Source organism: Sus scrofa, chromosome X (genome assembly GCF_000003025.6).
Source record: "Sus scrofa isolate TJ Tabasco breed Duroc chromosome X, Sscrofa11.1, whole genome shotgun sequence".
Classification (NCBI taxonomy): Eukaryota; Metazoa; Chordata; class Mammalia; order Artiodactyla; family Suidae; genus Sus; species Sus scrofa.
The window spans coordinates 42,651,566-42,715,914 of record NC_010461.5 but is presented as its reverse complement, the minus strand read 5'-3'; the positions used below and the strand labels follow the sequence as shown (position 1 = coordinate 42,715,914).

The window sequence follows — 64,349 nt, the reverse complement described above, 5'->3', positions numbered from 1 at the left end:
CTTCGCGTGAGGTCCTCCTGTGTGGATTCATAACAATCTCTCTCTCATCCCACCCCCTTTGTTTGATCTGTCAGCAAATCCCGTCAGTTCCCCCTTCAGAACTTACCCAGAATCCAACCTCTCCTCTCCATGTCCCCTGCTGCCACCACCCTTGCTGGCCTCCTCACTGCTTCTGCCCTTGTCCCCTCCCTGTCTGTCCTCACAGCAGCCAGAGGGTCCTGTTGCAACCCAAGTCAGCCCCCGGCCCTTCTCTACTTAGACCCCTGCTCCATCTCAAGAAAAAGCCAAAGTCCTCCCTATAGCTGGCAAGGCCCTACAGGACCAGGCCCTGTTACCTCTCTGACCTCATCTCCTGCCACCAGCCCCCTCGCTCACTCTGCTCCCACTGCACCGACCTTCTTATTGTTCTTCACACACACAACCACAGGGCCTTTGCACTTGCTTGCTTTTCCTTCTGCCTGTAATTCTCCTCTTCCAGATGTCAAGGCAAGGCAAGGTTGAGAGATTTGGCTGGTAAAGAAATGTGTCCTCATTTGATTCAGATATTTGCTACTTACAGAGACAGCAAGAAGAGCCACAGATGCCAGCTCGTGTTCCTCATGCCGGGTAATGGAGAAACTAAAAGGGGCCAGATGACTGCAGCACGGATGGTAGGATAGTGTATTGCCAAGAAGCTAGAAATAAGCTAGGCAGTTCTACAACCTTAAATCAGTGGAGAGAAGGAACAGAAAGCCACATACCTTACTACCAGAACCTTGGGAGATGAGAAACCGTCTCATGACAGCCTCCTTGGTAGAGAGGGAGGTGAGTGAGAAATGGCCTTGTAGCCTCTTGTGCTCCGTGTTCCGAGGATGACAGGGCGTTCTGCCAATACTCAGATCAGCTTGCCTACGTGGCCCACGCAGAGACGTGCTGGGCAACCAGAGCGCCATGGTGGAACCATGACCTTACCATTCACCCTCTAAATTCTTTTTTTCTTTTTAAGGCCCCACCTACAGCATATGAAAGTTCCCAGGCTAGGGGTCAAATGGTAGCTGCAGCCATCAGCCTGCAACACAGCCACAGACACAACAACGCCAGATCCAAGCTGGGTCTGTAACCTACACCACAGATCACAGTAACGCCAGATCCCTAACCCACGTAGCAAGGCCCGGGATCATACCCGCATCCTCTTGGATACTAGTCGGGTTCTCAACTCTCTGAGCCATGACGAGAATGCCTCTCCCTCTAATTTCAAGTCTCTGCTATAAGATCACCCCTTCTCTAACCATCTTGTGTTAAGATCCCATCACTCTCCATTCTTTTTTTTTTTTTTCTTTTTAGAGCCGCACTTTGGGAATATAGTAAGTTCCCAGGCTAGGGGTCAAATCGAAGCTGCAGCTGCAGGCCACAGCCACAGCCACAGCCATGCGGGATCCAAGCCACATCTGCAACTTACACCACAGCTCACGGCAACGCCGGATCCTTAACCCATTGAGACCAGGGGTGGAACCCGAATCCTCATGGATACTAGTCGGGCTCATTACCACTGAGCCACATGGAAACTTCCACTTGCCACTTTCTTACATTATGCAACATACTCATTTATTACTTTATCATCTGTAGACTCCCAATATGTGATTCCTGAGCAAGTAACTTATCATATCCATTGCTGTGTTCCTACTATTACTATCTGGCGTACATAAGAAACGCTTGCTAATATTTATTGACTACACACAACTAACTACCAGATGCTGTTCTCGGTGTTTCCCAGGTCTTAACTCATTTAATGGGTATTATCTCCATTTTACCCCCAAGGAGACAGGTTTCTAAAAGGAACTGGGTTTCAAGGGAAGGAAAGCAGGACCTCTGGTGCTGAGCAAAGGAACAGCGGGCCTGGAAAAGCCAGAGGGGTCCTCACGGCTGTGACTGGGGAAGGGAAGAAAGGGATTCTAAGACCAGTATCTGGAAAATAGTAACAAATGTAAGATGGCAAGAAAGAGAAGCTAGCATTTCAGTTTCTTGAGGCCCCTGGAAGAGAAATGCCTGCAACTATACAAAAGGCTTTGGGGGAGTTCCCGTCATGGCTTGGCGGAAATAAATCTGACTAGCATCCATGAGGACGCAGGTTCCATTCCTGGCCTTGCTCAGTGGGTTTAGGATCCGGCGTTTCTGTGAGCTGTGGTGTACGCTGGTGGCTATAGCTCTGATTAGACCCCTAGCCTGGAACCTCCGCATGTCGTAGGTGCGGCCCTAAAAAGACCAAAAAGAAAAAAGAAAAAAAAGGCTTTGGGAAACAGGGAAGGCAGAAAAAAGTTGTCACCTATCCACTCCCATACCACATCTCTAACAGGTTTTTTTTCAAACTTTTTTATTATAAAATTTCAAACTTACAATAGTACTGATAAAATGAACTTCCATGTACTTATCACCTAGGTTCAAAAATTATAAACATACTGCATTTTCTAAACTGCAAGCTCCGGGATTCCCATCATGGCTCAGTGGTTAACAAATCCGACGAGGAACCATGAGGTTGTGGGTTTGATCCCTGCCCTTGCTCAGTGGGTTAAGGATCTGGCGTTGCCGTGAGCTGTGGTGTAGGTTGCAGATGCAGCTCAGATCCCCGTTGCTGTGGCTCTGGTGTAGGCCGGCGGCTACAGTTCCGATTGTACCCCTAGCCTGGGAACCTCCATATGCCGCAGGAGCGACCCAAGAAATGGCAAAAAAAAAAAAAAAAAGACAAAAAAATAATAAAAATAAAAATAAACTGCAAGCTCCATAAGCTCTTGAGTGGTTTGGGGCCAGCTATCTTTGTTAAAATAAACTAAAAATCAACACGGCATTTTTCACATTCCATTCCTTACACCTTTCTTCCACTTAGACAAGTGGATAGACTATACCCCAGTGGAAAAAAAATGTACTTCTATGAATTGCAGTCAGAAAGTTTAAAATGGAGATTGCAAGTTCACTCAGATCACTATCAAGTAGAAAGAGGAAAGAAAACTCCCTGAGTTTTCAAGGAAGCTTAAAATTGAGTTTAGAACAGTATATTAGAAACCTTTATGTGCAATTCCCGTTGTGGTGCAGTGGAAACAAATTTGACTAGTAACCATGAGGTTGCAGGTTTGATCCCTGGCCTCGCTCAGTGGGTTAACGATCCAGCATTACTGTGAGCTGTGGTGTAAGTCACAGACATGGCTCAGATCCTTCATTACTGTGGCTGTGGCATATGCCAGCAGTTGTAGCTTCGATTTGACCCTTAGCCTGGGAACCTCCATATGCCGTGGGTGCGGCCCTAAAAGGCAAGGAAAAAAAAAAAAAAAGCAAAAGAAACATTTATGCAGAACAGTGCCACAGACAGCTTTCAACAATTTAGAAGCTTTAATTTTCTTTGTGCTTTCACTGGTATGTTAAAACCCTAGTCCTAGAGACTCTAGGGAAGCTCCCCATAACCAAACACTACTATTTCTAATAGTCTATTGTATGCACGTTCACACTAAGTGAGAATAATAAAGATGGCAAGTTTCAGGTCTTGTCAACAATTTGAAAAAAACACTTTTGGCTTTTCAGATATCTGTACACTTTTTGTTTATTTGGGTTTTTTTTTTTTTTTTAGTCTTTTTGGGCTGCACTGGCAACATATGGAGGTTCCCAGGCTAGGGGCCCAATCGGAGCTGCAGCTGCCGGCCTACGCCGCAGCCACGTGGGATCCGTGCTATGTCTGTGACCTACACCACAGCTCACAGCAACGCCGGATCCTTAACCCACTGAGTGAGACCAGGGATCAAACTTGTGTCCTTATGGTTCCTAGTCGGATTCATTTCCACTGTGCCACGATGGGAACTCCTCCACAACTTATTTTAAATACCTTTTTGAAAAGTATTTCACACCCTCAAATCCAGAATGTGGGGCAAGTTGTAGGGATAGAATCACAGATCTCACCTGTTCTAAACATGTCACTCTGGAGCTCCCATTGCATCTCAGCAGGTCAAAAACTTGACATAGTATCCATGAAGATGCAGGTTTGATCCCTGGCTTCACACAGTGGGTTAAGGGTCCAGCATTGCCGTGAACCGTGGTATAGGTCGCTGATGCAGCTCAAATCTGGCGTTGCAGTGGTGTAGGCCAGCAGCTGCAGCTCTGTTTCGATCCCTAGCTTGGGAACTTCCATATGCGGTGGCTCTAAAAAGACAAGTCACCTCTAATACTTCTTTGTGAGGTGGACACTTACTCCCATTTCACTCGTTAAACCTGAGGCAGAGAAATTATGCTAGGACACAAAGGTCTGATTTCGGCCACATGGGGTGAAAGGGGCACGGCTTAGGATTTATTCTGGACCTTGAAATGGGCAGGGGGTGTTTCTAAGAGAGGTTTGTATGATTCTTCTTAGTATAGGCAAGACCTAGGGTTAGAAAAGTAGAAGTATTAGCTGGCCTGGCCTTCACGGGCCTTGGGACAAAGGTTCTCAAGGCATCTTTTTTTTTTTTTGTCTTTCTTGGGTCGCTCCCGCGGCATATGGAGGTTCCCAGGCTAAGGGTGGAATCAGAGCTACAGCTGCCGGCCAACACCAGGGCCACAATAACACAGGATCCGAGCCACGTCTGCAACCTATACCACAGCCCACGGCATCGCCAGATCCTTAACCCACTGAGCAAGGCCAGGGATTGAACCCGCAACCTCATGGTTCCTAGTCAGATTCGTTAACCACTGAGCCACAACAGGAACTCCTTCCTCTTTTTTTTTTTAAGGGCTGCACATGTGGCATATGGAAGTTCCCAGGCTAGGTTCAAGGCATTTTTGAATGCAAGTTTTTGGTCTTGGTAGGTTCTTCGGAAACATGCACGTTAATGAGATTTTGGTCAAACTGCAAAGTTTTTAGTAAGGGGTTGGAGCCTCATATCTGATTGTATTATGAACTATATAGCACCAAAGAAAACTGAATCTTCTAGGCCCCCTTCTTTAGACCAGGCCTCTCTGGGCCAGATTACTACACAAAACCTTCTCCAAAAATATTTATGGTCTTTGTTGATGTCACTTACAGAATCATTTTTTCCTTAGGCCGACCCACGACATAAGGAGTTCCTGGGCCAGGGATCAAACCTGTGCCCTGGCCCTGCAGAGATGCCACAATGGGAACTTCAAGAATCATTTTGCTGCAGGAACTTTGTGACTGAGTATGGAATCCTGCCTCAGATCATATTAGGAGACGGACCATTTTACTTCCCAAACAGTAGAGTGTGCTGGTGTGCCCCACCCCAAGCATTAAGTGGTCCTTCTGCCAGATCCCACTGCCTCAACTCTCTGAAGGCACACTACAGAATGTCTTGAGACCAAGTACCCAACTGGTAGGAAAGGAGTAGCCCCAATGCTTCTTTACCTGGTTCTAGATCAGTGGGCCTGGTAGGTCTCAGAAGTTTCTGTCTCCATCCACCTCCCAAATCAAATTCATGACCCGCTAGTGGGGGAGTGGGAAAGGGTCCTGGGGCCCAAGTAGTTAGAAGGCACAGGAGGCAGGCCACCAACACTAGAACTCTCACAATACAGGGACCCATGTAGTCCGTCAGCATGGGTGGTTGTTTTAACAGCATCATGTACTGAGTGGCTTACTCCCCACACTTCTGGAAGTTGGAGGTCCAAAAACAGGGCACCAGCATAGTTGAGCTCTCCTGAGAGCCCTTTTCCAGATCACAGAATGCCAAATGCTTGTATCCTCCCATGGTTGAGAGCAGGTTTCTTGTTTTTGCCTTTTGGGGCCTTACCCACAGCACATGGAGGTTACCACACTAGGGGTCAAACCCACACCACAGCCATAGATAGCAACACGGGATCTGAACCACGTCTGTGACCTACACCACAGCTCAAGGCAACACTGGATCCTTAACCCACTGAGCAAGGCCAGGGATTAAACCCGCATCCTCATAGATACTAAACGGATTCGTTTCAACTGTGCCACAAGAACTCAGAGCAGTTTGAAGCTTTTTTTGTCTTCTTAGGGCCGCACCTGTGGCACATGGCAGTTCCCAGGCTAGGGATCCAATTGGGAGTTGTAGCCGCCAGCCTACACCACAGCAACGTGGGATCCAAGCCACATCTGCAACCTACACCACAGCTCATGGCAACGCCAGATCCTAACCCACTGAGCGAGGCCAGGGATCAAACCCCGGTCCTCATGGATACTGGTTGGGTTCGTTAACCACTGAGCCACAAGGAGAACTCCAGAGCAAGCTTTCTTAGTCACTTTTTTTTTTTTTTTTGGTCTTTTTGCCTTTTCTAGGGCCGCTCTTGTGGCATATGCAGGTTCCCAGGCTAGGGTTAGAATCGGAGCTCTAGCCGCCGGCCTACTCGAGCCACAGCAACGCGGGATCCGAGCCGCGTCTGCAACCTACACCACAGCTCACGGCAATGCCGGATCGTTAACCCACTGAGTGAGGCCAGGGACCTAACCCGCAACCTCATGGTTCCTAGTCGGATTCATTAACGACTGTGCCACGATGAGAACTCCATAGTCACTCTTTTAAGGGTATTAATACTATGAGAGGGGGAGCCTGATCCATCCCCTCACTCAGCTTGCCTAACACCATCACAGTGGGGAGGAGACATCCCTATTTACACCCCATGACTGATTAAGGCAATTTAAGACAATCTAGGAGGAGGAGTTCCTGTCATGGCACAGTAGTTAACGAATCCGACTAGGAACCATGCGGTTGCAGGTTCAATCCCTGGCCTTGCTCAGTGGGTTAAGAATCCGGCGATGCCAGGGGCTGTGGTGTAGGTTGCAGACGTGTCTCGGATCCTGTGTTGCTGTGGCTGTGGCGTACGCCGGTGGCCACAGCTCTGATTGAACCCCTAGCCTGGGAACCCCCATATGCCACGGGAGCGGCCCAAGAAAAAGCAAAGACAAAAGCATGTATGGAAATTGCATTCCATGATCCACATCCCCCAATCAGCATGGTTCAATCAATGCAGTCAATTGATAAAGTAGATCAGCATAATGTACGAATGGTGATAAAATCAAAGTTGCTTTGGACTAGATAACAAAAGGACTCAGGTTGTCAGAGCCCTGAGATAAGACACTGAGTGTGTTTCAGTACAAGCACTGATGAAAGAAACCTGCTTCAGTAGAATTTGCTAATTAGTGAAAGGAAAAAAAAAAAAGACATCCTAAGACAACCTGGTGATACTTGGCTTAGTATCAGCCAAGTAGAATAGAAGACGCCATGGCCACAGGTCATTAATTAGAAACTCTTAAGAGGAACAAAGCTCATGGGACTGCAATGCAGGAGTCAGAACTAAATGGAGTTAAGTATAGCTGAAAATCCAACTAGGAGTTCCCACTGTAGCTACTATATGTGAAGATGTAGGTTTGATCCCTGGCCTTGCTCAGTGGGTTGAGGATCCAGCATTGCTGTGAGCTGTGGTGCAGGTTGCAGATGCAGCTTGGATCTTGCATTACTATAGGCCAGCAGCTGTAGTTCCAACTTGATGCCTAGCCTGGGAACTTCCATATGCAACATGTGCGGCCCAACTAGGGGTGAAAAGCCACACCAGACCATCACCACCTCACCACTGAAGACGACCCTCTTGCCACCATTTATACTGAATGCCTGTGGCTGATGGCTTTGCCAACTCCTTTCTTGGCTGCGCCTGCAGCACGTGTAAGTTCCCAGCCAGGGCCTGAACCCACACCACAGTAGCAACCCTGCATATGTACTTACTAAATACACCTGACCCTCAAATAGAAATGATGAAACGCCCGTAAGGCTGAGGAACATGAGGTTAAATGACACACCTAAGGTCAAGTAAGTGGGAAACAGCAAAGCCTGGATTTGAATCCTGGAATCTGAATCCAGAACCTGTGCTCCTCATACTGTAACTGCTGCCAATCCCGTTATTTGAGGGGCCAGCACCACTGTTTACAAGCAGGATTTAGCACACCTCCCCTCCCCAACCCCACCGAATGCTTATTATATTCTCACAACAGTCCAGTGAGGAGGGCACCTACCTGATACTCAGTGAGAATAGGGAGATTCAAACCCAGTCAGTCATTCCCAGATGGACACTGTTCAACACCATGGGACCAAGAGACCATCTTGGGAAACCTGACTCCAGCCATAAAGGTTTTCACCTGCACTCCCCACCCTCCTCACAGACCTCATGTACACCCAAACCAATTCCAAACCACCAAGCTTTGAACTCAAGGTCTCTACCCTTCTGGCAGTCCCTGCCCACCCCCCTAACTAAATCCTTTTCCAAGTCTCCCTCTTGACTTTCCTCTATCTTTACTTTGTAATATGCCTCTCTACCTTAATTTGAGTAATAATAATAAAAAAACCACTATCAACATCGACTTGTTTTCAGGTTTTATCTTTTTAATCAACTCTGTCAAGGACATCCTAAACACTACATGAGACACAACAGAATATTTTTTCTTCCAGTATTAGAAAAGTGACATACACAAATATTTTTAGAAACTTCTATATAGTCAAGGCAGAGATCTGGAGTAAAAAAAAACACCTGTAAGTAATCCTATTCTGGATTTCTTACAGTTACAGTCAGAAATTGCTTCCTAACCGTGATTAAACATTGTGTATACGTTCTTAAAATGTTCCTAGATGCGTATTATTTAAAAAAAAAAAACTCTATCGGGTCTGGCCAAACATTTTTTGCCAGAACCAATAATCCTGAGAGCCCAAACTAGAAAACTGGTAAAAAGGGGGAAAAAAATACCCAGACCCTATGAATGTCTCAATTTGTCTTTAAATGGGGAAAAAAGTTTTTCTAAACATGGAGCTTTTAAAAACATCTTTAACAAGCTACCTTGGGAGCTCACTTCAAAAAAACAGGTTGATGTACTAGAACAGATGTTTCTTTACAAACAGCCATTTGGAAGGATGGTCCTGGATCAGAGGTTTTATTCCTGTGTATCTGAGAACAGCAAGAAGGAGGAGAATTGTGATGTCGGGAACAGGCTAACACGCTCGCTTTGAGGGGTTGATAAGGATGCTGGAAGTCTGGATAACAGGGACACCCCTCCATCTCTTTTAGGCAAGACAGGTTCGACACCCACCCCTCCCAACCCCCACCCCCCAGACAATCCTTGGCAGGCACCTGAAAGCAAGGGAAAGCTAGAAACGGTATCAGGTGGGCCTGCTGAGGTATGCACAGGCAGGAGGAAAGGTGACAGAATAGGACAGGGCTGGTGGACAGAGATCGATCTGCTCAGTGGCAACACAAATCTCACCTACATTAGGTGCGTTTGCCTCATCTCAGTTGTCGTAATTGTCCCTGTAATTTCCTCCTGAGTAGCGGTCATAACTACCCTGGCTTCTGGGAAAAGAAACATAGTAGTAATACAAGAACATATTATATATTCCTTGACAATATTAAAGACCACGTATACTTACACAGCCTGTAGTTTTTCGTGTAGAACACAAACTTTAATGTGTCAAGTAGAATATACCAAACACACGAATATCACGCATATACATGCTCGTACATATAACTTATATACATGTTAAATCACATTAAATATTAACATAATATACCCAATTAACCAATATAGCACAGTAAACACATACACATCACCATCTATTGCACCTTGCAATTACATGACCAGAGTATTATATTTAACCCAAAATAGTTTCATAACAATTTATAAAAGCAAACACTAGCAGCACCAAAGCAAGACATGCATGAATCCTGGGACAGCTAAGCTCTTAAGGAGAGGGAAGAAGCACCTCCAGAGCCAACAATCCTTTGGCTACCCACCTGCTGCCATAGTCTCTGGACCTTCCATATCCATATCCGTAGCCATATCCTCCAGGTCGACTGTCATATCTGCCATTTCCATAGCCCTGGTCCCCTCCACCTACAGCAAGCAAGAAATATTTTCATGGCTGCTCTCCAAACATAAGCCAGTAACAGGTGGCTCTCCTCCATACCCCATGGTCAAACTTACCACTGCACTTACCTCTAGAGTAGCCACGACCACGGGCCCCAAAGGCACCCCCTCTCGTTCCCCGGGCCGACTTGCCAGCGTGGTCCACACGGATCTGGCGACCATCCAGAGACTAGGTGTAGGGAAACAAAAGGATGGATGGGTTGGTGGTCAGACAGGGCAGTGGTAAGGTAAGAGTGGGCTGGGCAGGTGGGCAAAAGAGCCCAGAAATTTCTGCTGGGCACCAGGTTCTGGGTGCCACATTCCAGAACAAGCTCCTTTGGCCAGAACGGCTTTATCAGGAGGTACAGAATCCCACAAAACGACCTGAATCACCGTGTTCCCCCTGCTACTACTTACATCTTGACCGAACTCAGGTTGAGCTCTCCTCCCCACTCCTCTAAGCTGCCCAACTATTAGGGCTAGATAGACACCTCTCTTGGTTTGAGGCTTCAGAGTCCATCCCAGAAGACTCACGAGGTCCTCTCCGGGCCAGGCCCGCAGGTCTGCAGACTCTACTACCTAAGCCCAGGGCAGGTCAACCATCCACAGGTGGCTTCTCGGCCTCATGCAGGACCAGTCGTCGCCTCCCAGGCAGCCCGGCTCTGTCTGCCGCTGCCCTCCACCCCCTAGAACAGAAGGCAGTCACGCTCCTGTGAGTGGGCACTGCGGGGCTTGGTGGCCGCGCTGCCCCTGGCAGACAGAGGGAAAAAAACAGAAAGAATGGTGGAAGTGACAGATGGGGGCAGGGCCCCTATGCAGGTAGGAGGCCTCACCTCTCCATTCATGGCTCTCATTGCATTTGAAGCATGTTCTGGATTGGTGAAGGTAATGAAGCCAAAACCCCGGGATCGCTGAGTCTCCCGGTCCTTGACAACGACCACTGGGAAAAGGGAGAGGAGAGAGAGGTGAGGAAAAAAAGCGGCAAAGGGTGTCAGGTAAAGAATGGACCTCCCTTCCACCAACCCTCAATTGAGTTCTCAGCCTTGGGCCTAGGAACAAAGGAAGGAAAAGGGTAATGTAAAGGCTTGGAGTCCTGACCCTCCTCTCCATGTTCTTTGAAACGCATGGGGCCCAGATGTTCTCCCACAACTCCCCCCATCACACCTCTGGCCCATGTCTCACCCTCAGAAATAGGTCCGAAACTGCTGAAGTGGTCTTCCAGAGCCTGCTCATCTGTGTTGAAGTTGAGCCCTCCCACGAAGAGCTTCCCTTCTTCAGAAGACATGTCAATAAATTGAGTCCTTCGGGGAGGATATGGACAGTGGAGATGAAAGAAAAGGTCGGAGTTTTGAGAAGAGACGAGAGAATGGAGAATAGACAAAAATAACTAAATAAGGAGACCCCCCACCCAAAAAAAGTAAAGAAGCCAAAAAGGCGGGAATCTGCCGGGCTGGCTCAGCGAGATAGCCGTTTTGGGGGACCACTTTCGCGCATGCTCACAAAATCCCCTGCCAACACGCCCGTCATTTTGTGCGGCCGCGCATGCCCAGAACACCCTTGCACGCTCCCTCCTCACCAGCAGAAGATGGTGGAAGTCACGTGACGAAAAAAACCGCACTCCCCCACCCCCGACACACATCCCCACCTCCCTTCCGCAGGTCTCTGCCGTCGCGTGGTCACTGCCGCTACCCAAGCCGCCAGTCCCTCCCGGCATTCCTCGCACTCGGAGATAGCGCGCCAGCCTCGCACCAACCCCAAAAATGTCACCTCCGAGCATGGGACCCGCCTGCCCCGGAAAAGCGCAAGTCTACGTGTCAGAAACCTCTACTCTCCCACTCGCTCTCGCCCAACGCGGCGCACGTTAGTGAATCGAGGAGCGGCCCCTCTGCCAGACCAACGCTGCTTACCTGGAAATTAGAAAAAAAGGCAGAAGACACGGCTACAGCTAAGAAGCCGACAGACTGGGAAGAATGTCGCGCGGGAAGACGCTTGATAAGCGTACGTAGCGTATACGTCACGGAACGTCTGCCGCGCGTGCCGGCGTGAGTGCTCATTGGATGAGGCCATTGAGTCTCATCCAATGGGGTGGGAGGAAGTGACGGCAAAGCCTAGGGAGCAAAGCGTTGAGCCCGCCTCAGGGAATGGAGGCGGTTTTTGGGTAGTTGGTGCACGGTGATGTCAGCATCCCTCCACTGGCCACAGCTTTCTTCATCCTGTTTGTGCACAAACCTTTCCGCTCTCACACTCCTTTCCATTCCGGACATCACTCCAATCTTGACGTCATTTCCCCCATTGGTTCTGATGTCTTCCTTTAGGTCCGCCGATAACTTCTTTCACCTTCTAGTCCTCTAACTTCATATCCCCAGTGCTTTATCCCCGCACAGTCCCTGAGTCATCAGCCTTCACAGCCCTTAACATCAGACCCTTTGTTTCTCAGTGCCTGACTCTGACTCCTACATTTTCTTCTCTGTGCCCGACATCTAGCCACCTGGTATGGGACTCCTTTCCCTGGCATTATTCTTGCTCATTTATAACTTCAGCGCTCATTCTTATCTGGCACCCTCCTGAAGCCAGTTTCTCGAATTCCCCCACCAGTAGACTGCCCGAGGGGCCTTCTAAAAACAGGATGCCCCAGGATTTCCCATCATGACTCAGTGGTTAACGAATCCGACTAGGAACCATGAAGTTGTGGGTTCGATTCCCAGCCTCGCCCAGCGGGTTAAGGATCCGGCGTTGCCGTGAGCTGTGGTTGTAGGTCACAGACGCGGCTTGGATCCCGCGTTGCTGTGGCTGTGGTGTAGGCCGGCAGCTACAGCTCCGATTAGACCCCTAGCCTGGGAACCTCCATATGCCTCAGGAGCGGCCCTAGAAAAGGCAAAAAGACAAAGAAATTTAAAAAGTAAATAAATAAAAACAGGATGCCCCAAACTTCAATCCAAGAGAACGATTTTTGCTGTCACAGGGTTGCTGAACCCTTGATGCACAGAAAGGACTTTAAGAATACATAATGCTCTCATCCCAAACAAGAAGTGTTTGAACCCACTGCCCACAATTTGGTCTTTTTCAGCCTTCTGAGTGTCTGAGCTACCTTTACAATGAATAGATTTGACAGACTTTTCATTTCCGAGGAACCCATCAAGGAAGAATGGGTTAGTTTGTCCTTGGAAACTCTAAGTGTGTTAACTCATGGGGTGGACTTGTCCAGCCTGCTAAGAGTCAGGACCCCAAACACAGACTAGATTTGTTAACTTTTGGAGTACTGTATGGTGTACATCCACAAAATGGACTTGTCTGGCTTTTGCCATATCCAGACCCCCTAAGCCCAGGATGGATGTGAATAGATTTTACATTGTCCACATATGTACTGGTCTTAGCCCCTGAGAATCTGAGCCCCCATGCAAAAAAAAAAAAAAAAAAAAGGTACTTGTTTACCTCTCAAAGTGTCTGAACTCTGATCGTATTCCACAGCTTATGACACATCTTCATGGTCCATACAAAACCTCTCATTTTATTTATTCTTTTATTCTTGCACCCAAATATCATTTTCTTCCTCCCACAGTTAAACACTTTATCAAGTTTAATGTGTATGTTTTGGTGTGAGTGCATATAAAATCTGCATTTTTGTGTATGCTCTTAAAGTAAATGGTACTGCCATTTTTTTTTTGACTTTTTTTTTCAGCCAGCATTATGTTTTGGTTTTTTTGGGGGGGGCACACCTGTGGCATATGGAAGTTCTCAGGCTAGGGGTCAAATCAGAGCTGCAGCTGCCAGCCTATACCACAGCCACAGCAACTTGTGATCCGAGCCACATCTGCGACCTATGCTGCAGCTTAAAAGGCAATGCAGGATCCTTAACCCACTGAGTGAGGCCAGGGATCGAACCCACATCCTTTTGGATACTAGTTGGGTTCTTAACCTGCTAAGCCAGATTGGGAACTCCCAGCATTATGTTTTTAACATCCATAAGTGTTGTTATGGGTACACCTGATCTGTCCGTTGCCTCTTTTTTTTTTTGTCTTTTTAGGGCCTCTCCCACAGCATATGGAAGTTCCCAGGCTAGGGGTCAAATCAGAGCTGTAGCTGCCACAGCCACAGCAATGTCAGATCCAAGCCCCGTCTATGACCTACCCCACAGCTCATGGCAACACTGGATACTTAACCCACTGAGTGAGGCCAGGGATCAAACCCACAACCTCATAGTTCCTAGTCGGATTCCTTTCTGCTGCGCCATGACCGGAACTCCTATTTTGCATTCTTTTAAAATAGTCTTGGCAGAAGCCTGTTGATATTTTCAAAGAACTAGCTTTTCATTTTGCTATTTATCATTATTTTAAAAATTCTCTTTGGCACTTATTTCCTTCCTTACAATTTTTCTTTCATGACTCATGGAGTCATGGGTTTGTTCCTCTCCTTTTTCCAACTTCTTGATTTGAATGCTTAGATTATATTTTTCAACCTTTCTTCTTTCCTGATAAATGTATTTAAAGCTATACATTTTCTTTTAATAACTGATTTTGCTGTGCCCCACAAACTTTGCAAGTAATGTTTTTTTTTGCTTTTTAGGGCTGCACCCGCAGCATATGGTGGTTCTCAGACTAGGGGTCGAACTGGAGCCACAGCTGCCAGCCTACACCACAGCCACAGCCACGGCTATAGCAACATCAGATCCAAGCTGCATCTGAGACCTACACCACAGCTCACAGCAGCACCGAATCTTTAACCCACTGATCAAGGCCAGGGAGAAAACCCGCAACCTCATGGTTCCTAGTCAGATTCATTTCCATTGCGCCACAACGGGAACTCCTACAGGTAGTATTTTTATTTAGTTCTAAATACTTCTAAATTTCCTTTACGATTTCTTCTTTCATCAAGGGGTTATTTAGGAGTTCCCGTTATGGCACAGTGGTTCACAAATCTGACTAGGAACCATGAGGTTGCAGGTTCGATCCCTGGCCTTACTCAGTGGGTTAAGGATCTGGGCGTTGCCGTGAGCTGTGGTGTGGGTTGCAGACGTGGTTCGGATCCTGCATTGCGTGGCTTGGTGTAGGCCGGCGGCTATAGCTCCAATTGGACCCCTAGCCTGGGAACCTCCATGTGCCGCAGTAGCGGCCCTAGAAAATGCACAGAAAAAAAAAAAAAAGACATCAAGGGGTTATTTAGTAATGCTAGTTTCTAAAAATGGGGGCTTTTTTTGTTATTGCTCATTTTATTGCATTATGGTCATAGCACATGTTTGGAATGAGGTGTTACCGTTGTGGCTCAGCAGGTTAAGAATCTGACTAGTATCCTTGAGGATGCAGGTTCATTCCCTGGCTTCGATCAGTGGTTTAAGGATCCCATGTTGCCACAAGCTGTGGCATAGGTCATAGGTGCAGCTCGGATCTGGCATTGCTGTGGCTGTGGCATAGACCAGCGGCTATGGCTCCAATTAGACCCCTAGCCTGGGAACCTCCACATGCCACAGATGCGGCCCTAAAAAGACAAAATAAAAAAAAATCATTTAAGGTCTCTGTTCTAATTTTGTGTGTGTGTGGTTTTTGGGGCCTCACCTGTGTCACATGAAGTTTTCAGGCTTGGGGTCAGATTGGAGCTGTAGCCTCTGGCCTTTGCCACAGCCACAGCCACTGGGGATCGGAGCTGAACCTATGACCTACATCACAGCTCATGGCCAAGCCAGATCCTTAACCCACTAAGCAAGGCCAAGGATTGAACCCACGTCCTCATGGATACTAGTCAGGCTTGTTACTGCTGAGCCACAACGGGAACTTCCTATATATTTTTATAATTACTAATGTATTAAAACTTCTGACTTCTCATTTCATCGTCTCCATTTACAGTAGTTTTATTTTTTTCTACCATGATGCTCATACCTAATATTTCCTGAATCCTTTTTATATCTTTTGTTCCTGTTTTATTTATTTATTCATTCATTTATTTATTTATTTGCTTTTTAGAGCCGCACCCGTGGCATATGGAGGTCCCCAGGCTAGGGGTCTAATTGGAGCTACAGCTGCCAGCCTACACCACAGCCACAGCAACGTCAGATCCGAGCCGTGTCTGCCACCTACACCACAGCTCACGGCAACACCAGATCCTTAATCCACTGAGCGAGGCCAGGGATCGAACCACATCCTCATGGATCCTAGTCGAGTTCGTTAACTGCTGAGTCATGAAGGGAATGCCTCCTGTTTTATATTTTATCTCTTCTTTATTATACTTATTTAAAATTCTTCATCTGCCTGCCCCAATATTTCTACTTTAGATGTTATATGTCACCCAGTGTGGTAGCCAGTGATCCCTGCCTCCTGGTATTCACATTGTGTGTAGTTCTCTTCCATGTGGTACTAGGGTCGGCCTGTGTGACCAAGAAAATACAATAAAAGTGATGGTATGTCACTTCTGAGGTTAGGTTATAACAGACATGGCAGCTCTCTCTTGGTCATGGTCTCTTGCCTGCCTGTTGGGACCACGCATTGTGAGAAGCTCCACGGAGAGTCTCAGCAGGTGAGAAACTGAGGCCTCCTGCCAACAGCTGACAATGTGACTGAAACCTCAGATGAGACCCAGAGCCAAAACCCCCTGGCTAAGGTGTTGTCACATTCCTGACTCTCAGAAACTGAGAACATAAATATGTGTTGCAGAGTTCCCACTGTGGATCGGCAGGTTAAGAACCCAACTAGTATCCATGAGGATGTGGGTTCGATCCCTGGCCCCACTCAGTGGGTTTAAGGACCGAGCATTTTGGTGAGCTGTGGTGTAGGTCGCAGACTCGGCTCGAATCTGGCGTTGCTGTGGTTGTGGTGTAGGCTGGCAGCTGTAGCTCCAATTGGATCCCTAACCTGGGAAACTCCATGTGCCACGGGTGTGGCCCTAAAAAGACAAAAAAAATTGTTGCTTTAAGTTGCTAAGTTGGGGGGGATTTGTTATATAGTGATGGATAACTAACACATCCGGTTTATTTTTCACTGGAGGTAATTATACTGCCCTGGTGTCCAGTTATTTTGGCAGTGAGCTTATATTCCCCTAATATGAGTGGCTATTCTGGCTGATAAAATGTGTGGAGGGAAGGCTGAAGGCCAGACTTGACTCTGTTCAGTCACCTGGAGTCCAAGGGGTAAAGGGAAGTGTGAGGAGATGAGCCAGAGGGTGGATAGTCCCAGGCACCACACAAGCAGGGCTCTCACCCCCCCCCCCCCCGTCACACCACCCAACAATCCTGCTGGTAGGGTTTCATCTTTATTTATTGTATTTTTGGGGCCACAGCCACAGCATGTGGAGATTCCCAGGCTAGGGGTTGAATCAGAGCTGTAGCCGCCGGCCTACGCCACAGCCACAGCAATGCCAGATTCGAGCTGCATCTTCTACCTACACCACAGGTCATGGCAACGCTGGATCCCCGACCCACTGAGTGAGGCCAGGGATTGAACCCTCATCCTCATGGATACTAGTCGGCTTCATTACCACTGAGCCATGATGGGAACTCCAGGGTTTTGTCTTTAAACCCTAAGTGGGGGTCAGCTCCCAGGTGCTACCACCAGCCCTGGCATCTGGAGGGGGACAATGGAGGAGCGACTGCCTCTGATCCTTGTCCCCCAGACATCTGTACCAGTGGTTTGGATGATTTCTGCAGTGACGGGACAGGCAAGGCAACATGGAGCAGAGGTGACAGCCAGAACTTAAATCTCTAACCTATCCTGTATCTGCTGCTTCCAGCCACCCACCACTCAAAACACGAGACAAGTTACAGCCAGCCTCCCTCTCCTGAGCAGTCTTCCTGGCTCTGCTGCAGTTTCTAGAATTCATGTTCCCTTCTGGGTGAGGTCTGCCATCTTGGCAGGAACCAGAAGTCCCAAGAAACTCTGGGGACTAATAGAGACTTTTGTCCTTTCTCCCATTCACAGAAAGGTCTCCCTGTGGCCTTCAGAGGTCCCCAGCTGTCCATACACAGAATTGACTTGTCTGACCTCTCAAATGCCTGAGCTCATGAATCACAGAAAACACCCAGAGGGTGTCAGCTGCTTCCTGACACGGGGACATTTCAGGTCCTCAGAGGGCCAGAGACCCCCATGTCTTAGATGGCCCCTGGGGGCCAGGGTCTCTGAGCCCCTTATCCGCACTTGCTAGATCCACAGTCTCGGAGACCCTAGGCACAGAATGGTCTTGTCCTGCGCTTCTGGTGACTGAGCCCTCATCTGGGGAGCGGTCAGCTTCCGCTCCCGTACTGGGGTGTGCGATGGCATCCTTTTAAGGGTTATCTCCAGCTTTACAAGGCATTTCTTGGGAGGGACCGATGAGAGTACAGCTGCCTGATGCCCCTCACCTGGCAGCACTGCCTAACGCAGCAACTTCTGGCCAGAACCTGGCACAAGTGAGGCCATAGCTGAAAGGAGCCCAGTTACCTCACCCATTGTCTACCGCCTCCTTTGTGGAGGGACAGCCCCCGGCCCGTGAGAGAAGCTGCCTTCTGAGAAGCTAAGTGGGGAAAAAAGGACCTTTGTTTGATCATTATCCTCCACATATGTAGGTGATTTCTCTTAGGGCCTGAAGTTTACCAGGGCTTGATTTGTTTTGTTTGTTCACAGTAGTGGGATGGAGAAGGCAAAGACATGAGTTTTGTTTTTTGTTTTTTGTGTTTTTTGCTTTTTAGGGCCACACCCGCAGCATATGGAGGTTTCCAGGCTAGGGGTTGAATCAGAGCTACAGCTGCCGGTCTATACCACAGCCACAGCCACGCCAGATCTGAGCTGTGTCTATGACCTATACCACAGCTCATGGCAACACCGGATCCTTAACCCATTGAGCGAGGCCAGGGATTGAACCCACGACCTCATGGTTCCTAAGTCGGATTCGTTTCCACTGTGCAACGATGGGAGCTCTACATGGTTTCTATGGCTGAAATGGTTCAGACAGGTATCCGTGAGCTGGAAAACCAGTTTGGGGCTTGGGGCCCCAGGCATGGCAAGGTTACAGTCCCTTAAGCTGGCCCCAAGGCAAGTGACAAGAATGGGAATCTTAGAGCCCTGCCCGGGACCTCTAACATTCGTGTATAAGACTCACAGGGAAGGGTCTGGATGCTAGAAATGGTGACAGGTGGCATGTTAGAGATAGCTGGCCCAATGTTTCTAAGCAGTCCACACCTCCCAGTCTTTGTAAGGCATCTGGCCCTTTCTGAGTCAGGGCCATCCCTCGTTCAAGGGCCTGTCCTTAAAGCATATATTCACAGCCATACTCCAGGCCCTTCCAGGTAGACATACATACTACACAACAGCCTCAGGCCTCCTCAAACCTGTCCTTGACCTGGGCTCATCTTCTAGAACGGATGTCTCAGCATCCATTCTGCTGCCACTGGGGAAGCAGGAGGCACCCTTCACTTGAAACGGGAAGTATGTCGGTTCCATCAGGTAAAGAGCCCCTGGGGACTCCGCATACCACACAAACCAGGGAGGGGACAGAGAGACACAGAGACCACAGGGACCTTCGTGTGTGCAAAGTACAATTGTTAAAAACAAAACAACAAGGACAGAAGGAGGAGGCCATGGCCTCCGTGGGGCTGTGCTGAGGCAGAGCCCCATGCTCTCAGACCTGGGGAGAGAGGGCACTGAGCTCCCACAGGTCTAGGGCGGGCGGGCAGGGAGGCGTGGTCTCGTGGAGGCTCTCGTGGCCACAAACGGAGATCTGGTGGGGCTGATGGCGGGCTGGAGGCAGCCTGATCAGGATGGGGCTGTGGCCTCCGCCCCCTCCTCCGAGTCCCACACCTCTGACTGCAGGTAATCAGCGAAGAGAGCCTTGGCCCGGCGGAGGACGCGCCCCAGGTGGTGTTTTCGCACCAGGCGGTCAAAGTGCATGGCCAGCTCGTTGTAATCCAGCCCGTTGCGCATGATGTGGTCGCGGTGCTCCAGCAGGATGGCCAGGCAGAGGAAGAGCATGAACGGGTTCCCTCGGCCAAACTCCTGCGGTGGGGGCAGGCCCAGGGGGGGTGGGGGGGGCAGGGGCTTCCCAGGGTCTTGCGGGGAGCCCGCCTCTGGCATCAAGGGGGAGCCCACAGCCGCATCACCGGCAGGAGAGGCGTCCTGGGTGGATGGCGGAGAAGAGGAGGATGGGGAGTCGGGGCGGGAAGAGGGGGAAAGCAGGGGGTCGGAGGAGTTCAGCAAGGGCTCAGAGAGAGACTTGGAGCTGATGAGGGCAGCGGGGTGGGGCAGCTGGACCAGGGCGTCCCTCCTGGGGCCCGTGTTATCCCTGAGTTGCTGGAGGTCGTCCAGGCTGGCTTGTCTCAGGAGACGCCCCCCGCTGCTGCCGCCGGGCCCCTGGCTGGTGGCGGCCAAGTGGTCAACTGCATCTTCAAAGGCACTGCCTCCCCCGCCGCCAGCGGGCCTCAGCATGTGCCTCTGCCGCACGGGCCGCCCCCTGTGGGCCCCGAAGCCGGTGTCTGCCCCCAGGCTGGGGGGACCGACGAGCTCTACCTCGTGCTCTGGCGGATCAGGGGGCAGCGAGCTCCAGGTGACCTCCAGCATGCGGAGGGCGTCGTCGAAGGCGAACTCGCGCTTGAGCTCCAGCAGCAGCCACCGGTAGCAGAAGAAGAGGTCGTCGGCACCGGCTTCCTGCAAGTACTGGTAGAAGTCGGGGTCCGCGTGGCGCAGCAGCAGCTTGAGGTGCGCGAACTTGGTGGCCATGGCGCGGCCGTCAGGGTGGAAGTTCGCGGCCAGGCGCTTCATGATGCCACAAAAGCAGACGAAGGCGTGGCCCTCGTGGTCCATGACGGCCAGGATGGGCGAGGCCAGGTCGCTCATGCCCTGGCAGTAGGATACCTGTGGGTGCGTGACGGCGTAGGTGGTGAGCAGGTCGTGCAGAGCCCGCAGGTGCGGGCCGTCCTCGGGCCCCGCGTAGTAGGGGTGGGCCCGGTCGGTACGCAGCACGTCCTTGAGGACGGTGCTGCGGATGAACTCCAGGTCCTCGGGGCTCGCTCGCTGGGCCCACTCGCTCTTGAGCTGCTCATACTCGCGGCTCTTGCGTTTCATGTAGTCCATCCGCTCGCGGCCCGTCAGCCCGTCGGGATACACGTTCAGCAGGTACCGCCACACCACCTGGCCAGGGATGAAAGGAGGTGAGGCTGAAGGTCCCTGGACCAGTTGCCCCACCCTGGCATGTTACCGCTCAGCCCCCTCCGGCCTTGGGCCTCGGCCCTCTGCTGCTGACTCCTCGCCCCCTCCTGAAGGTGAGCCTGTTGCCCTGGACTAGTTCCACATAACCCCATGATGAGGGGGCCGGCCACAGGTGTCTCTTGAGCTATTTGGTGTTTTTTTTTTTTTTAAGTTTTACTGAAGTATAGTTAAAAAAAAAAAAAAGGAAAAAAATGGAGTTCTCGTCATGGCTCAGTGGTTAACGAATCCGATGAGGAACCATGAGGTTGCGGGTTCGATCCCTGGCCTTGCTCCGTGGGTGAAGGATCCGGCGTTGCCGGGAGCTGTGGTGTAGGTCGCAGACACAGCTTGGATCCTGCATTGCTGTGGCTTTGGCATAGGCCGGCGGCTACAGCTCCGATTCGACCCCTAGCCTGGGAACCTCCATATGCTACCGGGACAGCCCTAGAAAAGGCAAAAAAAAAAAATTAATTAAATAAATTTAAAAAATAACTTACAAGGTTGTGATGATTTCTGCTGTACAACAAAGTGACCCAGTCACACACATACACACATCCATTCTCTCTCGGATTCTTTCCCCACACAGATGATCACAGAATACTGGGTAGAGTTGCCTGTGCTCTACAGCACGTCCCTGTGGGCCACCATTCCATACCTCAGCGTGCACAGGCCCGTCCCAAACCCCCAGTCCATCCCTCCCACCACCCTACCACTGCCACCTCTTGAGCGCTTTGTGACTGCGGGAGCGAGGGAACCAATGAGTGGCCAAGAAGGCTCACCTTTCGCAGGGAGGGCTCAACGCCACCATGATAGATCCGCAGGCGCAGCTCCTCGGGACGGGAGAGCTGGCCCTCGTGGTTCAGGTACGTGTGAAATTCCGCATCACTCAAAGGGGGCTTGAAGGGCTTCACGTCTTCCCCATATGACCAGCTCAGCACCTGCTGGACCTTAGACAAGGTGCGGCCCACCTGTGAAGGAAGGAGGCCGGGAAGCCACTGGTCAACTGGGGCCAGGGGCAGGGGCCAACCGGCATGCTTGGAATCCGGGGTACTGAGGGGGCCCTGCCCTCCAACCGTGGCTGGGCCCCAGGGCTCCGTGAAACCACCTGAGAGAGGATGGACTGTGTGAAGGGCAGGGCAGCTGTCGTCAGCGAGGACCGTTTCTCAGCTAGCAGCACATCGGAGCCAATGACATCCTTGGGGCTGATTATGTCCCAGTCTTCCAGCAGCGGGCCTGGGCGCACAGAATGACAGGGATGAGACCCCCCAGACCTCAGGGCCAGGTTCCTCTCCCACTAAAGCCAGGCCACCCATAGGGCAATGAGCCACTCCCCTACTCCCTTCCCATGTCACCCAAATTATGCAGAATGTCAACCCATGACTAATCCTCTTGCGGGAACTGTTTCACAGAACGGCTGGGTAGACTCTCACAGCATGAGTCCAATGATATAAAATAATAGTTATTGAGTACTTACTATGTGCCAGGAGAGATCACAGAGCTTAATGTCAGTATAAACAAGAGGAACAAGGAGTTCCCACCATGGCTCAGCAGGTTAAGAACCTAACTAGTAGCCATGAGGATGCGGGTTTGGTCCCTGGCCTCGCTCAGTGGGTTAAGGATCTGGCATTGCCATGAGCCGTGGTGTAGGTCACAGACATGGCTCGGATCTTGCGTTGCCGTGACTGTGGCGTAGGCCAGCGGCTACAGCTCCAATTGGACCCCTGGCCTGGGAACTTCCATATGCCGTGGGTGTGGCCCTAAAAAGACAAAAAATAAAAAAATTGAAATTAAAAAAGGCAAGGATGAACTAACAAATAGCACATACCATGCCCGGGACTCCCCCAACTCTGTTCACCTGCTGGTAAAATGCTCACATTCTGAGAATGAAGACAGGCTCTTGCCAGCTTCCGAAAACAAAGAACGGGCTGCTCACAGCAGCAAAGTTGTGAAAGGTTGAAAAACTGGTGATGGGCTCTGGAAGCCAGACACTGGCTCACAGCACACATGGGGCACTGACAAGAAAGGCTTGAGATCTAACGGCCCCACACCCAGCCAAGCCTGCATGCATCCACCACAGCCAAAGCAAGATTTTTCTCATCATTAAGAGTCCACCTAACCCATGCCCCTTATTGGAAGAAAACAGATAAGTTCGCTACCAAATGACAGCTGAATGACTATAAGGGCTCAAGTTGGGGGAGGCAAAAGGGAGGGTAAATGGTGACAGGCCACAGTTTTTGTTTTCTGTCTTTTGTCTTTTTTGGGCTGCACCCATGGCTTACAGAGGTTCCCAGGCTAAGGGTCGAATAGGAGCTGTAGCTGCCAGCCTATGCCACAGGCACAGCACTGTGGGATCTGAGCCACATCTGAGACCTACACCACAGCTCATGGCAACAGCAACGCCGGATACTTAACCCACTGAGCGAGGCCAGGGATTGAACCCTCATCCTCATGGATACTAGTCGGGTTTGTTAACCACTGAGCCATGACAGGAACTCCAGGCCACAAGTTTCTAATGTTTACAGTTAAACAGGAGTTCCCATTGTAGCTCAGAGGTTAAGAATCCAATTAATGGAGTTCCCGTCGTGGCTCAGTGGTTAACAAATCCGACTAGGAACCATGAGGTTGCGGGTTTGATCCCTGGCCTCGTTTAGTGGGTTAAGGATCTGGTGTTGCCGTGAGCTGTGGTGTAGGTTGCAGACGCAGCTCGGATCTGGCGTTACTGTGGTTCTGGTGTAGGCTAGCGGCTACAGCTCCGATTGGACCCCTCGCCTGGGAACCTCCATATGCCTCAGGTGCGGCCCCAGAAAAAGACAAAAGACAAAAAAAAAAAAAAAAAAAAGAATCCAATTAGTATCTGTGAGGACATGGATTCAATCCCTGGCCTCTCTCAGTGGGTTAAGGATCTGGCATTGTTGCTGTAATGAAGTACTCAGATGAAGCTCGGATCTGGCATTGCTGTGGCTGTGGCGTAGGCCCCGATTTGACCCCTAGCCTGGGAATTTCCATATGCTGCGAGTGCAGCTGTAAAAAGATATATGTGTGTATATACACACACAGATACACACACACAGTTAAACATAAAATAACAAAGATCGGAACTTTGTTTTTTGCCTGTGCCCGCAAGATATAAAAATTCCCAGGCCAGGGACTGAACCCGTGCCACGGCAGCAGCCCAGGCTGCTACAAGGACAATCCTAGATCCCTAACCCACTGAGCCACTAGGGAACTCATGGGAGTTTGTAACTCAAGTGGTACATTGGAATCCCTGAAACATAAGCCATTTACTCTAATGAAAAAATAATGATAATCTGGAATTGAAAAAAAATTACTTTTTAAGCAAAGCCCAGAAATTAAGGGTTAGGAATCAGAGGAAGAATGAGAATTAGAAGTATTCCTGGAGTTCTCTGGTGGCCTAGTGGTTAAGGACTCAGTATTGTCACTGATGCGGCTCTGGTTACTACTGTGGTACAGGTTTGATCCCTGGCCCAGTAACTTTGCATGCTATGGATACAGCCAAAAAAAAAAAAAAAAGTCAGAGTTCCCATCGTGGCTCAATGGTAATGAACCTGACTAGTATCCATGAGGATGCAGGTTCGATCTCTGTCTTCACTCATTAGGCTAAGGATCTGCCGTTGCCATGATCTGTGGTGTAGGTCACAGATGTGGCTCAAATCCCGAGTTGCTGTGGCTGTGGTGTAGGCTGGCAGCTACAGCTCCAATTCTACCACTAGCCTGGGAACTTTCATATGCCATGGGTGCGGCCCTAAAAAGACCAAAAACAAAACAAAAACCAAAAAAAAAAAAAAAAAATGGGAAGTGTTCCAAAGCTTCCATTTCATGACAGAAACTGGATGGAAAAGTGGTCAAAAGATTTCACTGTTGATTGTGTAAGAAAGCATAAAAATCCAGCCATGGACTTTTTATGAGAGACATACCTAAAACTAGGTGACAAAGAAAGCTTAAAAATTGGGAGTTCGGAGTTCCCGTCGTGGCGCAGTGGTTAACGAATCCGACTAGGAACCATGAGGTTGCGGGTTCGATCCCTGCCCTTGCTCAGTGGGTTAACGATCCGGCGTTGCCGTGAGCTGTGGTGTAGGTTGCAGACGCGGCTCGGATCCCGTGTTGCTGTGCCTCTGGCGTAGGCCGGTAGCTACAGCTCCGATTCAACCCCTAGCCGGGAACCTCCATATGCCGCGGGAGCGGCCCAAGAAATAGTAACAATAACAACAACAACAACAACAAAAAAGACAAAAGACCAAAAAAAAAAAAAATTGGGAGTTCCCTTGCAGTGCAGCAGGTTAAGGATCCGGCATTGTCCCTGCAGTGGCTCTGGTCATGGTTGTGGCACACATTGGATCCCTGAGCCGGAAACTTCTGCATGCTTTGGGCATGGCCAAAAAAAAAAAAAAAAAAAAAAAGGAAAAGGAAGAAGAAAGGTTAAAAACTGAAGAAACCTGAAGGTATCCCTGGCAAACACAAAGAACCAGAAAGCAAGAGCAGCCACATGAAAGTCAGAAAAAGCACTGCTCAAGGCCAAAAACATTATGGGAAAAGAGAGACATTCTATATTGATTTTAAAAAGAAAGAACCTATTAATAAATTGGGCAAAGGATTTCTACAAGCACAAGCTCATCTAGTGGCAAAACTGGATATGAACTGACATGAGACTATATATAGTCTTTATATAACCCACTAAGTGTGAATATGCACACATTTCCCTGAAGAAACATCCAAGTGCTTCCTTATGCCCCAGGCCTTGCTCACAGTATCACACAATATATGCTCTACATACTATATTGCATAAAACCTCCAAAGCTCCCAGACGCTAAATTACACAGATTCTATGCAATGCCAATCAGAAATGTAATGACGTTTCTCTTGGAACTGGATTAAATTATTTTAAGGTTCATATGAAGGAACCTTAAGAATAGTTAAGAAGAGCCAAAAAAAAAAAAAATAGTGGGAGGAAGGCAATGCTTGCTTTATTAAGCTGTATCACAAAACCACTGTGATAAAAATATGGTGTCAGCACTAGCATGAGACAGGGCCAATGGTGGAATGCAATAGAAAGCCCAGAAATAAATCTGAGTACATGAGGGAACTCAGTATATGACAACAGCGGCATTTCATATCAGTGTGTGAAAGGTTGCTATTTAATAAATGATGCTGGCATTTAACTATTTATCTGGATTTTTTTTCCTGCTTTTTAGGGCCGTACCTATGGCATATGGACGTTCCCAGGCTAGGGGCTGAATCGGAGCTGCAGCTGCCAGCCTAAGCCACAGATGTAGCAACGCCAGATCCAAGCTGCATCTGCGACCTAGACCACAGCTCATGGCAATGCTAGGTCCTTTAACACACTGAGCGAGGCCAGGGATTGAACTTGCATCCTCATGGATACTAGTTGGGTTCATAACCCACTGAATCACAATGGGAACTCCAATGAATAAGTATTATGTGTGCAGAATGGCTCCAACTGTTCAACACATGTTAGCTGTTTACATGTTACTATGACATCAATAAAATGCCTCAAGCATCCCAAACAGGCAGTGAACCATGTCTTCCACTCCACAACTTTTTTCCTTCTTTTTAGGGCCACACCTGTGGCATATGGAAGTCTGGGCTGTGGTTTGAATCACTACAGCTGAAGCTGATGCCACGGCCACAGCAGTGCCAGATCCAAGGCTCATCCTCAACCTATGCTGCAGCTCATGGCAATGCTGGAACCTTAACTCACTGAGCAGGGCCGGGGGTGAAACCCACATTGTCACGACACCAGTCAGGTTCTTAACCTGCTGAGCCACAATGGGAACTCCCCACAACTTTTATTTTAGAAATATCTCTGGAGTTCCCGTGGTGGCGCAGTGGTTAACGAATCCGACTAGGAACCATGAGGTTTCGGGTTCGATCCCTGCCCTTGCTCAGTGGGTTAATGATCCGGCGTTGCCGTGAGCTGTGGTGTAGGTTGCAGACATGGCTCGGATCCCGCGTTGCTGTGGCTCTGGCGTAGGCCGGTGGCTACAGCTCCGATTGGACCCCTAGCCTGGGAACCTCCATATGCCACGGGAGCGGCCCAAGAAATGGCAAAAAGACAAAAAAAAAAAAAAAAAGAAAAAAAAAAGAAATATCTCTAATCAGGAGTTCCCGTCGTGGCTCAGTGGTGAACGGATCCAATTAGGCTCCATGAGATTGTGGGAAACTCCATATGCTGCGGGTGCGGCCCTAGAAAAGACAAAAAGACAAAAAAAAAAAAAAAAAAAGAAAATATATATATATTTCTTTTCTTTTTTTTTTTGTCTTTTCTAGGGCCACACCGTGGCATATGGAGGTTCCCAGGCTAGGGGTCTAATCGGAGCCATAGCTGCCGGCCTGCAACAGAGCCACAGCAACAAGGGATCCTGGCCACGTCTGCGACCTACACCACAGCTCGCGGCAACACCAGATCCTTAACCCACTGAGTAAGGCCAGGAATCGAACCCGCAACCTCATGGTTCCTCATCGGATTTATTAACCACTGCGCCACAACGGGAACTCCTATATATATTTCTAATCTACAACAAAATTAAAAAGATGAATACCTTGACTATCCAGACATCCTTCACCTGGCTCTCCTAACTGTTCAGGTTTTGGGCATGTTTGCTTCATCTGGCTCTCTCCATATATGTACCCTTTTTTGGTGAATTTTTTGCAGATATTGTGACACTTTACTCCTTAATACTTAACTGTCTTTTTCCAGAGAACAAGAATATTTTCTTTTAATAACCATGATACCATTACCATACTCAGGAAATTTAATGCCGATGCAGTACTATTATCTAATAGTATGCTCCATAACCAATTTTTTTTATCTTTTTTGTCTTATTTTTTTAGGCCCGAACCCACGGCATACGGAGGTTCCCAGGCTAGGGGTTGAATTGGAGCTACAGCTGCCGGCCTACGCCACAGCCACACCAACTTGGGATCCGAGCCGTGTCTGCGACCTATAACACGGCTCACGCCAACATCGGATCCTTGACGCACTGAGCGAGGCCAGGGATCGAACCCACAACCTCATAGCTCCTAGTCAGAGTTGTTTCTGCTGCGCCATGATGGGAACTCCATAACCACAATTTTGGGACTATCCTAATTTATCTGTGGGCTCCCAGGGGCCAGTACAGGTAAGAGTAGGGGAACAGGAGTTCCCATTGTGGCTCAGTGGTTAACAGACTTGACTAGGATCCATGAGGATGCGGGTTCGATCCCTGGCCTCGCTCAGTGGCTTAAGGATCCGGTGTTGCCATGAGCTGTGGTATAGGTCGCAGAGGCAGCTCGGATCCCGAGTGGCTGTGGCTATGGTGTAGGCTGGCAGCTACAGCTCCAATTCGACCCCTGGCCTGGGAACCTCCATGTGCCGTAGGAGCAGCCCTAAAAAAATGAAAGATAAAAAACAAACAAACAAAAAAAAGAGTAGGGAACAGATATGAGAAGACTGCAAGTGGCCAGAGCTCAAAGGAACAAACACGTGAACATAACTACAGGATGAGTGAATGAATAAATACCATTATCATCACTATCATCAGCATTATCATAGTTATGTATTATTATAACTTAAACATGTAATACTACAGCTCTAATGTTACAGTGCATTAAACCATTATAACATATATTTCTAGATTGTATGCTATAACAAATACAACCTAATCATTACTGTGATTAGAGCTAATACTTTTTTTTTTGTCTTTTTGCCATTTCTAGGGCCACTCCCGTGGCATATGGAGGTTCCCAGGCTAGGGGTCTAATCGGAGCTGTAGCTGCCAGCCTACTCCAGAGCCACAGCCACGCAGGATCCGAGCTGCGTCTGCCACCTACACCACAGCTCACGGCAATACCAGATCCTTAACCCACTGAGCGAGGCCAGGGATTGAACCCGCAACCTCATGGTTCCTCGTCGGATTGGTTAGCCACTGAGCCACAACGGGAACTCCTAGAGCCAATACTTTTTGAGCATTCACTATGCAGCCATGCACAGTTCCAGGCATTTTTGCATGAATTTCCCTGTTTAATCCTCCTGATGGCCTTAAGATATCATTATCTCTACTTTACAGGGAAGGAAATGAAGGCCCAGGAGCCAAGGCAGGATTTGGATCCAGGACACCTTGCTCGCTAGCCCCCTGTGCCGGAAATGTATCGTGAAGGGTGGACTCATCCTATGGGGAAAGGGGGCGGGAATCCCAGCAGGGCCCTGGGGCACCGGTTACTCACTATCCTCAGTGGGCCGAATATCCACGCGCAGATGCAGGTAAGGTTTGGAGGCAGTGGCGAAGGCCATGCTGAGGTCCCAGTCAGACAGCAGTGAGAGGTAAGCTTCCTGCCCCAGCCGATCGCGGCCCAGGTAGCTGATACCAAAGTTCTTCTTTCTGCACAGAGGAGAGGTGGCAGCTTTCAGTGGAGTCCTCAGGGACAGTTTAGGAAAAAATCAGGGGAAGACAGATTTTTTCTGGCTATGTCGGTGGCATGTGCAAGTTCCCAGTCCAGGGATCAAACCTACGCCACAGCAGTAACCAGAGCCACAGCAATAACAACGCCAGGTCTTTAATCCACCAAGCCAGGGACTCTAGACAGATGGTTTTGAAAACAAATTCTTGCGAGTTCCCATTGTGGCTCAGCAGTAACGAACCCAACTAGTACCCGTGATAAAGTGGGATTGATCCCTGATCCCACTCAGTGGGTTAAGGATCTGGTGTTCCTGTGAGCTGTGGCATAGGTCACAGGTGTAGCTCAGAGTCTGCATTGCTGCGGCTGCGGCGTAGGCCAGCAGCTGTAGCTCTGATTCGACCCCTAGCCAGGGAACCTCCATAGGCTGCATGTGCGGCCCTAAAAAAAGAAAGAAAGAAAGAAAACCATTTCCTACTATGTGCTGGGTACTACACCAAGGATTTCAGGCAGCCTGAGGTCAGATCATTTATTTCCACTTTTTCACAAACACAGAAACAGATACACACCTGCCAGTATCTGGAGAGCACGTTGGAAACTGATAACATGGTCCCCTCTAGAAAGGGTAACAGAGTAGTTAAGGGATAGAAGTGGGAGGAAAGCTGCCTTGTGCATAAAAAAATAAAGCAATCTTTGCATTTGTTATTTTTCACAACAAAAAAAAATACTTATGCCAAAAAAGTCGAATAACAGCTAAGAATTTGGTTTTCAGTTACCCCTGTGCATCTACGCAAAGAAGTACATTGTGTGGAGTTCCCGTCGTGGCGCAGTGGTTAACGAATCCGACTAGGAACCATGAGGTTGCGGGTTCGGTCCCTGCCCTTGCTCAGTGGGTTAATGATCTGGCGTTGCCGTGAGCTGTGGTGTAGGTTGCAGACGCGGCTCGGATCCCACGTTGCTGTGCCTCTGGCGTAGGCCAGTAGCTACAGCTCCGATTAGACCCCTAGCTTGGGAACCTCCATATGCCGCGGGAGCGGCCCAAAGAAATGGCAAAAAAAATAAAAAAAAAAGAAGTACATTGTGTGATGGAGTTCCTGTTGTGGCTCAGTGGTAACGAACTCGGCTAGTATCCATGAGAATGTGGGTTCGATCCCTGGCCCCACTCAGTGGGTTAAGGATCCGTCGGTGCTGTGAGCTTTGGAGTAGGTCTCAGATGTGGCTCAGATCCAGCATTGCTGTGGCTGTGGCGAAGGCCGGATGCTACAGCTCCAATTTGACTGCTAGCCTGGGAATTTCCACATGCCGCAGGTGTGGCCCTAAAAAAAAAAAAAAAAAAAAAAAGTATGTTGTGTAATAACTCTTGTAACCATGGAAACATCCTAACTACCCACCACCTTTGTGCTCTTTTGAGTGTGTTACCATGTGCATATATTCCTCCAAAATAACAAAAATGAAAATAACCATCACATCTGCCCCCCAAGAGACATCAATTTTCATGTATCAGGTTGGCAAATTTTCCAGTGTCTTCTAGTAACTAGTGTTGGTGAGGGTGTGAAGGAATTTTATATGCTGCTGGTGAGACCATAGATTGGTAATACCTATTTGGAGAGCATTTTGGAAACATCTGTTGAAATTTTAAAAAGCATACACCATTTAACTCAACCATATCACCGCTAGGAATTTATCCTATGGCTAGATTTCCCCAGATGTTCTGAGATATGCATGTAGCTGTTTGTTCACTGTGGGGTTATTTATAATGAAACAAAAAAACAAACCCAAAACCCTGCCAAACAACACCAAAAAGCCAAAGTGCCACTGTCGAGGTGAGTGGCCCATCAGTTTTCCCCAGCATCCTGTAACTCACCCATTCAAGTCAAAGGCTCGGATGAGGATGTGCTGTAACACATCAAGCGAGGTGATCTGGGGGTCAACAGCAAAAGAGCGAAACTCGGGTGGCAGGAAGCTCTCACATTTCTGGGGAGAGAAGACACAGAGTAGGTCATCAGGGGTCACACCACCACGATGAAATGGAGTGAGCGGCAGGAGGCCAAATCTAGTGGGGAGTCCTGGGCCATGGGGAGGATTTTGGTTTTTAATTTTTGGGGGAGTTCCTGTTGTGGCTCAGTGGGTTAAGAGCCTGACTAATACCCATGAGGATACAGGTTCTCAGTGGGTTAGGAATCCAGCACTGCCGAGAGCTGCAGTGCAGGTCTCGGATGTGGCTCAGATCTGGCGCTGCTACGTCTATGGTATAGGTTGGCAGCTGCGGCTCCACTGACCCCTAGCCTGGGAACTTCCATATGCTGTAGGTACAGCCCTAAAAAGACAAAAAAAATTTTTTTTAATAAATTTCTTGGCTATGCCCATGGCATGGGGAAGTTCCTGGCCCAGGGGTTGAACCCACACCACAGCAGCAACCTGAGCCACAGCAAAGACAACACTGGGTCCCAAACCACTAGGCCACCTGGCACTCCTGGGAAGACTTTGGGTTTTTGCTCTGAGAGAGGAGGGGGCCTTGGGAGGGTTCTGAGCAGAGGAGGGATGTGCTCTGATTTAGGATTTAATAGGATCCTTTGGATGCTCTGTGAAGAACAGACTGTGGAGGACAAAGGAGAAAGCAGAGGTCCAGTGAGGAGGAGGCTACTGCAATAGTCCAGGCATCCAATCCTTCTATGTCCCCTCAACAATGGTTGCCAGGATCACCATGTCCAGTCTGGCCCTTATTAAACCAGTCCTCCATGCTGCAACCCATCAAGCACATCTATCTAACAACACTCCCCTGCTTAAATCTCTTCAAAGGGAACCCCAGGGTCCCCAACAGGTAGGCCTATAGGACCCCAACCAGCCTCTCTCCAATCAGCTTTTTTGAACCTTACACTCTGGTACTACCAAACTCCTGGAAGTTACTCTGAACACATTCTGGCTCCAGGCCCTTGAGGATGCTGATCCCCCTGTCTGGAAAGTCCTTCCCACTTTCTTCAAGTGGCTCACTCACAGCTCTGGCTTCACCTGTTTTCTGAACTCCCCAGCCTCTACCTACATGCTTCCTCTACTGCACCGAAGTGATCTGTGTACTTCTCTCCAGAATCTACCCTCTTCTCATCACCACCAGTGCCACCAACCCGGTGGGTCGGTTGGTCGGAGTCACCAACACTGCTTGCTGCAACTGTTACAACTGCTGCAACAGTTTTCTTACTCCAGAGTACCCACCCCAGGCCCTTCACAATCTGCCCCTCTCTGATCACCTCCCTCTCAGGACTCTAGCAATACAGGAACCTAAAGGAACATGCCAAAGCTTATCCCCCACCTCCCAGCCTTTGCCAGTGCTGTTCCCTCTGCCTAGAACACGCTTCCTTATTGATCTGCACATGGCTGACTCCTTTTTATTAAGGGTCTCTGCTCCTTCCATACCTCTCTGCGGATTTCCCTATACAACCTTGGCTAAAGTGACTCCCTAGTTCAGAACCTTTTTCTTATGTCCCCATGACATTCACCAGTGTCTGAGGCATCTCATTTATTTGGCTGTTTGTCTCCCGACGAGTGTGTTCGCTCATCCAGGGTGGGGACCTGCCAAAAACTGCACTCTCCAAACATATGGTAACTGATTTCAGCGCCTGCTTTTCAGACAGCAACAGCCTCCCTCATTCCTCAGGGCCCCGCTCAACAATTAAGGCCCCTCCTCCAACCCTATAGCCCCTCCTCTCTCCCCGCAATCTCCACCTATCCATTCCAGACGCTCCTATCCCTCCCTTTCCAGACCCCACGCCCCATTCCCTGCCCCCGCATTCAGGGGGCAGCCCCCCCAACCCCCTACCCACGCCATCATCACTCTGCCCTCAAGCCTCGCCCCTCACGTAACACCCCAAATCTCGGGTCCCGCCCTCCACCCTAGAACAGCCATCGCCTTGCCCTTCCCCCGGGAGCCCCGGGCGGGTGGGCCGACCCGCCGACAGCCTCACCTTGACTCGGACCCGCACCACCTCTCGCTCCTCCTCTTCAGCCGCCGCCGCCTGGGCTCCCCCACCAGGCGGGGGCGCTCCGGAGCCAGCCAAGTCCGGGGATCCAGTGGCCGTCGCCATGCCGCCGCCACCCTCCTAGGGTGACAGTTGACCGTTGCCCCCTACCCTTGCGCGCACCCCAGAGTGCGGGCGCCCGCGGCCCCACCTTGCGCCCGGGCGCAGGCGCAGAGGGCGCCGCGCGACCCTGCTCCCCCTCCCACCTGGCACAGGGTGGAGGTCGCCTCTGCGCGTGCGCACAGTGTGCCGTGGCCAAGAGCCCCGCCCCACGAAGCCGGGCATTTTGCTTCACTTTAGCCAGTGTGCAGGCCCCTAGTGAGGCCCCGCCTCCCCTCGTCCCAGGTTTGGGTCTTTGGGCAGTTTGCTTCCGGATGCACCTAGGTTTGTGTTAAAGTGATGACCTATTTGGGCGAGAGAAGTGGGCCGGGGAAAGGAAGCTGCTGCGCGATGACGTCAAGGCCCCACACCCCGCCCCAAGTCGCCTCCAATCTCGGCATACAGATGATGTCATCTGTTTCAAATGCCTATGGATCTCACCTCAGATGAATCCGCTGAACAGAAGAATAAACCTTTTTCCAGAACTTTTAAAGAAAATAGCTTACACGTTGTGAAAATTCATGGAGCTGTACATTTATGGTTTTTGCAGCTTCTGCCTGCATGCTATACTTCAATAAGTAATGTACCCCCAAAATGCCATTTTTATGCTCTCTAGAGGTCCTAGCTTTTTAAGTTTTTTTTTGTTTGTTTGTTTGTTTGTTTTTTTGCCTTTTCTGGGGCCGCACCTGAGGCATATGGAGGTTCCCAGGCTAGGGGTCGAATCAGAGCTGTAGCTGCCAGCCTACACCAGAGCCACAGCAACACGGGATCCGAGCCGCGTCTGCAACCTATACCACAGCTCACGGCAATGCCGGATCCTTAACCCACTGAGCAAGGCCAGGGATCGAACCCACAACCTCAAGGTTCCTAGTCGGATTTGCTAACCACTACGCCACGACGGGAACTCATGCTTTTGTTTTTATTTAATCCTTATAACCTGTTGAGGTCGGTCCTGGTATTAAATATCAGCTGAATACTGGATATACCTTAGACTCGCTTGAGAGAGTTTATGTACTGCAAAACGCAAAGATATATTCTCCTTACTTCATTACACAACATCCCTGTGGTTTGGACAAAGTACAGGCTGCCCTTAACAAATGTAATTTCCAGCAAAGGAGTCCTGTGAGGTGCCTGGACTTCAACTATTGCTGGAGTGTTGAATGGATGCTATTCATAACGTTAACTTTTTGGAGAGGTCTGCAATTCTATTTTGATATCTGTTAAATTAATTTGTTGTCTTGGCATTAATATTAAGTAGATCTCTATTTTCTAGAAGGTGTAAATACTGGGGAGTTTTTTGGAAAGCCAGAAGAGGGTTATTGGCACATTTCTCTTGTCCCCTGTACTGGAGCCAAAAACACTTCTTGTGGCACTGCTGGATTTTCTGATGGAAACAAGCAGTTTGCAAGTCTGCTTCTAGAGAGTTCCCGTTCTGGCTCAGCAGGTTAAGAACCTGACCAGTATCCATGAGGATGCGGGTTCGATCCCTGGCCTCGCTCAGTGGGTTAAGAATCTGGTGTTGCCATGATCTGTGGTGTAGGTAGCAGACACAGCTCAGATCGTGCGTGGTTGTGGCTGTGGTGTAGGCCAGCAGTTGTAGCTCTGATTTGACCCCTAGCCTGGGAACCTCCATACGCCACGGATGCGGCCCTAAAAGAAAAGGAAAAACAAAACAGTGAGGCTTTTCTTAAAAAGCTGCACTATGGGCTTGAGTGGAACCACACAGGTTACCTAGAGCCAGCCTACAGATATCTTCGGTTTTATTATTCTTTGTCATCACCTCTAAATTCCTCAAGTGCCCATTTATTTTATGACTGAAGCTCTGAGGTTGGTGACAGAGACTGCGGGATGAGTGGTGGGGTCTGGAAGGTGAGGGGGTATCTGTGGGGCGACTGATGGGAATCTGTTGGTCATCTGTGGGGTGAGTGAAGGGATGTGGGGTGAGTGATGGAAGATCTGCGGGGATCTATGGGGGCGAGTGATGGGGTATATGAGGTAAGTGATGGATTCTGCAGGATGGGTCATGAGAGGATTATAGGGTGAGCAATGAGTGATGTCTATGGCGAGCGATGACAGGCCTATGAGGTAAAGGAGAGGGGATTTGTAAGGACAGTGATAGGGTCTGTGTGATACATGACAGGGGGTCTATGGGGAGAGTCACGGCGTTGTACGTCATGGGAGGTCTGTTGGGGCAAGTGATGCAGGTCTGTGAGTTGAATGATGGGCAGTCTACAGAACACATGAAAGGTTGTTTGTGGGGAATGATGGGTATCTTAGGAGTTAATGATGGAACATGTGGGGTGAGTGATGGAAGGATGTGGGGGTGAGTTTTGTGCCCTTCTCTTTTGGCCTTCTCCATGGCAGATGGGGTCCCCAGGCCAGGGATCAGATTCAAGCCACAGGTGCCAACTACGCTGCAGCTGCAGCAACTCCAGATCCTTACTCCACTGTGCTGGGCCAGGAATTGAACCTGCGTCCCAGGGCTGCAGAGACGCCACCAACCCTGTTGTGCCACAGTGGGAATTCCTGTGTGTTTTGTGGAATCTCTGGGGTGAGTGATGGGGATCTAGGGTAGTGATTGGGGGTCTTTGGAGTAATGGGGGGGTGGTTATGGAGTTAGTGATGGGTTTTCGTGGGTTCCCTGATCTGGAGACAAGGGGCTGAGTAAACTGAAGAACTTGAAGATTTGGAAAACTCTCAGCCTGTCCATGTTGCAAAAAATAAAGTGTGTATGGGGTTCTGGTTGTGGCGCAGCGGAAAGGAATCCATCTAGGAACCATGAGGTTGCGGGTTTGATCCCTGGCCTCGCTCAGTGGGTTAAGGATCCGGCGTTGCCGGGAGCTGTGGTGTAGGTCGCAGACGTGGCTCAGATCCTGAGTTGCTGTGGCTGTGGCGTAGGCCGGCAGCTGTAGCTCTGATTTGACCCCTAGCCTGGGAACCTCTATATGCCATGGGTGTGGCCCAAAAAAGCAAATAAATAAATAAATAAATAAAATAATAAAGTGTGTATAGAGAGAACATCATGGGTGTGGGTGGATGATCACAACTTCAGAGATTACAGCTGAGGCCCATGGCTCTCATCAGCCATCAGGGGAATCTGTGGGGTCAGTGATGGGGGTTTACAAGGTCATAGATCGGAGGTCGTGATGATGATGCGGGTCTATGGCTAAGAGAATGGTGGTCTGTGGAATGAGTGATAGCAGGTGGGGGGGGTCTATGGGGTCAGTCATGGGGCATCTTTCAGGTTAGTTTTTTTTTTTTTTTGTCTTTTGTCTTTTTTGTTGTTGTTGTTGCTATTTCTTGGGCCGCTCCCGCGGCATATGGAGATTCCCAGGCTAGGGGTTGAATCGGAGCTGTAGCCACCGGCCTACGCCAGAGCCACAGCAACGCAGGATCCAAGCCGCGTCTGCAACCTACACCACAGCTCACGGCAACGCTGGATCCTTCACCCACTGAGCAAGGGCAGGGACGGAACCCGCAACCTCATGGTTCCTAGTCGGATTCGTTAACCACTGCGCCACGACGGGAGCTCCCCTAGTTTTTTTTTTGTTGTTTGCTTTTTAGGGCCTTGCCCACAGCATATGGACGTTCCCAGGCCAGAGGTCGAATCAGAGCTGTAGCTGTCGGCCTATGCCACAGCCACAGCAACTCAGGATCTGAGCCGAATCTTCGACCTACACCACAGCTTACGGCAATGCCAGATCCTTAACCCACTGAGCGAGGGCAGGGATCGAACCCGCAACCTCATGGTTCCTAGACGGATTCATTTGCACTGCGCCACAATGGGAACTCCTGGGGTTAGTAATCAAAGATCTCTCAGTATAGGGTCAAGAACTTTTATTTGATTTCAAAACCTGTCCCCATCTTGGACTTCCTAGGTTCTCTTGTAGCTTGAACAGCAGCTGTACCTAGCTCCTTTCTTCTATCTCTGGTCTTTTTGGTGCCCACCCATCAGCCCGAGTTTGACAGATCAATTCGATTGGTCCTTCCAATCTGTAGGAGCAAGGACTGGACACAGGTGGCGAGTTCCTCAACGGCCAGTGTTCAAGCCCAGTTCATCACTCATTAGTTTTGCTTGCTCTTGGCTCTGGAGGCTTTGGAGTCCAGCATCCTCTGGGCGTGACTGAGTTGCTTTATCGAATCAAGCACAAGGATTCCGGGCAGCACCAGCCACAGAGCATTCATGAAGACAAAGTAAAACCAGAAGTAGATTGGGTGGCCCAGCTCCCCGTGCTGGAATCCGTCACGGTGCTCTGTCAGGAAATAGAGCACATCCCCGTATATCTGACCTGCAGGAGGCGGAAGGGGAAGAGGGAGACCGTGTGAGGAGGAGGAACGCTTCCAAGCCATTTGTCAAGGCATCAGAGCTCAGGATTCCCAAATTCAGAGAGCTGAGAGGTTAAAATCATACCGCTGAAAAGTTGAGAGATCAGAAAAGTGAGAATTCCAGAAATCAGAAGCAAAGACTTTCTGAACTCAGGAAAGTTCTCTTGTGGTGCCGCGGCTTAAGGATGCAGCATCATCACCGCAGCAGTCCAGGTCGCTACTGTGGTGCGGGTTTGACCCCTGGCCCGAGAACATCCACATGCTGTGGGCGTGGCCAAAACAAAACAACCCCCCCCCCAAACCTTTAATTCAAGATAGCTCAGGAGTTCCCATCGTGGTGCAGGGGTTAATGGATCTGACTAGGAACGATGAGGTTGTGGGTTTCATCCCTGGCCTCGCTCAGTGGGTTAAGGATCTGGCATCACTGTGAGCTGTGGTGTAGGTTGCAGACATGGCTCAGATCCTGCGTGGCTGTGGCACAGGCTGGCAGCTGCAGCTCCGATTCAATCCCTAGCCTGGGAACTTCCATTTACCACGGGTGCGGACATAAAAAGATTAAAAAAAAAATGGGGAGAAAAAAAAGACAGCTCAGGATTTCAGGACCAAAGAGAACTCATGGAGTTCCCGTCACGGCTCAGTGGTTAACAAATCTGACTAGAAACCATGAGGTTGTGGGTTTGATCCCTGGCCTCGCTCAGTGGGTGAAGGATCCGGCGTTGCTGTGAGCTGTGGTGTAGGTCGCAGACGTGGCTTGGGTCCGTTGTTGCTGTGGCTCTGGTGTAGGCCAGCAGGTGCAGCTCTGATTAGACTCCTAGCCTGAGAACCTCCCTGTGCCGCAGGTGCAGCCCTAAAATGACAAAAAATAAAGAAAGAGAGAACTCACATTTTTGGAAAGCTAATGATATAAGGAGATAAGAGGACTCAATGCCAGAGGAAGGAATCTCAGAATCCTGTTCCAGGGGAATCCGGGGACTTCTCATCACCACAGGCCACTTCACCTCACATGACCCTCACAGGGGCCTCTGTGACCAAGTGGGAGGAGAAATGAGAACACTGGCCAAGCGGGGGTGTGGCCATTCCAGAACCTCAGTGAAGTTGGGCACTCAGTCTAACTCAGCCCTGGATGGGCGCAACAGAGATGTCCCACAGGCAGGGACGCCCCCAAGGCTGTGGGTCCCCCATCAAGCCCTCTAGCACCCCACATGGGCCCTCTCCTCACCCACAGAGACCACCAGCTGGAGGACAAAGCGGTGGGGCTGCTGGCGGAGAAAGGCGATCACCACCCATAGGCTGAGTGGTCCCCAGAGGCAGGCGGTGATGGTCTCCATGCAGATGGTGAAGTTATCATTCCTGCGGGGAAAAAGGATGCAGGGCGACTCGGACATCATTCTGCTCCACCCACAGGGCACCCACCAGTGCTCCCCGATCCACCTCCTCCCCCAACACCACGCAGGTCTCCCTTGACAGAGGCAAATACTTACAGGATGTATCGGCTGTCTCCCTTGGCATATTCCTTCCCTGAAGAAGAGGAGACACACATGAAGGATATTGGTAGGAAAAGGACTTGTGAAAGCTGAGGGCCCATGGAAGAAGGTAGGCTTTTTTTTTTTAGCCTTTTCTAGGGCCGCTCCTGCGGCACATGGAGGTTCCCAGGCTAGGGGTCCAATCGGAGCTGTAGCTGCTGGCCTACACCACAGCCACAACAACGTGGGATCCGAGCCACATCTGCTACCGACACCACAGCTCATGGCAACACTGGATCCTTCACCCACTGAGCGAGGCCAGGGATCGAACCTGCAACCTCATGGTTCCTAGTCAGATTCATTAACCACTGAGCTACGACGGGAACTCCAGAAGGTAGGCTTTATAACCACTCCCCATGCCTCCGTTTCGTCATGTGTGGAATGAGGTAGCTGTTTGGACTCTAGAGTCAATAAATGTATATGTATACAAGATACTGTGTGCAGGAATTCCCGATGTGGTGCAGTAAGATCAGAGGGGACTCTGCAGCGCCAGGACGCCGGTTAAATCCCTGGCCCAGTACAGTGGGTTCAAAGATCCAGTGTTGCCACCACTGCAGCAAAGGTCACAGCTGCAGCTCAGATCTGATCCCTGGTTTCAGAACTCCATATGCAGAGGGGCAGCCAAAAAAGAAAAAAAAAAAAAAAGATAATGCGTGCAAACCTGACACAGAGCAGTAAGTGTTGCTGCAATTGTCTGGTATTCAGGAAAAGTCCGGGACATAAAATGATGCAGGTATAAATGGTGGAGTGAGGGAAGTAGCCAATGAGTGCGACAGAGCACACATGGGGGTGAACAGATGAGTAAACGAAAGAGTGGAGAATCAGTTAAGAAAAGACAAATCACCCAGAGTTCCCATCGTGGCGCAGTGGTTAATGAATCCGGTGAGGAACCATGAGGTTGTGGGTTTGATCCCTGGCCTCGATCAGTGGTTAAGGATCCGGCGTTGCCGTGAGCTGTGGTGTAGGTTGCAGACGCGGCTCGGATCCCACGTTGCTGTGGCTGTGGTGTAGATGGGCGGCTACAGCTCCAATTGGACCCCTAGCCTGGGAACCTCCATATGCTGTGGGAAGCGGCCCTAGAAAAGGCAAAAAAAGTACAAAAAAAAAAAAAAAAGACAAATCACCCAATGTAAAAATAGACGAGACCAGAGTAGGTTTTTTCACAAAAGAGGATTTTCAAATGGTCAATGAACATATGAAAAGTACTCAAACTATCATTAGTCATTAAGGAAAATCAAATTAGAACCATAATGGGAGTACCTGTCGTGGCACAGCAGAAATGAATCCAACTAGGAACCATGAGGTTGCAGGTTCAATCCCTGGCCTTGCTCAGTGTGTTAAGGATCCGGTGTTGCCGTGAGCTGTGGTGTAGGTCACAGACATGGCTTAGATCTGGCATTGCTGTGGCTGTGGTTTAGGCCAGCAACAACAGCTCTAACTGGACCCCTATCCTGGGAACCTCCATATGCCGTGGGTGCGGCCCTAAACATACAAAAGATAAAAAGTAATAATAATAAAAATAAAACCATAATGAAATACCACTCATCCAACTAGAAGGACTAAAGAAAACACCTGGATTTCCCACTGTGGCCCAGTGGGTTAATGATCCAGCTTGTCTCTGTGGAGGTACCGGTTCAATCCCTGGCCCAGCTCAGTGGGTTCAAGGATCCAGCGTTGCTGCAGCTGTGGTGTAGGTCAAAACTTCAGCTTGGGAGTTCCCGTTGTGGCTCAGTGGTTAATGAATCCAACTAGGAACAACGACGTTGTGGGTTCGATCCCTGGCCTTGCTCAGTGGGTTGGGGATCCGGTGTTGCCGTGAGCTGTGGTGTAGGTTGCAGACGCAGCTCGGATCCTGCGTTGCTGTGGCTGTGGTGCAGGCTGGTGGCTACAGCTCCAATTCGACCCCTAGCCTGGGAACCTCCATATGCCGCAGGAACAGCCCAAGAAATGGCAAAAAGACAAAAAACAAAAAACAAAAAACAAAAAACAACTCCAGCTTGGATTTGATCACTGGCTTGGGAACTTCCATATGCTGCGGGTGCAGCTGAAAAAGAAAAAAAAAAAAAGAAAGAAACACCTGACCATACCAAGTGTCAGCAAAGCCGTGGAGAAATTAGAACTCTGGTGGGAATATAAAATGGTGCAGCCATTCTTTTTTTTTGCTTTTTTGAACCTGCGGCGTATGATAGTTCCCAGGCTGGGGTCAAATCGGAGCTACAGCTGCCAGCCTACACCACAGCCACAGCCATGCCAGATCCAAGCCATGTCTGTGACCTATACCCCAGCTCAAGGCAATGCTGGATCCTTAACCCACTGAGTGAGGCCAGGGATGGAACCCGCATCCTCATGCATCCTAGTCGGGTTTGTTAACTGCTGAGCCGTCAAAGAAGAGAACTCCCTTTTTTTTTTTTTTTTTTTTTATTCGGCCGTTCTTGAAGACAGTTTGGCAGTTTTTCATAAAGTCAAGCACATTCACCATGTGACCCAGCCATTCCATGCCTCCATATTTACCCAAGAGAAATGAAAGAAGATGTCCACAGAGAGACTTGTAGAATGTTCTAGCAGATTCATTCATGAAGTCAAAAAGGAGTAGTGTTTGTAACAGCCAAAGATGGGGGGAGATGCCTATCAATCCTGAAAAAGTCAAATTAATTCTGTCATAGTTATGCTTTCAAAGCTCTTTATGAATTTGAGTGGCATTTTAAAAAAGCAAAGTTCAAAAGTGTATCTAGTGAAGTTTCCATTGTGGCTCAGTGGGGCACGAACCCGACATAGTAACCATGAGGATGCAAGTTCCATCCCTGGCCTCGCTCAGTGGGTTAAGGATCCAACAGTGCCACAAGCTGCGGTATAGGTTGCAAATGCGCACAGTGCTGCTGTGGCTATGGCGTAGGGCTGGCGGTTGCAGCTCTGTTTTGACCCCTAGCCTGGCAACTTCCATGTGCCTTGAGTACGGCCCTACAAAAAGGGGAAAAAGAAAAAGATGTGTATATAGCATGTTATCATTTACAAAAAGGAGAAAAATAAAAATGATGAAGACAAGGAGTTCCCGTCATGGTACAGCAGAAATGAATCTGACTAGGAACCCTGAGGTTACGGGTTTGATCCTTGGCTTCGCTCAGTGGGTTAAGGATCTGGTGTTGTCGTGAGCTGTGGTGTAGGTCGAAGACGTGGCTTGGATTCTGTGTTGCTGTGGCTGTGATGTAGGCTGGCAGCTGTACCTCTGATTTGAACCCTAGACTGGGAACCTCCATATGCCACAAGAGTGGCCCTAAAAAAAAAAAAAAAAGTAAAGATATAGTTATAAGGTATCTACTACCTGCCAAACCCTGTTCTAAGTGTCTTACGTGTATTTGGATATTACAATTCTCCCTCTTTTTTTTTTTGCTATTTCTTGGGCTGCTCCCACGGCATATGGAGGTTCCCAGGCTAGGGGTCGAATCGGAGCTGTAGCCGCCGGCCTACGCCAGAGCCACAGCAACGCAGGATCCGAGCTGCATCTGCAACCTACACCACAGCTCACGGCAACGCTGGATCGCTAACCCACTGAGCAAGGGCAGGGATCGAACCCGAAACCTCATGGTTCCTAGTCGGATTTGTTAGCCACTGCGCCACGACGGGAACTCCACAATTCTCCCTCTTTTACAGTTGAGCAAACTGAGGTTTATGTGTGTGAAATATAAGCAATTACTGGGGGCAACTTGGTAGATAGAAGGTAGATAGATTTTCACTGCATATTTCTTTAAATGGGTCCAAATCGCTTTGGATCCATGTGAATATATATGCGACAAAAAAGTTAAATACATTTTAAAAATATATTAATGGGGAGTTCCCGTCGTGGCGCAGTGGTTAACAAATCCGACTAGGAACCATGAGGTTGCAGGTTCAATCCCTGGCCTAGCTCAGTGGGTTAAGGACGCGGCGTTGCCGTGAGCTGTGGTGTAGGTCGCAGACAAGGCTCAGATCCCACGATGCTGTGGCTCTGGTGTAGGCCGGCAGCTACAGCTCCGATTCGACCCCTAGCCTGGGAACCTCCATGTGCCATGAGAGCAGCCCTAGAAAAGGCAAAAAGACCAAAAAAAAAATTTAATTAATGGGAAAAGTGTCAGTGGGTGGGTGACCATCTAAGCCAATCTCTGCCCAGGAAATTCCCTCCCACAGCACGCTGAAGAACTTAGGACTCACAGAGTTGAGATAAGAAGGCTTGGTCTCCAAGAAGCTCCTCGTGGTAGAGACAGAACCAGCCCTCAATCACCAAGTGAACGAACCCACAGACTGCAAACCAGCACAAGGACAGTCTCCGCCAAGTGCTCAGTGGGACGACCGCAGCACGACCTGACAACAGCCAGGTAGTGACGACTAAGACTCCAGAGGCGGAGAAGAGGCCAGCCAGGATATGCCAAGTGGGGCAGTCATTAGGCACAAAGTTGTCCAGCCTCAGGTGCCGAGGCCAGTATGGATGCATGGGGCTGGCGTTGGTGGTCATGTCTTTGTCGGCTGACAGCTGTGGGCTGTGTATGGATATGTAGAAAGGAGAACAAAGAAAGAGGAAAAACCTGGGAAAAAAAAAACAAAGGGAAAGCACAGAATGAGATCATAAAATCAAATCTAGGAGTTCCCCCTCTGGCTCAGCGGTAATGAACCCGTCTAGTATCCATGAGGACGTGGGTTTGATCCCTGGCCCGGCTCGGTGGGTTAAGGATCCAACGTTGCTGTGAACTGTGGTGTAGATTGCAGATGCAGCTCAGACTCCGCATTGCTGTGGCTGTGGCACAGGCTGACAGCTACAGCTCCAATTCAACCCCTAGCCTGGGAAATTCCATATGAGGCCAGTGCTGCCCTAAAAAGACACACACACGCACACAAGCACACGCACACACACAAAATCAATCTGTTATGATAAGAAATGTAAATGGACTCAATTAATTATACGCTGTTTTAAAAACATGACTGGAAGACCACGCAAAGTCTGAAAGTTTGTTCCAGCCCTCCGGAAGCCATATGTGGTGGACACAGGAACCAGAACAGGTCCCAGCCCTCACTGGTTACAGTCTGCAGGGGAAGACAGGAACCAGGTCTAGTCTGCCCTCATTGGTCACAGTCTGGTGAGCAGACACAAGAATCAGACTAGATCCTAGCCCTCATTGGTCACGCTCTGGTGGGGAGAGACACAGGAACCAGGCTTGGTCCACGCTTTTAGAGGTCACAGACGGCTGGGGGAGACAAAGGAGCCAGGCCTGGTTCCAGCCCTCAAGGGTCACAGTCTGCTGGGGGAGACACAACGACCAGGTTAGGTCCCACTGCAGGGGTCTCTGTCTTGCATCATTCAATGGACAGCTATTACCCTCCCCATAGTTCTGACAACTGCAGGACAGAAGAGAGAAAACTAATCAGAAATACTACCCTCAGGTTCAGTGTGTGGGATTGCCCGATCCCTCCTGAAAGAGTGCAACCCGCAGCCAACCTGCAAGAAAGAGGAACGTGGAGGACAGGATCCCAGCTTGGGGCGCTAAAAAGGAAAAGGAGGGTCAAAGACAGAGACCACCAATCAAAACCAGAATCCTCTACTCCAGCTGCCCAATGAGAAGGTGGATCTTCTGTCGTCCGGACAACAGCGCGGTAGCCGGGGATCCTGCGCAAGCGCGTGGGAGGGCGGGGAGGCACGGCGTGGGTTGGCAGGCGGGTGGCGGAGAGAAAGGGTCTCGCGCAGGCGCGCCGAGGGTCGGTCATTTGGCAATTAAGAGCTAGGGGATGGAGTGGCAGTCCTGGCGGAGAGGACTCACCCAGCAGCGCGGTTGCGGCGGCTTCTCCCACAGCCTCCCAGGTCTCTCTAGGCTAGCTCGCAGGGTCCGAGAGAGCCGTGATTCTTACCCATCCCTTCACGGTTTCCTCGCCTTATGGAGTTGGCCAATGGAGAGGCTCGCAAGGCGGCCAGTGCTGCTCCCAACCAGTAGGAATTCTCTGTGTGCCTCCGACCCCGCCCTCATGTGTGGTGCCATTTTCTCTATTGGTTGAGACCCAGTCAGGAGTGGGAGAGGCGGGGAGGGCCAAGGTTGGTGGGCGTTTTAGGGCGGAAGCCAATCTGCGGCGAGTCTCGTCTTCAATTTCCCTATCCGCTTATCAATCCCATCGGAAATCGAGTGTTTATCCTCCCCCCAATCTTCTGTTGAATCAGCATTGCATTGTGTCCTCTCACCTTTGCCCTCGTTTTCAAAGGCGGAGCAATCAGATCTTTTTCCTAGACCAAACTTCCATCGTAATCCTGGAATGCAGCAGGCAGATCACAATCTATACACTGCTCCTCAGCCCTATAGCCATTTGCACCTCTCCCCATTTCAAGTCAGAACAACCAATCAAAACCCAGGCCCCTCAGCCTTGCTGGCCAATGGGCATGGAGACTCTCAGTCTCCCTGTGCCAACTCTAAAGAGCCAATCCCGGAGTTCCCTGTTGTGGAGTAGTGGAAAGGAATGCGACTAGTATCCATGAGGATGCGGGTTCGATCCCTGGCCTTGTTCAGTGGCTCGTGGGTTGGGGATCAGGCGTCGCCGGTCAGCTGTGGTGTTGATCGCAGACACAGCTCGGATCCCTAAAGAGCCAATCCCTACTCTCTAACTCTAAGCCAGCAGGCACCCAGACTGCTCAGTCAGTATCCAGACCCAACCCAGGCCTCCTATCCGATTAGAACACACACACCTCAGTCCTAAGGACCAAAAAGCATAACCTCTTCATCCCTCTTGCTTTCCCTCCTCTGTCCAGTCAGAGCAACCAATCAGAATGGCGATCCCTATTTTTCAAGCCAATTGGCTCCCACCCCATCCAAGAATCTAGTCTGTCCTGGCCCCACTGGAACCGGGCAGTGGTATTCTCAGGCTCATCATCCAATCATGATAATAAATTAACCAGGAACCAATCACAGTGTGCTCCCTCTTCAGGGTTCCTAGGTACCAAAATTCTATCCATGCTGTGCCTCCTTCCTCACTCACTCTTATTTCCCAATGAGCAGTGAAAAAAAAGAGGTTTTTGTATATTTCCTACTTTTATTTGATAATAACAAACTGCATATAAAAAGGGATAAGGAAGGCGGGGAGGCCCTGGATCTCCCCCTCTCTGCTTCCCCAAGCATCCTCCACCCCTAAGCCCCAGCAGGGACTACACTCCCTTCCCGCCTTGTGGTGGGGTGGGGATTGGCAGGCATGGAAATGCTGTGTGTGTGTGTGTGTGTGTGTGTGTGTGTGTGTGTAGGTGTTGAGGGGGTCAAGGATGGAGAGAGGGTCAGAATTAGAGAGAGGGCCTTCCCTCATTCCCCATCAGAGCTGGCACCCTGAGGAGGGGTCTTGAGGGAGCTGCGAAGGTCCACAGCTGTGCCTCAGCCTATGAGACGATAGAAGATCCAGCATCCAAAAGTGACCCAGTGACTGGCCCAGCTGAGCTCTGACCATTTGTGGATAGTGTATGCCATGCCATAGCCCTGTGGGAGAGAAAGAGGTGACAGTTGGTCCCATCCAGCGAGAACAAAGAAGGTCTCAGGAAAACCCATCCTTTGCCCAAGGACATTTCAGTGACTCCACTGCTACCCTAAATGAGGTCCCAGAGAAGACACTGGCTACATATGAAAGGTAAGCAGACTCAGGGTTTGGTTTTTTTCTGTTTTCTTCTCCTTTCAAAATTTAAAAAACAAGACAAGGCAATCCCACTCTCTGATTTCTACTCTTCCTTACATATAAAGAGCTCCTAGAAACTGATTTTTTCCCTATTTTTTTTTTTTATGGCCACATACAAGGCATATGGAAGTTCCCAGACTAGGGGTTGAATTGAAGCTGGAGCTGTCTACACTACAGCCACAGCAACGCCAGATCTGCGCCGCATCTGTGACCTACACCACAGCTCACGACAACGCCAGATCCTTAACCCACTGAGCGAGGCCAGAGATTGAACCTGCAACTTCATGGTTCCTACTCGGATTCGTTTCCCCTGCGTCATGACAGGAACTCCTTTTTTCTTTTCTTTCTTTTTTTTTTTTTGACACTCATCTTTTTCCTCCGCTCAAACTGGCATACATATCCATGAAATCTGAGAGCCCCTCTGTGGGTGGGGCAACAAGCAGTATCACACACTGCTGGTGGGATAGTGAAAAGAAACTTGGAGTTAATGAATCCGACTAGGAACCATGAACGGATTCGATCCCTGGCCTTGCTCAGTGGGTTGGGGATCCGGCGTTGCCGTGAGCTGTGGTGTAGGTTGCAGACTCAGCTCGGATCCCGTGTTGCTGTGGCTGTGGCGTAGGCCAGTGGCTACAGCTCCAATTCGACCCCTAGCCTGGGAACCTGCATATGCTGCGGGAGCGGCCCAAGAAATGGCAAAAAGACAAAAAAAAAAAAAAAAAAAAAAAAGAAAGAAAAAAAAAAGAAACTTCTCCATCACTATGAAGTCTAGATCCTACAGTTCTAGCTGCACCTGTATGAATCCACACGGGTGTGAGGGTATTACTTGCTGCAGCAGCATTTATCATAGGAAAGGAGTGGCGATCACCTGGGTGTCCACCAATAAGGGACAAATTACATTGTGTCACAATGGAAAAAATGAGGACACTATGTACTGACATGGAAGCCTTTTAGGAATTACTATGTGAAAAACACAACATGCAGCATAGTGTCATTCATGTGTTACCTTTAGGGTAAAAACTCGGTGGGGGAGGGAATTAAAAAGTATTTTTATTAAAAAAATTTTTTTGTCATTTTAGGGCTGCACCCACGGCATATGGAAGGTCCCAGGCTGGGGGTGAAATTCGAGCTGCAGCTCCAGGTCAACACCACAGCCACAGCCATGAGGGATCCGAGCCGCGTCTGTGACCTACACCACAGCTCATGGCAATACAGGATCCTGGACCCTGTGAGCAAGGCCAGGGATTGAACCCCCACCCTCACGGATACTACCCTGATTTGTTTCCACTGTGCCACAACAGGAACACCAAAGATGGGTTTTTTTGTCTTTTTCTTTTTTTTTTTTTAGTACTGAACTTATGGCATATGGAGGTTTCCAGGCATGGGGTTGAATCAGAGCTACAGCTGCCAGCCTATGCCACAGCCACAGCCACGCCAGATCCCAGCCACGTCTTTGACCTATACCACAACTCACGGCAACACTGGATCCTCAACTCACTGAGTAGGGCCAGGGATCAAACCCAAATCCTCATGGAGACTAGTTGGGTCATTACCACTGAGCCACAATGGGAGCTCCTAAGATAAGGTTTAATTTTCAATTAAAAAAATTAAAATTTTGGAGTTCCCGTTGTGGTTCAGTAGTTAACGAATTCGACTAGGAACCATGAGGTTGTGAGTTCGATCCCTGGCCTTACTCAGTGGGTTAAGGATCCGGCATGGCCGTGAGCTGTGGTGTAGGTTGCAGACGCGGCTCGGATCCTGCATTGCTGTAGGCCAGCAGCTACAGCTCTGATTCGACCCCTAGCCTGGGAACCTCCATATGCCACGGGAGCGGTCCTAGAAAAGGCAAAAAAAGACCCCTTCTCCAAAAAATTAAAATTTAACTAAAAGAGAAGAAATGCCTGGATCCTGCTAGAACCATAGGAATGAACATTATTTTTAAAATGTTTTTCCTTGGAGTTCCCGTTGTAGGTTAAGGGATCTGGTGTAGGTTGCAGCTGCAGCTCAGATTCAATTCTTGGCCTGGAAACTTCCACATGCTGCGGCTGCAGTCATAAAATAAATGAATAAATAAATAAATAATAATAAAAAAAAGAATCTGGTATTGCTGTGAGCTGTGGTATAGGTCGCAGATGTGGTTTGGATCCTAGGCTGCTGTGGCTGTGGTGTAGGCTGGCAGCTGTAGCTCAGTTCTACCCCTAGCCTGGGAACTTTCATATGCCACAGGTGGGGCCCTAAAAAAAAAGTGAAAAAATGGAGTTCCCTTTGTGGCTTAGCAATTAACCAAACCGACTAGGATCCATGAGGATGTGGGTTTGATCCCTGGCCTTGCTTAGTGGGTGAAGGATCTGGCATTGCTGTGGCTGTGGTGTAGGCTGGCAGCTACAGCTCTGATTGGACCCTTAGCCTGGGAACCTCCATTTGCCGAAGGTGCGGCCCTAAAAAGCAAAAAAAAAAAAAAAAAAAAAAAAAAAGCAGGGTGAGGGGGAAGTAAATTTAAAAGGTAGCATAAACATTTGCACATACACTTCTTTTTTGGCCAGGCCGGCAGCATGGGGAAGTTCCTGGGCCAGCAGCCATGGTGACAACACTTGATTCTTAACCCCCTAGGCCACTAGGGAACTCCAACATATACTTTTTAAGTAGAACCCAGGCATAGCACAGTCAATGTAAGTAAAAATCCTTTTAAAAACAAATTAAGTAAGAACAGAATCTTGCAAATTCTATCTAAATAAAGATATGATGAAATAATTTACTTTAAAAAAGGTAAAAGCTGGGAGTTCCCGTCATGGCTCAGTGGTTAACGAATCTGACTAGGAACCATGAGGTTTTGGGTTTGATCCCTGGCCTTGCTCAGTGGGTTAAGGATCTGGTGTTGCCGTGAGCTGTGGTTGTAGGTCACAGACGCGGCTTGGATCCCGCGTTGCTGTGGCTGTGGCGTAGGCCGGTGGCTACAGCTCCGATTCAACCCCTAGCCTGGGAACCTCCATATGCCGCAGGAGCGGCCCTAGAAATGGCAAAAAGACAAAAAAAAAAGGTAAAAGCTGCATTTCGAACTCCATCACTAGAATATAACGTTTATAAGCAAAATAAACATAGTTTGCACACTTCACCCAAGTAAAAGAACCAACAGTATGAATCAACCAGAGGGACAAGGGAAAAGAAGGACAGAGGAGCACTGGCCGCACAAGCTAGAGACACACGACACGAGGTTGTCACCCCTCAGCCTCTCACCTTTGTCCTCATGGTTCCCATGAGCGGGTAGCACATCCCTGGGTACCCCCCAGGCCAGGGCCCCAGCTCACCTGCTCCTCTGTGGTGTCGTCCACATCAACATCGAACAGGGAGCCCAGGTAAGCCAGATGGAAGGTGGCCAGGGCCCCAAAGAACAGGTTTAAGGCTCGAATCCCCAGGCCCTGTGAGGGACAGATGGAGATGCTTGGCAGCTGGACCTAATCATTGTCCCTCAGCCCTACCCAGGCAGACACAGGGACATCCCCTGGGGCAGGAAAGAGATTTTTTTTGTTTGTTTGTTTAGCTTTTTAGGGCCACTCTCAGCCTATGGAAGTTCCCAGGCTACAGGTGGAACCAGAGCTGCAGCTGCTGGCCTACGCCACAGCCACAACAATGAGGGATCCGAGCTGCATCTGCAACCTACACCACAGCTCATGGCAGCACCAGACCCTTAACCCACTGAGCGAGGCCAGGGATCGAACCCAAGTCCTCATGGATACTAGTTGGGTTCTTTAGCACTAAGCCATAATGGGAACTCTGGGATGGTTCTGATCCTCCTATGGGAGCTCAAGGGGGATTCAGGATGAGGGTACTGCTAGCTTGAAACTGTCCAGGTTGGAGGAGACACAAGTATTCAGGCAGAGGAGGAAGAATGGTGGGTGGGGCTTAGAGTTGGGGGTTTACGGTGATAAACATTGGTTGTTGGGTGGGAGATAAATCTTAAATTGTCCAAACTAAACAACAACAACAAAAAAATAGGAAGTTCCCATTGTGGCTCAACGGTAACAAGCCCGACTAGTATCCATGAGGATGCAGGTTCGATCCCTGGCCTCTATCAGTGGGTTAAGGATCTGGAGTTGCCGTGAGCTGTGGTGTAGGTCGGAGACACAGCTCGGATCCTGCATTGCTGTAGCAGCAGCTGTAGCTCCGATTCAACCCCTAGCCTGGGAACTTCCATATGCCACAGGTGAGGCCCTAAAAAGCAAAAAAAAAAAAAAAAAAAAACCAAAAACCAAAACAAAACAAAAACAAAACCAACCAAACAAAAAAACCAAAAACCAACAAAAAAATTGTCCAAACTTCTTCTTCTTCCTTTTTTTTTTTTCTTTTCATTTTAGGGTTGCACCTGTGGCATATGGAAATCCCCAGGCTAGTGGTAGAATTGGAACTGCAGCTGCCGGCTTACACCACAGCTATAGCAACTTGGGATCCGAGCCATGTCTGCTACCTACACCACAGCTCACAGCAATGCCAAATCCTTAACCCACTGGGTGAGGCCAGGGATCGAACCTGCATCCTCAGAGATACTAGTCGGGTTCGTTACTGCTGAGCCACAAGGAGAACTCCCAGAAAGTGTCCAAACTTCTTGTTGCAAGAAGAATGAGAAAAAAAAAAAAATCAAACCAAAGCAAATCCCATCATGACCTATTGGGCCCACCTCTCTCCCTCTCAATCACTCTGCTCAAGTGAGACTGGCCTCCTTGCTGTTCCTTGAATTTTCCAAGCCCTTTCCCATCTGAGGCCCTTTACACTGGCTGTTCCTCTTGCCTGGAGGCTTCCCTCTCTCACCTCCTTCAGTTAAAGAACTCAAAAGTCATCTACCCATTTTGGAGTTCCCGTTGTCGCTCAGTGGTTAACGAATCCGACTGGGAACCATGAGCTTGCAGGTTCGATCCCTGGCCTTGCTCAGTGGCTTAAGGGTCTGGCGTTGCTGTGAGCTGTGGTGTAGGTTGCAGACGTGGCTCGGTTCCCACGTTGCTGTGGCTGTGGTATAGGCTGGCGGCTACAGCTCCAATTAGACCCCTAGCCTGGGAACCTCCATATGCCACGGGTACGGCCCTGAGACCACTCACCACTGCCCGATACTTCCTCTCCTCTTTCTCATATGTATTTTCTCCTCGGCACTAATTGCAAGCTTACGAACTACTATACTTGACTAACTTATTTTTTATGTACTGTCTCCTCTGTTAAAATGTTTGTCCCAGAGAGCTGGGACTTTGGTCTGTTTTGTTCACCACTGTGTCACCAGCACCTAGAACAGTGCCTGTACTGGCAGGAGCTCAACAAATGTTCACTGGGGAAAATGAATGCCAGGTGGGTATACAGCAGTTGCTTGATAAATGTTTGTTAAGAAATGGATGCCGGAGTTCCCATCGTGGCTCACCGACTAGGATCCATGAGGATTCAGGTTCAATCCCTGGCCTTGCTCAGTGGGTTAAGGATCCGGCGTTGCCAGGAGCTGTGGTGTAGGTCGAAGCCACAGCTCAATCCAGCACTGCTGTGGCTGTGGCATACGGGCAGCAGCAGCTTCGATTTGACCCCTAGCCTGGGAACGTCCATATGCCTTGGGTTCAGCCCTAAAATGCCAAAAAAAAAAAAAAAAAAAAAACGGAATGGATGCCGGAGGATTCCCAGAGTGGCTCAGTGGGTTAAGAAACTGACTCATATCCATGAGAATATGAGTTTGATCCCTGGCCTCGCTCAGTGAGTTACAGATCCAATGTTGCCACGAGCTGCAGTGTAGGTCTCGGACGTGGCTTGGATCCTTAGCTGCTGTGGCTGTGGTGTAGGCGGGCAGCTGCAGCTCCCATTCACCCCGTAGCCTGGGAACTTCCAGATGCTGCAGGTGCAGCCCTAAAAAGCGGGGGAAGAAAAAAAGGAAGCTGGTGAATAGAGGTGAGGTTCAGGTACTGGGAGAGGAAGCTGGGCACCCTGAGACAGACACAAGATGGAGACAGGAGTGATTTCTGAGTGAGGCCGAGTGTCAGGCTGCCTGGGCTAAACAAACCCTCACCGAGCGATGCTGGTGTGGACATTCTGGTGGGCACCGTTTTGACAGGACGCAGGCACTGAGGATCCGAGCCAGGCGCTTTCGGAGGACTAGGGCAGATGGAGGGAGGAGGTCAGGGTGTCAGGGGAGCCTCAGGAGACTGTGGCTCCAGCCCCTCCCGCAACCTCCCATCTCATCAGCTGGCTTGGGTTCTGCACTCACCATGCTCCACATACGTGATAAATGCCAGGGACAGCAGCACTGCAGCCAGGTGGAAGCTGAAGCCCTGGGGTTGTGGCGGGGGTGGGGGTGGGGGTGAGGGGGGTGGGGAAGGGGACACTGAGGTGAGTGCAAAGGAGGCCCTGCCCCCCCACCCACCCAGCTACCACCCAGATCCTGCTCTGCCCTGCTCACGTGCAGGAGGGCACTGGCTGCATAGGTGACCAGCACGGCTGAGAAGGTCCCCAGGCGGAGAGCATTCTTGAAAACATCTGCAGGTGGGGGGAGATGCAGGTCAAGAGTCTCCTCAGATTCCGCCCCTGCCCTTCTGGGGGTGGGGGTGTCATAGGGCAGGGTGAGGCCACCCACAATCTCTTGAGGCCTCCAGGATAAATTCTCTTTATAATGGCTTCAGACGTTACATGTCTAAAACTTAGCTCCTTGGAGTTCCCGTCGTGGCTCAGTGGTTAACGAATCCGATGAGGAACCATGAGGTTGCGGGCTCGACCCCTGGCCTTGTGTAGCGGGTTAAGGATCCAGCGTTGCCTTGAGCTGTGGGGCAGGTCGCAGACATGGCTCGGATCTGGGGTTGCTGTGGCTGTGGCGTAGGCCGGCGGCTACAGCTCCAATCCGACCCCTAGCCTGGGAACCCCCATATGATGTGGGTGCTGCCCCAGAAAAGACTAAATAAATAAATAAATAAAACTTAGTTCCTGGAGCTCCCTGGCGGCGCAGCAGCTTAAGGATCCAGTGTTGTCACTGCTGTAGTGCAGGTCTAAGCCCTGGCCCAGGGAACTTCCGAATGCCATGGCCAAAACAAAACAAACCAAACCAAACAAACAAACAAACAAACAAAACCCAAACAAGCAAGCAAGCAAACAAACAAACTTAGCTCCTGATCTTTCTTCCCAAGTGCAGCCCATGTCAATTCCACCGTTCTGGTTCCTCAGGGCAAAAATCTCCCCATCGCCCTTGATCTGCTCTCCTCCTGGTTTCCACAACCAGACTCTCAGCAAATCCTGTCAAGTCCATCTTCAGTTTATCCTGAATCTAACCTTTCCACTTCCATGGGCACTCTCACCCCTTTCAGAGCTGTCTTCATAGTAGCCAGAGGATCCTGCTACAACCCAGGGCTGCCCATAGCCTTCCTCCACTCCATCCTTTGCTCATCTCAGAGAAAAAGCCAAAGTCCTCCCTGCGGCCAGAGAGGCCCTACTGATCCGCCTCACTTACTTACTCTGATCCCACCAAACTGGTCTCCTCATTGTTTCTCAAATGTGCCAGGTATGTTCCTGCCTTAGGGGCTTGGCACTTGCTATTCCTTCGATGTGTTAAGTCCCCACCCCCATATTTGCACTGCTTGCTCTCTCGCCTTCCTCAAATCTGCAAAATATCAGCTCCTTGGTGAGACTTGCTCTGGCTCATTTATTTAAAATTACAGTCACCCTCACCCACACACTCCTAACACTCCCAGATTATCTCTACCTGCTCTTTTTTCTGTCTTTTTAGGGCCGCACCCGTGGCATACGGAGGTTCCCAGGCTAGGGGTTGAATCAGAGCTGTAGCTGCCGGCCTACACCACAGCCACAGACACATGGGATCCGAGCCACGTCTGGGACCTACATCACAGCTCACGGCAATGCCAGATCCTTAACCCACTGAGAGAGGCCAGGGATCAAACCCACAGCCTCATGGTTCCTGGTTGAGTTCATTAACCACTGCGCCACGATGGAACTCCTTTCTTTCTTTCTTCTTCTTTTTTTTTTTTTTTGGTCTTTTAAGGGCTGCACCCACAGCATATGGAGGTTTCCAGGCTAGGGGTCCAATCAGAGCTATAGCCGCCGGCCTATGCCACAGCCACAGCAACACCAGATCTGAGCCGTGTCTGCCACCTACACCACAGCTCACGGCAACACCAGATCCTTAACCCACTGAGCAAGGCCAGGGATTGAACCTGTGTCCTCAAGGATGCTAGTCAGATTCATTTCCACTGAGCCACCACTGGAACTCCTCTTCTTTTTTTTTTTTTTTTTTTTTTTAATGGCTGCCCCCGAGGCATATGTAAGTTCCCAGGCCAGGGATTGAACCCAAGCTGCAGCTTCAACCTGTGCCCCAGCTGCAGCAACGACAGATCCTTTAACCCACTGCACCTGGCTGGGGATTGAACTCATGCCTCCAAAGCAACCCCAGCCACTGCAGTCAGGTTCTTAACCCACTGAACCACAGTGGGAACTCCACTTTCTTTCCTTTTTTTTTTTTTAATCACAGCACTTATCACCACCTGAACTACTATGTATTTTTGTTTCTTAGTATCTCCTCCCCTGACAAAACATGTCAAGTCCACAAGGGCAGGGATTTGGGCGGTTTTTTTGGTCCCTGCACCATCTTCAGCTTGTTGTATGAATGAGTAAAAGGGACACGGGTTGAGGACCCCCCCACTCTCTCGGAGTGGTGACTTGGTGACTCACAGTTATTTAGCCAATAAGACATGGGCAGGTTCCAGCTTGTGACAACTTCCACCATGGACCGGGGCAGCTCCACGTTCAGTGGTTTAGAGACGGTCAGGTCCCTGTGAGCAAAAGAGACATGCCAGCTCCTTGGGACTTCAACCCACCTGACCGCCACACTTTTGTCTTGGCTGTTCCCTCCCCCCGGGGGGGCACCCCCCCTCCTCCCTGCAGCTCCTCTTTAGGCAGTACCCTGTGGGGGAGGGGGCCCCCCAGCCCTCCCCACCATTCCAGGTGATCCTTCTCCTCGGTGAAGCCGGCCCCCGCCAACGTGGCTGTGGCCTCGGACAGAAAGCCCACAAAATAGTTGCTGAAGTGGAAGGAGACAGCACTTTCGTAGGCTCGCAGCCACCTGAAGAGGGAGGTGGGGAAGGAGCCAGGGAGAGAGAGAGGCATCACGCCCTGCCCCACCCCTACCCCAGCATGACCCCCCAACCACGTGCCAGCATCCCCAGCCCCACTCTGTAAGACTCACCTTACCATGGTGCCCCTAGGGGTCAGGAAGGCAGCAGAGAAGAAAGGAAAGAGAGTCAGAGAGGCCCTGGAGGCTGGCCAGAGTTGTTCATCAACAAGCAAGACAGGAGTTCCCGTGGTGGCGCAGTGGTTAACGAATCCGACTAGGAACCATGAGATTGAGGGTTCGATCCCTGGCCTTGCTCAGTGGGTTAAGGATCCAGTGTTGCCGGGAGCTGTGGCATAGGTCGCAGATGCGGCTTGGATCCCATGTGGCTGTGGCTCTGGCGTAGGCTTGGCAACTACAGCTCCGATTAGACCCCTAGCCTGGGAACCTCCATATGCCATAGGAGCGGCCCTAGAAAAAAGACAAAAAAAAACCCAAAAAACAAGCAAGACAGAAACGTGGCGGCCAAAGCGCTGCACTGTGAGAGTCCCACGCATCCCTTCATCTGGACACTGTCAGTTTCTTTCTTTTCTTTTTTTTTTTTTTTGCTTTTTTTTAGGCCCGCAGGTGTGGCATATGGAAGCTCCCAGACTAGGGGGCGAATTGGAACTACAGCTGCTGGCCTACACCACAGCCACAGCCGCGATGGATCCAAGCGGCATCTGCGACCTGCACCACAGCTCACAGCAACGCCGGACCTTTTAACCCACTGAGTGAGGCAAACCCGCATCCTCATGGATCCTAGTCAGGTTCGTTACTGCTGAGCCACAATGGAAACTTCTGTCAGTTAGTTTCATGTGGCTCCAGCGGATGTGTGAGCTGCCCTAAAATATGCCATAGTCCCACATCCTCGTGTGAACAGACATCCAAACCTAGCTACTGTTACGAGTCCAACCCGACAGCCCTCCGCACTGACAGCCACATGGCCAGACATGCATACTGTCACACTCCCAGCAATCTGGCCTGACTCTGTGACCGTAAGATACATGGAAGTCCTTTAGTTTGGCACAGAGACCATCAAGCACTCCGTTATGCACACAAACACAACTGTACACTCAAGAGCATCATCCAATCAGTGGTACAATCAGACACGTCAGAGACAGGCAGCATCTTACAATGAAAAAAGCAGAGGTTCTGGAATCTGGCCTGGGATTAATGCCTGGCTGCTGAGCTGGGTGGCACTGGGTAAGTCATTCTACCTTTCAGAGCCTCATTCAGTGTCAGACACAATCCACGGCCAGGGAGTTGGGGAGAGGGTCATACAATCAAACGGCTGGCTGAAATCCTAACAGCTACACCAGGGGTGGATGGTTGGTCCTCCCAACAGGCACAGGCACACAGCTGCTCACGACTCCTCAGCCAGAGGATACCAAGGAGCCAAAGACAGTAGACATACAGGCGGGAGCCATCACGGGCAGACACACAACACATGACAGTCGCACCCATTTCCGGCCAGAATTAGGCTGCAGCTGAGGCAATGCCAGATCCTTAATCTGCTGTGCCGGGCTGGGAATCAAACCCGTGTCCTGGTGTTCCAGAGAGGCCACTGATCCCGCTGCACCACAGCGGGAACTCTGAGCCAGATTTATCTTATCCAGTAACAGCCAGCTACCCCCATGGTTGACAGCCTCACAGCCAGACAGCCAGCCAGAATGCCAGCCCCACACAAGGAGTCACTGGCTGAGAGGCAAACAGCCCCTACACACCCCTAGCCGGAGTCACAGACAGGTCAGCATCACCAACCAACACACAGTTGTCATTCCCACGGCAGTCACATAATCGTGAAACAGAGGAACAGAGGGACAGCCAGACACGGTATGTGTGACAGAGTGTTCAATTTACACGGAGTCATGGGGCCAAGCTTGGTCAAAGCCCAGACACTCAGTCTCTGTCTAGTCACTGGGTCGATGGTCAGACAGTCTCAGATTTACAGAACCTGTCAATTACAGATGGTGCCCCCCACCCCCCAGTCGGCCCCACTCGCCCTCAGCACCTGCCCTCATTTACCTGGCTTTGCGTTTCTTGCTGTAGTAACAGAAGACAGACAGAAGCATTAAGAGACAGGCTCAGAGCTGGGGAGACCCCAGGTCCCTTCCCAACCCCCTCACTGCTGGGTGGAGACCTCGAAGGCTGTGCTCACTTGCGAAGAAGGCGGTCACCGTCCAGGGGGATGAAGTATGGGAAGAGGTAGGGGCCCACACAGGTGGACAGCACAAGGCACAGCAGGGCCAGCGCCAGGCTCCGGGCCACCTTCTGCAGCCATCGGCGGCTCTGCGGGGATCGAGGCTCCGTGAACCCTGCCCCACGGTGCTTCCCACGGACCCTGCCCACCTGTCCACCCAGGACCTCACCAGCGGGCGGCCTTGGACGGCCTGTAGGTAGCTGTGGAAGGATATCCAGGGGCCAAAGACGATGGTGCCCACGAAGTAGAGGTAGCCCATGAACTCCACGGGCGAGGGCACCGCACCCACCTCGCCCCGGTCCAGGTCGAAGCCCAGAGACACCGCCTTCATGGCCACGATCATCTGGGCCCCTGTGTGTGGTGCTCACAGTCAAGTGGATGAGCGGAGAGCAGGTCCGCATGGGGAGGGGGTGAGAGGCGGTAGGAAAGAAGAGTAGCAGGGTGGACAGGTGGGCACAGGGTCAGACCGGCCGTTGAACAGGGGGGCCCAGGACCCGCTGACAACCCGACTCAAGAGGGTCAGGCAGGTTCAGGAGAGGGGACGGATGGATGGGTGGGGGAGAGAGAAACCCCGACGTAAGGGCGATCTGAGGCCTGCGCGGCCCATGGGCGAGGCAGATGGGGGAGAAAAGTGGGGCAGGAAAGCCGGGGTGGGGGCCAGTTAGGAGCTGTGGAATGGGGCCGGGGCCGGGGCCGGGGCCGGGGCTGCCTACCTCGCATCTTGTGCCAGGTCACGGTGTCTACCATGTGCATCTCACTGAGGAGAAAGGTAGTGGCCTTGGCCCTGTGACTCCCACGGCCTCGGTCACCACCAAGGGGGGGACAACCCAGCTGCAGAGAGGGTATACCTTCCCTGGCCCTGTACAACCTCAGGGAGGAGGAGCTCTCCAGGGCTCCCTCCTCCAGGGGGAGCTCAAGTCCAGCCTGTCCCTGTGCAGCCTTCAGAGAGAGCAACTCTCCCAGGTTCCTCGAGGCCTCCCCCCTCACCAACCTCCAGAAACACCCCACGCCCTCCCTGGGCCGGAGGATGGCCCCAGGGTGGGGGGGAGGGGACGACCTGGGGACCCAGCCGCCCTTCCACCACCACTGCCACCGACAGGGTAAGGAGGAGGACTCACACCCCTACCCCATGAGCAGGTAGATGAGGATGGTGACAGAGAGGAAGACGCCGCGGTGGGAGGAATGTCGGCAGAGGAACAGCACGAGGTAGCACAGGAGGCTGAGGAGCACGACCCAAACCATGTGCAGCTGGAAGAAGTGATAGAGGCTGAAGAAGCCGCCGGCCACGGTGCTTGCGTGCTTCAGGTAGGAGGGCAACCCTTTGGGTGAAAGAGAGCGAGAGAACAAGAGAGGGAATTTGAGCGTCATCCTGGGAGGAGGGCGCAGTTCGGGGCAAAGGCTTAGAGGCTGGAACATGGTGGGATGACAGGGGACCCAAAGCAGGTGTTGAGGGGCTGGGGAGGGGGCAGGGCTGGGGTTTAGAGATGAGACATCCATAAAGCGCATGTTGGGAACTCCGGAGGAAATTTGAGTCGCTTGATAATATTATTGCATCAGGGTGAAATTTCCTGAATGGGTGATGATGGCGGCTGTGGTTGTGGAGGGAAGGTGTCCTTGTTTTTGGCGGCGGGGGGGCACACACAAGAGGATTTGGGGTGAAGTGTCAGCAGGTTATTTAAGTGATTCAGGAAGATGATAGACAGGTAGATAGATAGCCAGATAGCTAGCTAGCTAGCTAGCTAGATACATAGTTGGATGGATAGATAGATAGTTGGATAGATAGATGGATGGATGGATAGATGGAGTGAGTAAGCTAATGTGGCAAGATATTGAGAGAGAATCGGGTAGTGTATATATGGGTGTTCATTGTACTATTATTTCAACTTAGCTTGTCAGTAACTTTGAAATTTTTCAGAATGGCAAACCTGGGGAAAAAATAAAAACATCCATTGAAAATAAAAGAACGAGAAAAGAGAAAGCGGGGAACCTTTGAACCCCAGATTTCCCAAATTCTCGGCATCCCACGGGAACTCTGGGGACTTGGGATCTTGTCATTTGGATACAGGCTTTGCCATGGTGTGTGGAAACATTCCAGAATCCTAGAGGCCGGAAATCTTATTGTGCCCTGATTTCAGACATCCAGAATGCCAGGCTTCCAAAAGCTTAGACTGTGAGAATTTCTTTCTTTTTTTTTTTAGGGCCGCACCCGAAGCGGCATATGGAGGTTTCCAGGCTAGGGGTCAAATCGGAGCTGTAGCCGCCGGCCTACACCACAGCCACAGCAATGCCAGATCCGAGCCACGTCTGTGAACGACACCACAGCTCATGGCAACGCCGGAGCCTTAACCCACTGAGTGAGGCCAGGGATCGAACCCGCGTCCTCTTGGATACTAGTCAGGTTCATTAACCGCTGAGCCACAACGGGAACTCCAGAATGTGAGAATTTCAACATGTCAGAATCCCCAAGCCCTGTAATGTGATACTTTGGGATACGTGGTACTTTCCATGACCCTGTGACATCAGCATTTCAGGATCATAACCTTGGGATGTAGACATTTCAGGATCCCGAGTTCCGAGAACTTCAGCCTTCTGGAGTCTCAGAACCCAAGAATACCAAAAGGCTTGGGTTGGCAGGATGTGGCATTGTGGTTGGCAGGATGTGGCTTGGCGAGGTGCAGCATGGGGTGGTTGGGTGTCGTAAGACGTGATATGGAAGGAAGGGCGTTTAGCCTGGTGGGATGTGGTAGGCTGGACGTGTTGGAGCCTGGCTTGGCTTGGCAAGATGTGGCAGGATTAGGTGTGGTTTGGTAGGGATGGAACGTGGCAGGTGTGATAGGGCCTGGCGTGGTGGCCCGTGTGGTGGCAGGCACTTACCAAGCCTCCAGAGGAGGCGGCAGGCGAGGCAGATGGCAAGGAGCAGCCAGATCTGGTCAAGGCCCTGCTGGGCAGTAGGCAGGAGACAGCCCTGCAGCAGCTGCTGGAAAAATTCCTGGCGGCTGAAGGTAGCCATTGCGGACCCCCACGGATGGATGGACAGATGGATAGACCTGCCAAAGAGGGGGCACAGAGGGAGCTAGCTGGGATGTCCATGGGGGCAGAGGAGGCTCAAGGAATGGGCTTGAGTACACAGATTTCAGTTTGGGGCTGTCCAACCCTTGTAGAGATAGGGTACCAGGGGGCTGGGGGAGGGTGTGAGTGCCAAGTTGACTGAGCTGCCAACTGTGTGTGTGTGTGTGAGGTGTCCTGGGTGCACACACACAGCCCATGACCTGCCGTGAATGAAGGACCTGTATTTCTCGTATGCTGGGAACAGTCCGGGTCCGATGGTGATTGAATGGTGTACATTCTAGGCCCGTATATCAAATTGGGGGGCTCCCTGGTTTCCAAGGTAGAGTCACTCTGTGTGGAGGGCAGAGAGGGAGATCCTGTGACACTTGGGGGCCGTGTGCATCTCTCCTTGAACGGATGTGGGGGGTGTCCTGTATCCCCCGCGCGCCCCATCCCACCCCCACCCGGCCTCTCCCGGCCGCCAACAAAGCCCTGCCCAGGCCCAAGGGCTGCAGGGAGGTGGAGGTGGTGGTTAGGGACACAGCAGGAGGGGGAGTCGGAAAGGTGATGGAGAGGGGGCCCTAGCACACGCGCTGCAGACCCGCAAGGGGAGGCCGGCTCGGGATGGGAGCGGGAGAGCCGCGCGTGCACTACCGGTGACCTACCTGGCAGTAAGGAAGCTGCGGTCCAGGGGGCCGGGGACGCGCCGCCGCCGCCGCCACTGTCGCCGCCTCCTCCGGGCAGCCTCCCCCGCAGGCCGCAAGGCCGGGACCAGCTGCGGCTCCCAGGGCGGTGCGGAGAGCGGGCCCTTTAAATCCCGGGGAGGCCCGGCCGGCCCTCTCGGCCAATGAGAGGACAGGAGCGGGGCGGGGACGGAGGAGGAGGGGAGCGGGAGGATTGAGGGAAGGAGGAGTGGGAGGTTGAGGGGAGCGGGGCGCGGGAGGACGTCGGCGGGCGGAATGTTGGCTCCCGCACCTCTCCGACCTCTTGGTGTGCCAGTCCCTGAAGGGTCGTGTCGGGCGGTCCAGCAACACACTCTCCGATCGCCAAATTCCTAATCCTTGGAAGCCGAGATGGGAAAGATGGGGGAGGGAGGAGGGGAAGCCCGCTCCCTCTCCCAGCCGTCTCGCCCCCGAAACTGCCCACCCGCGCACGTCTTCGTGACACTGTGGTGCCCCCGTTTCACGGATGGGAAAATAAACCGATGTCTCGCTGTTCCCATCCTTTGAGGGAACTATGGGAATTTCTAACCCTCCCCGCCACCAGGGATCGGCCAGAAACACTTACAAGTACTGACTCTGTCACCAAGGAGCACGAATTAGGCGCCTGTACTTTCCCCATAGGGACTTCTGGTGCGCACTTAGCTTGTCGTTGAGAACTGATTTGCCTGCTAACTTCTCCACCGGACTCACCTCTGCATTGAGGGTGACCCTGGCAACTATTGAGTATTCCCTATGAACCAGGAGGCTAGTAGGGAGCACCGATTGGGAGTATGTATAAAGCGCTTACAGCATCTCCCAACAATGGCTTATATTGGGCTCTCTCTGCGCCAACTCTGAGGATTTATGCAGCACTTGCTGTCTAGCCTCCCTTACCCTGCAGTGTCTGGACACTCCACTCTGCCCTTAGGGTGTGAGGGGCTTTTTACCAAAGGAGCATTTCTTGGGCACGGACTGCATACTTAGCTATCAAGTGGAGGGGAGAAGGAAGCCAAGGTCAAGTTGAACCCCACCCTGACCTGAGGAGCTAAGGAAAACAGGTTGTAAGGAGATTAATGCCTGCCTGTGTGGAGCTGGGCTAGCCATGCCCACTCCCTGGGCTTCTGTGTCTCTTTCTGTTAAACAAAAGGATGGGATTAGCAGTTCTTTGCTTGGAAATACCAATGGTAATTGAACAAAAATGTATGTCTCCTCTCTTTGAAAAAATGTTAACATGGGAGTTCCCTTGAGGCACAGTGGGTTAAGGATCCATGTTGTCCCTGCAGCAGCCTGGCTCGATGCTCTGGTGCAGGTTCCATCCCTGGCCCAGGAACTCCCACACGCCACAGGTGTGGCCAAAAAAAACCCAAAAAACAAACAAACAAACAAAAAAAACGGAGTTAAATGGAGTTTAACATGAAGTTAAATGGGGTTTTAACTCATAAATTAATATATATTCATATACGACAAATGAAAAACTTTTAACACAGTAAGACTATCTACCTATCATCTACCTACCTATCTACAGTTGACCCTTGAACAGCGAAGTTTTGAAGGTTTGATCTGCACAGATCCACTGATGATAGGTGGATTTTTTTTTTTTTTTGTCTTTTTGCCTTTTCCAGGGCTGCTCGTGTGGCATATGGAGGTTCCCAGGCTAGGGGTTGAATCGGAGCTGTAGCCTCCGGCCTATGCCACGGCCACAGCAATGCGGGATCCGAGCCCCGTCTGCGACCTATACCACAGCTCACGGCAATGCTGGATCCTTAACCCACTGAGCGAGGCCAGGGATCGAACCCGCAACCTCATGGTTCCTAGTCAGATTCATTAACCCCTGAGCCACGACAGGAACTCCAATAGGTGGATATTTTTTGATAATAAACACTGCAGTGTTCATCTTTGGTTGGTTGAATCCTTGGATGTGCAGGAACCGTGGATACGGAGTGCTGACTATGAATTATACACAGATTAACCCCTCTTTTAGTTGTTCAACAGTCAACTGTAAAGAATAATTACGTAGGTCAGATGCACAAATCTTAATTCCTTTCCCTAACAGCAGAATACAGACCATAAATTTTATAAATTTGGCTTCATTCTACTTTTTTTCCCTCAGCTTTCAAACATAGTTGAGTCAACAAGTGACCCACAGCACAAACCAGAAATATTTCCCTTGGTTGTAAGACCTGGCATTTAAACCTGGAAAATCATCACTATGCAGAACCCTGAGCTTCACAGGCTTGATTGTTTCCATCCAGTCTT

At 50.5% G+C, this 64,349-nt stretch overlaps 5 protein-coding genes across 16 annotated transcripts in view; all 5 read right to left on the bottom strand.

Moving 5' to 3' along the window:
• The window catches only part of WDR13 (WD repeat domain 13), a 15,104-nt gene extending 14,286 nt beyond the window's left edge, over positions 1–818 (bottom strand). The window contains exon 1 of the mRNA XM_021080037.1: positions 741–818. Within this exon, the coding sequence (XP_020935696.1) occupies positions 741–779 (39 nt within the window). The 5' untranslated portion in view covers positions 780–818. The remainder of the gene's footprint in view (positions 1–740) is intronic.
• RBM3 (RNA binding motif (RNP1, RRM) protein 3) lies at positions 8,328–11,896 on the bottom strand. Of its 4 annotated transcripts, none has more exons than XM_005657795.3 (7): positions 11,767–11,896; positions 11,042–11,160; positions 10,693–10,799; positions 9,950–10,049; positions 9,748–9,847; positions 9,225–9,306; positions 8,328–8,904 (listed from the first exon to the last, which is right to left on the bottom strand). In XM_005657795.3, exons 2-6 carry the CDS (start codon positions 11,142–11,144, stop codon positions 9,246–9,248), a joined length of 471 nt encoding a protein of 156 aa, XP_005657852.1. In that variant the 5' UTR covers positions 11,145–11,160; positions 11,767–11,896; the 3' UTR covers positions 8,328–8,904; positions 9,225–9,245.
• Positions 19,336–33,648, bottom strand: TBC1D25 (TBC1 domain family member 25). Its single transcript, XM_021079832.1, has 6 exons — positions 33,369–33,648; positions 31,274–31,383; positions 29,239–29,393; positions 22,103–22,230; positions 21,777–21,965; positions 19,336–20,940 (listed from the first exon to the last, which is right to left on the bottom strand). Exons 1-6 carry the CDS (start codon positions 33,486–33,488, stop codon positions 19,570–19,572), a joined length of 2,073 nt encoding a protein of 690 aa, XP_020935491.1. The 5' UTR covers positions 33,489–33,648; the 3' UTR covers positions 19,336–19,569.
• On the bottom strand, positions 37,344–45,323 carry EBP (emopamil binding protein (sterol isomerase)). 5 transcript variants are annotated; one of them, XM_005657791.3, is made up of 6 exons: positions 45,154–45,300; positions 44,774–44,834; positions 43,556–43,926; positions 39,329–39,365; positions 39,067–39,197; positions 37,344–37,810 (listed from the first exon to the last, which is right to left on the bottom strand). In XM_005657791.3, the coding sequence occupies exons 3-6, from the start codon at positions 43,854–43,856 to the stop codon at positions 37,587–37,589; spliced, it is 693 nt and encodes a 230-aa protein (XP_005657848.1). In that variant the 5' UTR covers positions 43,857–43,926; positions 44,774–44,834; positions 45,154–45,300; the 3' UTR covers positions 37,344–37,586.
• PORCN (porcupine homolog (Drosophila)) lies at positions 46,389–62,219 on the bottom strand. 5 transcript variants are annotated; one of them, XM_005657803.3, is made up of 16 exons: positions 62,058–62,219; positions 61,632–61,743; positions 61,219–61,391; positions 59,471–59,663; positions 59,058–59,101; positions 58,514–58,695; positions 58,303–58,433; positions 58,170–58,187; positions 56,238–56,252; positions 55,989–56,114; positions 55,724–55,824; positions 53,451–53,527; positions 53,259–53,322; positions 53,061–53,146; positions 50,338–50,448; positions 46,389–46,839 (listed from the first exon to the last, which is right to left on the bottom strand). In XM_005657803.3, the coding sequence occupies exons 3-16, from the start codon at positions 61,352–61,354 to the stop codon at positions 46,738–46,740; spliced, it is 1,386 nt and encodes a 461-aa protein (XP_005657860.1). In that variant the 5' UTR covers positions 61,355–61,391; positions 61,632–61,743; positions 62,058–62,219; the 3' UTR covers positions 46,389–46,737. The 5 variants fall into 5 exon arrangements, with proteins under 5 accessions (XP_005657860.1, XP_003360347.2, XP_013846346.1 ...); XM_003360299.4 differs by lacking the exon at positions 61,632–61,743; XM_013990892.2 differs by lacking the exons at positions 56,238–56,252; positions 61,632–61,743.

What these genes read in the sequence shown, in the direction of transcription:
- RBM3 (XM_005657795.3), bottom strand. Translation starts at nt 11,144, where the DNA reads ATGTCTTCTGAAGAAGGGAAGCTCTTCGTGGGAGGGCTCAACTTCAAC. An exon ending in TGAGAGCCATGAATGGAGAG is followed by an intron (nt 10,050 to 10,692) that starts GTGAGGCCTCCT and finishes CCCTACACCTAG; the next exon opens with TCTCTGGATGGTCGCCAGAT. An exon ending in TCCAGAGACTATGGCAGCAG is followed by an intron (nt 9,307 to 9,747) that starts GTGGGTAGCCAA and finishes TTCTTTTCCCAG; the next exon opens with AAGCCAGGGTAGTTATGACC.
- TBC1D25 (XM_021079832.1), bottom strand. Translation starts at nt 33,488, where the DNA reads ATGGCGACGGCCACTGGATCCCCGGACTTGGCTGGCTCCGGAGCGCCC. An exon ending in CGAGCCTTTGACTTGAATGG is followed by an intron (nt 29,394 to 31,273) that starts GTGAGTTACAGG and finishes TCCTCTGTGCAG; the next exon opens with AAAGAAGAACTTTGGTATCA. An exon ending in TATTCGGCCCACTGAGGATA is followed by an intron (nt 22,231 to 29,238) that starts GTGAGTAACCGG and finishes CTGTGCGCCCAG; the next exon opens with GCCCGCTGCTGGAAGACTGG.
- EBP (XM_005657789.1), bottom strand. Translation starts at nt 43,856, where the DNA reads ATGACCACCAACGCCAGCCCCATGCATCCATACTGGCCTCGGCACCTG. An exon ending in GGAGACAGCCGATACATCCT is followed by an intron (nt 39,198 to 39,328) that starts GTAAGTATTTGC and finishes TTTTCCCCGCAG; the next exon opens with GAATGATAACTTCACCATCT. An exon ending in CCAGCTGGTGGTCTCTGTGG is followed by an intron (nt 37,811 to 39,066) that starts GTGAGGAGAGGG and finishes CGCCTCCTGCAG; the next exon opens with GTCAGATATACGGGGATGTG.
- PORCN (XM_005657803.3), bottom strand. Translation starts at nt 61,354, where the DNA reads ATGGCTACCTTCAGCCGCCAGGAATTTTTCCAGCAGCTGCTGCAGGGC. An exon ending in GTCTTATTGGCTAAATAACT is followed by an intron (nt 53,528 to 55,723) that starts GTGAGTCACCAA and finishes CCCCACCTGCAG; the next exon opens with ATGTTTTCAAGAATGCTCTC. An exon ending in TATCACGTATGTGGAGCATG is followed by an intron (nt 53,147 to 53,258) that starts GTGAGTGCAGAA and finishes CATCTGCCCTAG; the next exon opens with TCCTCCGAAAGCGCCTGGCT.